The 61,351-nt window shown below is 39.3% G+C and overlaps 1 protein-coding gene across 8 annotated transcripts; it reads left to right on the top strand.

The window, feature by feature from the left end:
* Nucleotides 1–16,920: 16,920 nt before the first annotated feature.
* On the top strand, nt 16,921–49,434 carry FAM204A (family with sequence similarity 204 member A). 8 transcript variants are annotated; one of them, XM_023729991.1, is made up of 9 exons: nt 16,921–16,974; nt 18,990–19,051; nt 21,646–21,887; nt 22,457–22,544; nt 22,685–22,715; nt 22,897–22,996; nt 35,346–35,435; nt 48,374–48,480; nt 48,787–49,434. In XM_023729991.1, exons 3-9 carry the CDS (start codon nt 21,654–21,656, stop codon nt 48,836–48,838), a joined length of 702 nt encoding a protein of 233 aa, XP_023585759.1. In that variant the 5' UTR covers nt 16,921–16,974; nt 18,990–19,051; nt 21,646–21,653; the 3' UTR covers nt 48,839–49,434. The 8 variants fall into 8 exon arrangements, with proteins under 8 accessions (XP_023585759.1, XP_004374942.1, XP_023585762.1 ...); XM_023729994.1 differs by having other exon boundaries at nt 16,955–16,974; nt 18,987–19,051; XM_023729996.1 differs by lacking the exon at nt 16,921–16,974 and adding an exon at nt 16,976–16,995.
* Nucleotides 49,435–61,351: the final 11,917 nt, after the last annotated feature.

The raw sequence follows: 61,351 nt of genomic DNA, 5'->3' as shown, positions 1-61,351 counted from the left end.
CAGTGTATTATTACTTGGTATCACCTTGCCTTTCTCTCCGTTAGAAAGTTCTATACCTACACCATTTATTTCCTCTTTTATTGTTCTGATGTTGTTGTCATTTACAGATTAACCTCTCTGGTTCCCTGTTTTAGTTTTGAATAGTCCTTGAAAGTTCATTTCCTAGGTTGGTATCTGGCTGGTGTGATCCTGCGTCCTAGATTCAGGCTGTCATCTGATGTTGTTTGTTCTCAAACTGAAGGACTCCCTTTAATAATTCTTGTAAGTTTATTTTGGTTTTTACATATTCCCTTAATTTCTGTTTATCTGGACATGTCCTAATTTCACCATCATATTTGAATGAGAATTTTGCAAGATATATTATTCTTGATTGGCAGTTTTTTTCCTTCAAGTTTTATATGTTATTCCATTGCCTTCTTGCCTGCAAGGTTTCTGCCCGGTAACCAGGGATTAGTCTTATTGTTTCCCCTCTGTTTATGATTTTTTGTTTTTCTGGAGCTGCTCTCAGGAATCTGTCTTTGTCTTGGTTTTAGCCAGTGTGATTATGATATGCCTTGGTGATTTTCTTTTGGGGTCTATCCTATATGGGGCTCGTTGAGCTTCTTGGATGGTCAGCTTTTCGTCTTTCATGATATTAGGGAAGTTTTCTGTCAGTAATTCTTCACTGATCCTATCTGTGTTTTCCATTTTCTCCCCCTGTTCTGGAACTCCCATCACTCGAAAATTTTTGCTTTTGATTGTATCCCACATCATTCTCAGGGTTTCTTAATTTTTCTTCATTCTTTTCTCTGATTTTTCCTCAAAGTGATATCTAAGTATTTGTCTTCAATTTTACTGATCCTGTCTTCCATTGTTTCAAACCTGCTCCTCAGACCTTCTGTGACGCTGTCCATTTCTGAAATTTTGTTGTTTATCTTTTGGATTTCTAATTGTATGATTTCTAGTTGTGAATTTATTTTGACATTTTGTTCCTGTATTATTTTCCTGAATTATTCCATTGTTTTGTCTGTATTTTCCGTGATTTTGTCTTCCTTTTCCATGAAACTGTCTATTTTTTCCATTTTTGTCTGCTTTTTGCTTCCACTCTTGGATAGCTCTGAATATATGAGATTTGAATTCCCTATCAGGTAGTTCCAGTACCTCTCTTCTACTCGAAAGTCATCTGGTGTTTTACATTGGATGCCTACTGGAACCATCCTAGTCGGTTTTTTTTTTTAATATGTTTTGATATTGTCTGTTGTCTTTGGGACATTCAGTAATTATTTTCTTCGTTTATTGATTGTAGATATGTTTGTTTTGTCCTGCTTTTTTGTTTTATTTGGTTATGTCTAAACAGGCAGGCTGCGTGTTCTTTGTTGTTTGCTTGTCTGTGGGCATGATACTTTTCACCTCCTTGTTCAATGGGCAGGGCCAGTCGCTCAGCTATGGTGCAGTAGGGCAGGTCCCGCTGAAGGGGAAGGACAGGGATGGGTTGTTTGTGACACATACTGGGGCCACCAGGGTGGGCCAGGGATCAGTGCAGGGCAGGCTCTGGTAGGCCGTGCCTGTGCTGTTTGGGGGTGCGATGCTCAGCACACAGTGCAAATAGGTGGGGGGGGGGGAGAGTTTGATGTGTGGAACTAAGTTGGGTATGGAAAAGAAGAGAGAGAGAAGATAGAAACAGGAGCCAAAAAAAAAAAAAAGAAAAAGAAAAGTGCAGAGGGAGCTTGCGATTGGAGTGGAGAGATGAGAAACCCAGAAATGAAGAAAAAGAAAAAGAAAAAAAATGCGCTCAGGGATCCCACTGGCAACCAGGGAAATGGCTCCCAGGCATCAGGGTATGGCCTGTCTAGAAGGCGCAGAGATGGCACACAGTGCCAGGTATTCAGGAGACAGGAAAAGAAGGAAAGTAGAGAGAGATGTGAAACTGGGAAATAAAGGAAAAAAGAAAAAAATAGTAAAAAATAAAATTTAAAAAAAAAAGAAAGAAAAAAGAAATGTCCCCTAGGGATCCCAGCAGTGCTACTGCACAGACTGGTGAAGTGACTCCCAAGCTGCGTAGTACAGCCTGGCTAGAAGGGGTGGAGATGGCACACAGTGTCAGGTACTCAGGAGACAGGAAAAGAAGGTACGTAGAGAGAGATGAGAAACCCAGAAAAGATGAAAAACAAAAAGGAAAAAAGAAAAAGAAAACAAACAAACAAACAAAAGGCCCCAGGGATCCCACCAGTGTGGCAGCGAGGACCAGGGAAGCAGTTCCCCAGCCGAGTGGTGCTTCATAGCCTGTCAAGGAGAAGGAAAGATGGCACACAGAGCCAGGTGTTCGAGAGAAAGGATGGGGAAGAGATGAGAGACAGGGAAGAAACCAAAAGAAGCCAAAAAAAGTAACAACAGCAACAAAGAAGTGGCACTGAAGGAACCAGCCAGTGTGAAGGAACCAGCCAAGTGGCGTGGAGCTGACGCCTCCTGGCCTAGAGACCGAGGCTCACTGGGAAGTAGCGAAGGCCAAGCAGGGGGAAGAAGGGTGGGGAGTGGGAACGCATGTATCGTTGGTTACCAGGTGCTCTGTCTCTTGCTGGGAGCTCCATGAAGCTGCTTTGCTGTACTCCCTGTCCACTGATCACTGACAGGAGTCCAAGATGGTGAGTGTGTGCTGCTTTAGCTGATAAGGGACCTCCACTCCGTATCTCTCCTTGCTCTCTCTTCTCTATTAGTTTCTTATTCCATTCAGTGCTCGGTTGAGTTCTTTATCCTTTCATTTGATGCTTAGGGTTCCAGGATTGATGTTTATCTCTGTTTTATTTAGTTTTTTTGGTCTTTGCTGTGGAGGGACGGTGTGGTGCTTCTGTCTACAGCACCATGTTGGCTACACCCTCCTCTATATTACTTTCCAGCTTTAGTTCCCACGATCTCTTCCACCTGAATGGCCTTCTCCAACTGAGTCTGTCACATTGCTGGCCACCCTTCCAGGCTCAGTTCAGATGCCAACTCTTCTTTGAAAAATTTCCTTGGCAGGGATCCTTCTTCCGAATATCTATAAAACTTTGTACCTCACTCAATGACCCTTAAGTGCTTTAAAAAAAAATTAGTTTTAATGCTCTTAGTTCTGACTACAATGTTGAAACTTTGCTCATTGTAAATAACTCAAACAATAATGACAAAGTTTTTGTATACACACCACACTCCTCCCATGATTTTAAGTTCCTTAAGGACAAGAACTATGTTTTATTCATCATTATATTCCCTAAGAACCTGCCCAATTTAGAACCAAAATGTCTATCCCATGCTTTGTTCATAGTGAACCAGTTGCTGCCAAGTTGACCTCGACTCATGGTGACCTCATGCGTGTCAGTGTAGAACTGTTCTCCATAGGGTTTTCAATCATTGACTTTTCAGATGTTGATTGCCAGACCTTTCTTCTGAAGTGCCTATGGGTAAAGTTGAACTGCCAATTGTTTGATTAGTAGCTGAGCACGTTAACTGTTTGCATCACCAAGGGACTCCTTTGTCCATAGTGAAAACTAAATAAATATTTATTTGAATGAATAAATTAAGGTTAGGACTTTTATAGCTAAACCTAGAGCTGATTTCCAAAACTTATATGAGATTTATGGTAAATATCGTTTTTGTTGTTGTTAGTTGCCACCAAATTGATTCCGACTCATAATGACCCCTATGCGCAGAGTAGAACTGCTCTGTAGGGTTTTCAAGGCTGTGACCTTTTGGAAGCAGATCACCATGCCTGTCTTCCTAGGTGCCTCTGGGTGAGTTCGAACTTCCAACCTTTTGGCTAGTAGTTGAGCGCTTAACTGTTTGCACCACCAAGGGGTTCCTGTTATGTTATTAACATGCCTTTATTTCTTATTTTATAAAATGTCTTTTCTAGTAAATACTAATAAAATTATTTTGTTGCTAGACTAATGAAATGCCTGTGCTTTCTTGGAGTGTCAGGCCAACTCCATCTCAGATCATCTGTTATTGCTAGAAATTCGATTGGCTCTATCTTCAGGCTGCTTTAGAGATGAATCATTTAATTCATGCTCTGAACACTTTTGTACTTCGGGTCATTCACCTTTCAAAGTTCCTTAGGTATCTGCAAGAATTTGCGAGTTAAAATATTCCTGGGTTATAGGTCTCAACTTCATTGAAAATTGACTGCACATTTTTTATCATTAAATCACGAGCATCACAGATGCCTTTCACGTTTCTGCCGAAGGCATGTTTCCTATTAGGCACCAGCTTTTTAGTCTGTCCAATTAATGGTTCATAGCACATGAGGGAGCATTTATTAATTTTCATTTTACTTGTTCTTTGGAGGTTATGGGGGTAAAGGGTTCTAAGTTGAAGTTACTGAAATTGTAAAAGGTGTAAATAGGTAAATATTATGGTTCGTGGAAAAGTGAGACATTTTTCCCTTTAAGCATGTGATTAATATTGCTAATAAAAATGTCATCAGCCTTCCCTGCCAGGGTTATGCAGTTAGAATGACATGTTGTATGTATGTGTGTGGTTTGCTTTCATATATAATAAAATCTTGTGAGACACTGCTTAATGTAAGAAAATTACTTTAAAAATAGGTTCTTGATGCTTTGCTGGACTTCTATAAGAATTACAAATGAAAAGTAGTATCTTCCTACACTTTTACTAAAGATTTTGCTTGACTGTATTTGGTAGCTTAAAGCAGTGTTTGAGATGCAGGGACTTTTTACTCCTGCAAGATAAATACCACTCTGGATGAAGGCTGAATTTTTAGGAGGAGGCCTCTTTCCCATACTTTTGCAGAGAGATTACTTATTTTATATGTTAATCTTTTTCCCATAAGCTGGATTAAGTAGTTATTTTCTTATACTACTACTCATTGTTCATGGTATTGGTTACATACATTAAAATATTTAATTTTGGCATATATCAAGCGGTGTTTTTTAAGCATCTTTATTGAGACATAATTCACATACCATATAGTTTGCCCATTTAAAGTGCATTTTTCGGTGGTTTTAGTATATTCACAGAGGTGTGCAACCATCACCACTATCTAATTTTAAAACATTTTTGTTCCCCCCAAAAAGAAATCCTGCACCCATTAACAGTCACTCCCTATTCTCTTCATCCCACCAGCCCCCAGCAACCACTGATCTACACATCCTGTCTCTGTAGACTAAGCAGTGTTTTTTAAAACAAATTTTAGTTATCTAAAAATGTTGGTGATTTTATGACATTATTAAAACCAACATGTTCAATACAATACTCAGGTAATGGCATTTTATTTTTTCAGCTCCTTACAATTTTTATCTTTACAATGGAGCATTGGGTTTGCAATGATATCAAATCCATAGTTGATAAATACAGTAATATTATGGTTGCTCATGCTGCCTTTCGGTGGGTACTATAAGAGTTCTATATCCATGACTGCACAAATACAAAATGTTAAATTAGAAAATGGTGGATATTTAAATAGGTAGCACGTAACACACTCACAAAGCAGAGTATCTCAGGCAACTGTGTCATTCTGCCTTTTCATTCTTCAGCTCCTTCTCCCTCACCAACACACACACACACACACACAGTCACAGTCATTAATAGTGGAGGATGCAAGTAAGCAGACTTCATGCAGTGACAACCAGAAGTAGCAATACATGTCCAGTGTTGATATATTCCTTTGCAGGCTATAAAAATAGCAGGTTTTGTGTATTTTGATGGCATATACATGTGGCTTATGTCTAACTCATAGTGGGAGTCACAAGACATTCCCTAGAGATCAGAAGTGCTAAAACAAGAAGCGGAAATATGTAGAATAATATTTGGGGTAGGTACATGGGTCTACTGGTTTTATTCATAGCATTATCAGAAAACCCTGAGGTCATTCATCTACTCACTCATTCATTCAACACGTATGTACTGATTAACTACAGCGATGTAAAGGGCACGGTGCAAGGCCCAATGTACAATGAATACCTAAACTTCAGCTTCCTTGGGTAGGGTTGCTCAACCTCAGCACAGAAAAAGGGTGAGCTGCTGTTCCACGAGGGAAGAGCTCAATGAATCATGCATCTTTTCCTTTTTCTTGAAAAACTACAGCCTATATTTTGCGGGAAAATTCAACATAATTGCTATATACCCATCATTTTTAGGTGAATTAGGCCTTAACTGACAGATAACCCATCTCGTTCTAAAATTCAACAAACTCTCAGAAAAATCTTATTCCATACAATCTTTTGAATATGTCATTTGCCATTTATATTTGAAGGCCTTAAGCAAAAAAAAAAAAAAAAAAAAGTTATAAAAAGGTATTAATGCAAGTAGATAATAAAGCTGCATTCTATAAATCTATAGCAGCTTACAGTAATCATTAAAGCATGTAAAAGCCTTTCATCTATTCAAAAATATGCAGTGCACAGAATGTCTGCTAAGGTGCATGACAAGTCAGAGTTAAATATATATTAATAAATGAATTAGCTTCATAAATAATAGTCATAATGACATTTTAGGAGACAATAAGTCTGAGGATTGTCAGAAAAAGGTTGATGTATGAGCTTCACGTCTCAGTGATTCTTCAAAATGAATAGGCTTTGCGAGATAGTTCAGACCCGAGACCAGCCTATTTCCTTGAATAATTTACTTGTTGTCAATTTGTACAGCCACATTACACATGCAAATTGTGCTGCCTGGGCAAACACCACTTGGAGATGATAAAAACAAATTTACGAAGGCTATAGAAAAAGGATTTATTTCACTTTCTCACCCAGGTCAAGCAATACATGTATCTGACGATTGTGTGTACCCAATTTTGTTGTAATTATATCAGCAAATTATTCCTTATAATCTTATTATTTTTAGCAGTCTCCTTGTGCTTGGGATAATTAGCTTTCTTCACTCAGTGTAAAAACAATTCAACTTGCCAGCCAGGCAGGGCACAGCTCCATTATCTGTTTTGGGTTTAAATTTATTCCCTATATTCTTGGACACTTTGTGTAAATTAAAAATTTCATAGTCCCTAATACTGTACACGCTGTTCATTCAGTGATGAATTAAGGCCCCTAAACCTCTCCGTTTGCTATTAGATATCTCACCCACTTTATATGTTAATCTGTGCTAATGAATTCCACAACCCCTAGCCACAGCGAGATGACTAAAATTATTACCACTTACAGAGATATGCCTTTTTCATTTAAAGTTCAATTCAAATTGCTCCCATAAACAGCCTGCCACACAAAGATACCTCCTATAAAGGAGAGTTACTTACCTATAAGTAGAGTTCTCTGAAGGTAGTATTATCTTTGGATGCACATTCCCAGGTCATGTGCCCTCAGGTCTGTGGTGTGGGGGGAGAGAATTCATAGCTGATAGGTAAGACTTTCTTTCCTTGGGGCACTTCATTAGCTCAGTGGCCTGTATTCCTTAAGGGTTACTTGTGCCACACCCCTTTCCGCAACCAATCCCATCCCTAGCAGAGCAGGCCCAAGTCCAGTAGTGGGGCAGTCTAACTACCAAGTGAGAGTGGAAGGACTTGTTACCATAAACACTTGCTGATGATCAAGAGCACACTGTCTGTGCTAAATGAAGTCACCTGTAAGATAATGTGCCCCGTAACTGAAGAAAATAGCCTAGTGTTTCACGTAGATTAGGAAATGTAAAAGCTGTATTTACTTTTTACACTATAGGAAAGATAGTAAATAATATTTTTATTGCAGAAATAAAACATTCTCATTATGGAAGAGTTAGAAAATGTAGAGAAACAAACAAAAATAAATCAATAAAAGTCACATGTGTTCCCATCAATAGGCCCGCCACCCAGTGATGTCACTTCTAGCATCTGTTAGCTATTTTTACAGACTAGTTTTCTACTTACATTCTGTCTTAATATGGCAACAAAATCACCAGTCTTATCATGTCCCTCTTGAATACATTCCAATCAGAGGTTCTGGGACATGGAGTCTGCCCTATTTGTCCCCTAAGTCTCTGACTTAACCCATTTTAAGGATGTTGTTTCTATCTTCCCTTAAATTTGAGTGGTTCCTCGAGTTTCAGGTACTGAGCCCGTTGCTCCTTTCTCTCCTCTTTCCTCAACAGAATATTTGAATCCGTTCTTGTCATACTTTTCACACTAATACATTCTCTATAATTACCACCTTCTACATCTCATAAATGTTACAGCAAGGCACAATGACGGGAGGTACTGTCAGAAGGCTGGGTCCTTGTGCTGGCCTGCATCATACCTTGTACACTTGGAAGGTCTTAGTGGTATGGGTGATGCTTCACTTTCATCATCGCCTCTGCATTTGATTATCACACCACCAGGGATGCAGGCAGAGCAGGTGCTGTTATTCTTGTTTCATAGATGAGAACATCTAAGGTCCAGAAGGTTAAGTAATTTGCCTGAGAGAAAAGAACTAGTATCCAGGTCTTTCTGACTCCTAGAACAAAGTGCTCTCCATTTTAATTCTTGCCTTTAATTGTCACTTAGACTTTGGAACTTAGGGCACTTGGTAAGTTTTTAGCATTTCTCTTTAAAGACAGCTCATTTCCAAAAGTAATTCTTTGGAAACCTTTTTAGTAAGGAATTTTGAGCTTCATATATTATTTTATTTTGAGGTTCTTTAATTATTTATTACCTCGAGCAGGCTGTTTACATAAGGCAAACAATTTGCTTCAGGAGAGTCTATAATAGTCTACCTTTTATAGTATCCTCTGCTTAAAAAGTCAAAACAGCTTCTCAGGAATGAGATTTTTCAGTCCACAGTCAAAAAATACCCACAGATGAACTTCGCTGACTATCATACCCGGATACAGTATGATTATGACACAACCTCAGCCCTTTCCCACTCTCTTTGCACTTCCCTCTTTGCCAGAGGGTTACTCATAGCATTACAAACCCATGCAGTTTGGGTGGCAAATCACATGTGATATATAGTATGGGAAGAACATCAACTTAGAGGAAAAATTTAGTAAGTCTTTTTAAAATTTGAAATGATTACATGAATGATAGATTGGGAAGGCTACAATTAGCTGAGTTAATATTTGGCAGAATAAAACAACAGCTCTTAACCTCTAATCTCACGTAAAGTGCTATGTGTTCTTCGGTGAATAAAAACCAGAAGTACTTTAATTCATGATCTTCTCTGGAACACCGTGTGTTTACCTGATTGCCTCATCTCCATTTATGAAACTCAGATATGAGTTTGGTTCCTAGTAAGACCAAACCTAGAAAAAATAAGAAGTAGGCAATGTTTGTTTTCTGTGCCTCAATCATTCTCAGAAGGTTCTCCTCCCTTCCCCCTCTCACTCAGCTTTGTCCCTTCTCTTCAGGTACCTTGTGGCCTGCTAGCCCTCCTTCCTCTCCATAAGCCACTCCCTTCTCCCCCCACCCCCCCAGGAAATCAGCTTATCACTAGTCACAATGCAGGGCATGCAGTTAATAGAGCTTAATGTGTTTTCACTTCCAGGATTATTTTCATTTTGACCCAGACAAATCCTGACAAAAATACTTAGGGGAGAGGAAGGAACAAAGAAAAGAAGGAACAAATAGACAAAAACTAGCAAGACTGTAGATTTGTATGACCATGTCTATAATTATATTAAATGTAAATGCTCCAGATACAGAAATTAAAAGACAAAGATTGTTAGAGCAAAAAAAAAAAAAAAAGCAGGACACAAGTATGTATTATCTACAAGAAACTCACTTTAAATGTAAATGTATAGATATGTTAAGAGTCAATGGAAAAAGACATGCCATGCAAATACTAATCAAAAGAAAATTGGAGTAGCTATATTAACAACAGACAATGTAGACTTCAGAACAAGGAATATTACCAAGGATAAAGATGACTATTACATAGTGACAAAGAGATCAATTCACAAATAAGTCATAAAAATCCTAAATGTATACCTACCAAGAAACATAGCTTCAAAATACTGGAAGCAAAAACTGATATAAATGAAAGGAGAAGTAGACAAATTCAGAATAACAGTTGGAGACTTCAACATATCTCTTTCAGTAATAAACAGAACAAGTAGACATAAAATCTGTACGAAAATCCAAACACCATTATCAACCAACTTGATCTAACTGACATTTATAGAATAATCCACACAACAACAACAAAATCCACACTGTTCTCAAGTGTACCTGGAACATTCACTAAGGTAGATTATATTCTGGGTCATTGAGTAAACCTGAAAAAATGTATAAGAATTGAATCATACAAAGTATATTTTCTGACCACAATGGAATTAAAATAGAAATAAGTAACAGAAAAATATCTGGGAAAAATCCTGAATACCTAGAAATTATATGATATACTTCTAGAAGATCCATGGACAAAAGAGGAAGTTACAACGAAAATTGGAAAATATTTTGAACCATATCAAACAACTAAAGAAGAAAAATTATATGATAGTCTCAGTGAATTCAGAAAAAGCATTTGACAAAATTCAATATTTATTACTGATAAAACTCTCAGCAATCTAGGAATTAAAGTGGACTTTCTGTACTTGATAAAGGACATCAACCAAAAAAAAAAAAAAAAAAAAACAAAAAAAAAGCCATAAAATAAAAGAACAGAGAAAAGGTTTGGAATTCTAGACCGTAATAACAGAGGGTGCTTTTCTTAACTGAAATTAAATGGTAAGTAAACTTATCCAAAGTTTCAGATACAAAACAATTTGAAAAAAAAATTTCAAAGACAGAACGTAAGGGTAAAATTGTGTGAGGTAGATTATTCAGAATGGTTGCTCAACTTAGCAAACGCATGGTTTCAAGCAGTCATTTCTAAATAGTTATAGGAAATTCAGAATAGGTATTGCATTAGACAGACTTGTAAATATTCAAATTAGGTTCCCAGGTCATAGAAGATATTGCCACAATGAATTAAAACCAAACAAAATAAATACTAAAATTTGAATAAGAAATTATGTTCCTTTATTTAGAATGTTGATGAGTGAGAAAAGAACAAACTTAGATTAGAAGGAGGGAATGGCTGGAAACTTTGGGAGAGGTTTTGAAGGGCCCTTCTGGACTCATTCAAGGTGAGATGCAAATTCCTTAATTTGTTATTTCACTCTAAAACTTACACCTTTCTTTTTCTTCGTGAGCCCATCACCACCTTGTGCTTGGCAGTCGCGATTAGTGTGGTGGGTAGTGGCGTTTGGGTCACAAAAAAAGATGATGGCGAACAAGTCACTGAGCCAAAACTGGAAAAGAGGTTTCCGGATGATGTACCAAAAAACCCATTGCCATTAAGTCGATTCCGACTCACAGTGACCCTATAGGACAGAGTAGAACAGCCCCACAGAGTTTCCAAGGAGCGCCTGCTGGGTTCCAACTGCCGACCGTTTGGTTAGCAGCCGGAGCTCTTAACCACTATGCCACCAGGGTTTCTAGATGATGTACAGTTAATTCTAATTATTCCGGGTAATTAGATTCTTTAAGTCCCTGCAAATACTGAATTAGGGACTATTGAACCAGCCTTGTTTGACCTCAGCTGGAAATTTCCTGATCCACTTGTGAAAGCTGGACAATGAAAACAGATTGAAGAAAAAATCACAGATTTGAATTGTGGTGTCAGCAAAGAATATTGAACGTACAGTGAACTGCCAGAAGAACAAACAAATCAGTTTGTGGAACAGATCACCCCACATTTACTAAATACCTACTACGCATCAAGCCCTGTGCCTTCAAAGGAACTTACAGTTGACTGGGGGAGACCAACCCATGGTCGAAGTCAATTCATTGGTAATTAACAGCAAATTCCATGTAGGAGTCCCTGGGCGGTGCAAACAGTTAATGTACTCAGATGCTAACAGAAAGGTTGGAGGTTTGAATTCACCTAGAGGGGCCTTGGAAGAAAGGCCTGGCAATCTACTTCGAAAAATCAGCCAGTGAAAACCCTACGGAGCACACAGTTCTACTCTGACACACCATGAGTCGGAACTGACTGGAAGGCAACTGGAAAAAGAAAATTCCATCTAGCTTACTTTTCCATTCCTAGGAATTCTACACTTCTTACTTACATCACGGACTTCACAATCTTAGTGCTTATGGTGTCAAATACATCTTTTACAACCATTTTCCCTGTCTCAATTAGACTACATACTTTTTGACAGAACAGGCCAGCTCATGTATTTGCTTTGTATCCTCCATAACCCTGCACAGTGCTGAGCACTGGGCTCTTAGTAAGGCCATGTAGATGTTGACAGATTGATATCTGTTAATATTTGTGTAGTCCTTAGTTTTTATGTGTGAGGAAAGGAAACTAATATTATTGAGAACTGACTACATGCCAGGCTCTGTGTGAAAAGCTTTACACATGTGTCTTCATTTAGATTAATCAGGCCGTGGGGTGTTTTGGAAGATGAAGATATTAAGAAAAGGAGAATTAACATAGACATCAATGTAGCAAACCAGAAATGATCGAAGAGGATGCCGCTGATGGAATTTGATCACTCACTAGGTACTAACAAGGAAAGAGAGAGAAGAGATATTTTACTCTGAAGCCTCTTTTCTTCTTTAAAAATTAATTATAACATTTTACTGTGTTTTTGGTGAAAATTTACACAGTATATTAAAAAAACAACCAACCAACCAAACCTGTTGCCGTCAAGTTGATTCCGACTCATAGTGACCCTACAGGACAGAGTAGAACTGCCTCGTAGAGTTTCCAGCGGGCGCCTGGTGGACTCAAGCTGTCGACTTTTTGGTCAGCAGCGGTAGCTCTTAACCACTACACCACCAGGGTTTCCTCTACACAGTAAATTAGGTTCCTATTTAACAACTTCTATACAGCTAGCAACATCATCATAAATGGAGAAAATATTGAAGTTGTAAAGGATTTCATTTTACTTGGACCCACAATCAACACCCTTGGAAGCAGCAGTCAAGAAATCAAATGACATATTGCATTGGACAAATCTGCTACAAAAGACCTCTTGAAAGTATTAAAAAGCAAAGATGTCACTTTGAGGACTAAAGTGCACCTGACCCAAGCTGTGGTATTTTCAACCTCCTCATATGTGTGCAAAAACAACAATGAATAAGGAAGACTGGAGAAGAATTGATGCCTTTGAATTACGGTGTTGGCAAAGAATATTGAATATACTATGGATTGCCAGAAGAATGAACAAATGTGTCTTGGAAGAAAGTACAGCCAGAATGTTCCTTAGAAGCGAGGATGGCAAGACTTCACCTTAAGTACTTTGGGCATGTTATCAGGAGGGGTCAGTCCTTGGAGAAGGACATCATGCTTGGTAAAGGGTCAGTGAAAAAGACGAAGACTCTCAATGAGATGGATTGACATAGTGGCTGCAACAATGGGCTCAAACACAGCAACAATTGTGAGGATGGCAGAGGACTGGATAGTATTTCGTTCTGTTGTACATAGGGTTGCCATGAGTTGAAACCGACTAGATGGCACCTAACAACCACAACAACAACATACATATTATTCAGTGATATTGGTTACGTTTTTCACAATATGTCAACATACTCATTATTTCCATTCTGGTTGTCCCGTTTCCATTAATCTGGCTTCCCTGCCCCCCTTACATTCTCATCTTTGCTTTTGGGTAAACGTTGACCATTTGATCTCATAGAGATGATTTTTTAAAGGAGCACTGTACTCTCGGGTGACTATTTTATGTGACAATCTGTTATTTAGCTGAAAGGTGACCTTCAGGTGTGGTTTCAGTACATAGTTTAAAGGGTGATAGTCTTGGAGGTTTGAAGCCTCTCTTCTCATGTGCTCCCACCAGTAATGTGCACCCCCGGATAGTAATGATGTTTGTGTTTCTTGACTGACCTGAGCCGCGTTTTCTCAGGAACCTCCCCTTAAAAGAGGCAGTCTGTGACAAAGAGAAGTACACGCACTTTCGAGTCCAGCGAAACTACTCCACCCTGGTTCTGCATTGTACCAGCTGCATTACATCAGGCAAGTTTCTTACATTTTTGAAGCCTCAGTTTCCTTATCTGTAAAAAATAACTACCGCATAGGATTAAGGAGCTCCGTGGATGCAGCAGTTGGCTGCTAACCAAAAAGTTGGCGGTTCGAACCCACGCATGGCTCCTCGTGAGAAAGACCTGGCAATCTGTTCCATAAAGATTACAGCCAAGAAAAACCCTATGGGGCAGTTCTACTCTGACACATGGGGTTGCTATGTGTTGGAATCGACTCGAAGGCAGCCAGCAACAACAACTGCATAGGATTATACCTCCCCCCGAAAAAAAAGAAAAAGAAAACCATTGCCATCAAGTCGATTCCAACTCATAGTGACCCTACAGAACAGAGTAGAACTGCCCCATACGGTTTCCCAGGCTGCAATTTTTATGGAAGCAGACTGCCGCATCTTTCTCCCGAAGAGTAGCTGGTCGGTTCAAAAGCTGACCTTTCAGTTAACGACTGACGGCTTAACCACTGCCCCATGAGAGCTCCTTCACAGGACTGAGTAAGATACATAGATGCAAAGTACAAAACACACAGGAGTAGTCAATAAACCATCCTCTTTTGTCTCCCTTTGTGCAACCTATTCGACTTGAAAGGGCTAGACGTGACCAATAAAGAAAAAGTACTTTCTTTGACAACATCCTATACGACAGAAATTTTGTCTCCTCAAATATCAAGTCTTGCTGATGTCCTAGTGTTAGCTGTTCAACGTATTTCTAGGTTAACATTTTATATAGATGCTTCAGTTTTCAAGTTAAAAAAAAAATCCAGATAGAGAAATTATCATTCCTTAGTCATGAAGATTTAACTTCTGAAATTCAGAACTGTTTTCTGTTCTTTTGTGTCACTAAACCACTATTTCTTCAATGCAGAAAAAGAAGCATTTTACTACAGAAGGAAATTAATCATTCTTTCTCAGTTTCAGCAAGAAGTATATTTATCATATTTTCAACAGAGTTGTATTCACTTTCTCCAACTGAGAATTATTTAAGGGATTTCATTTTATTTGGAAAATTTTTTCATTAATCAGAGATTTAGCAGCCACCAAAAAGAAGTCCACAATTAATCTTTTATACCACAGATATGGCTTGTAATCTCTACACTAAGAAAAAATATTAAATACAAGGGAAAACTATTCATAAAGTATAATATTTCTTGGCAAAGAAAAACTGCTTTGTTTTTTTTTAAATATGAGAGTTTAAATGTAACTTACATGTTTGAAATTCGTGCCAGATGCAACACAATTCAAGATTCAAGCACCCAATTCACTAGCTGCATCAGGCATTTCACTATGATTTAATAAAAGGCATTCAACAATGCTGTTTCATAGAAATCTCACAGATACAAGTATTTCATTCACAAAATGCATGGTCTGGCAGATTTCCAGGGTAGGAATTTGCTGAAGGGAAGGCAAATTTATTAAAATAAATCAAATGCCTGATGTTTCCCCCAAAACTGGCAAAACAATAATAGAGACAGAAAAAGTCCAATAACCACAGACAGAAGAAAAGTCTGATCTATATACTTTTATTATAGGAATCCAATAATGTCATAGAGTAAACAATCAGATATTTGAGAATTCTCAAATTAACATTGAGGAAACTTATTTTAAAATACATGTTTTAAAGGCAGCCCTTTCCCAAAACCCTTTATATAAAATCTGGAGTTTGTGTTTGGAGTACTCATATTCCCCTTTCTACCCCTTGCATATTTATATACACTCAATAATGAGCATCCTTTGATGGAACATACGTAGAAACAATCAAGATAGTTCTTAAATAATGGTGATGGAATAATTTGGAAAAGGATAGTGAAAATAGCAGCCCAACTGGAAGAATGTAATCCATGTCACTGAATTGTACATGTAGAAATTTTTCAAATGGTGTAACTTTGGCTATGTATATTTTCACCAAAAAAAAAAAAGGTCCTCCAAGGTCGAGAAGGGAGACTGTGGACATGTCATGGGGTTGTTAACCAATATCATAAAACAATATGTGTACCGGCTGTTTAATGAGAAATTATTTGTTCTGTAAACCTTCATCTAAAGTACAATAAAAAAAATTTAAAAAAAAAAAAGATAGTTCTTAAACATGCTTACATTATTTCCTCCCTAAGCCGCAATCCACTTCCCCTCTGCGCGTTTTCTTACGTAATTGTCATAACACTAGAAGATAGTGCCCACTGCCATCAAGTCAATTCCGACTCATATAGGACAGAGTAGAACTGCCCCATAGGGTTTCCAAGGCTGTAATTTTTATGGAGGCAGACTGCCACATCTTCCTCCCGAGAAGATAGGTAGGTATTCTTATTATTACAAAAACGACTATTCAAGAAAACAGAAGCATTTCTAAAATAGCCCCACCTCCGATCACTATCACATCACTCTATTTTGTATTTTCTTCACAGCGCTTTTTCCTGGTTTGCTTTTTCCCTGCTTGTTTCCTGTGCTCTCCCTCCTCCTCCCCAGGGCCTAAAACAGTGCCTGGCACGGAAAAGGAGCTCAATAAACCTTTGGGCAAGGCCGCACAGTTGGTCAGGGAAGCAGCTTGCACTCATGAACAGACATTAAACTCCACGCGAGCAGGAGTCAGGAATGTTTTTTGCTAGACCGAGGTTGGCACGGGCCTGGTACAGAGCGGGCGCTCACTAAATAAGTGAGAAAAGGAAGAAAACAAAAGAAGAGAGAAAGGGAACATGAATGAATGAAAACGTTTCCAGAAGTGCCTAGAGCGCGTCTCCAGCGATTCTTCCTCCTTGTGGAATGAACTCAATTCAATGTCTAAATCAGCACTTTCTTCACTCAGACGCACAGGCGTAGGGCAGAGAAGGGAGAAGAATTAAAGTCTTCAAAAACGTTCAGAAGAAAGGGAAAAAAATAAGAGAGAGAAAAAAGAAAGAAACAAACCATTTCTTTACTCCCCTTTAGAAGCTGAGCTAGGCCGGTTGCCATGGCGACCCTACGGCCAAAACGGCCCCCACCCATTGGCTGAGAGGTCAGAGCCAATGAGAAGGCGGTATGTTGATGGTGCCTTAACATGGCGGCCGGGCCGATGCTTCCTGACCGGTGAGTACGGCTTATTGAGAGGTTAGTTCCGGGATGGCTTCGGCTCCGGTGTGATCGGTGCGGGAGGGTCCTCTGCGGGCAAGCGAGGGAGCTTCTCGGCTGAACTGCCCCGGAGCGGGCGAGAAGAGTCGCTAGCCGGGGCGCACGGGAGCCCACGGGGGCGTCGGTGGCGCTGGTCTCGGAAGGGGCGCCGCCGCGCCTTCCCAGTCTATTAGTGGGAGAGGGTTTCTGTCCCACCCCAGCCACAGTGCGAGAGGGTGAGGAGGCTCTCGTTGCGGAGAACACGCTCATGGTTACAATTGCTGTATCCCAGAAACAGCTACAGTTATTGGAAATGTCAACAGGCTAGACATCCTACACCCGAATCTGCGGCGCTTAGTCCTGTCCCCGGGGATTAGGGGATTCCTCCCGTTTGGGGGTTGAAGTGTGACATTGCTGCCAGAGAATCTGCAGAATTCCGGGTTGTGCAGCCAAGCAGGAAAAGGTATACCTTACTAGAGCCACCCCTTTGCAGTCTTGAATCTTGTAAGTATTCTCACAGCGGCATGCTACTGGTTAATTGTAAATCTTTCAGTGCGGGGTCTTGGGTCTAGGGAAATGTTTGTCCCCACTTGTCCAGGCCTTGACTAAACAAAAAGTGAGCGCTCTCCGTAATTAAAACGTAATCATACATGCAAAATCCTGCTAAATAGTTTATCTGAATAATCAGACTGGTAAGTTAAATCTGAAGTGAGGCCGTGTTATTCAGTTGTACTTTGTGTACCTCTTTGAGAAAAGCAAGCACATCTGTTTCATAAGAGTAAATAGAACGATTGCGTTAGGGTTGGTGATACATGCTTAAAAACGTTTTAATTAAGTAGTTCTAAGTCACAGAAACTGATTATTGTGTAACATTATTTAACATGATCTTCAGGTTGGTGGGTTTATGATTATGGTGCAAGTAAGGTTATAATCAGATCTGACAAGATTCAGATTTCTGTGATTACTTCAAATTAAATACAGCATATGGGAAATAAGACAGCTGTTCACGTTATATCTTCTGGGTTTTGTTTATGAGCAGCTGGTTGGTCTTCCAGAAAATATGACATTATCACTCGAATCTCTGGATGTGACTTTGATGTATGTGATTTAGTGTAGCATCATACATAGCTCTTTGTACTTACATGGTGAGAAAAATGCTCTTTTTAACCAGACTTCAATAGGTGTAGAATTACAGGCAAGGGTCGTTCTTCAGACCCACTCTCAAACCTTTGTCTCAAAGAATATACTGACCTTAAAAAACAAGCAAACAAAAAAGCAGAAACCAACTCTGCCCTCTGAAAGTTTATAATTTAAACCCATAGGGTTCTATTTTTATAAAATAAGCAAATCAGAACACATTAGGCCACTTCATCTGTAAAAAAGGTATAGAAGTAATTCCTGCCTGGAAGGGTCATTGTGAGGATTAATGGTATACACTGCCTGTCATATTGTGTGTATGCCTGTTTTATTTCTTCTGCCTTCTGTCGTAATTGGGAGTTTCCTTCCCTTCCCTTTCTCCAGAGCATCAAACAGGATCTAAAGTGCAAAGTCCCACCAAAAACTAGCCATCTTGACTGTGGCTGCTAAGTAGAGGAGAGAAACCTTATCTAGTGGGGTTCTTAGGTTTAGTCAGTATTGTCTGAGACCAGACAAGGAGGAGTGGCTGCAGCAAGGAGTGAGATAACTGGGCATTTGGGGCACATGTAACATTAAGATCCATAAAGAAACATTTTAGAGCTGCAACATCTCAGAGATCATCTAATCAAACCCTTCATTTTATACCTTAAGAATGGAGACCTGGAGAAGTGCAGTGGCTTGCCACAATCATGTTGCTCAGGACTACAAACCAGTCTTCTGACTTTCATGACCGTATTCCCAATCTTTTCACAACTAAGACCCCTTTTATTATAATTTGATATTTTCATTGATACTATATTTTGAAAGATTGTGTCTACTAAACTACATTCATTCATTTTTTTCTTATCAAAAAGCAGGCCTATAACTACCAATCAGAGCCTCTGATGAACATGAGGTGAAGAATATTGCTTTACCAAAAGTAAGTCTCCTCACCAAAAGGTGGACCATACCATCTCATTGGGAGGAAAAAGAAAATATGTTGGGCTTTTTGAATATTGAAATTAGCTTAGAGATCTCCATTACTGTCTTCATAAAACTTTGTAAAAACCTTAGATTAGGAACTGCTGAACTGTGTCATGTTCTCCTTGATGCGTTGCTGGCTGCCCATGTGTGCTAAATAGTGACTATGGTTGGTTTTCAAGTGCAAAAGAAAACCCAGCCATTCAGACTAGGAAAGTACATAAATGTTTTCAGTTCATAGTAAATTTTGTCAGTCCGGGACTAAACATGTGTTCTGTGTAGTGCACATGGAATGCTTTTTGTAGAATAATTGTGGAATAGAATAAATCTTAACTCTAGAGATAGGAGGGGTATAAAATGAAGGAGAAGGTGATATTTAAAACCATAGAGAGAAAAAGGGATTCTCAATCATTTACATCTCTCTTGGGGTCAAAATGATTAAATGAAAAATTATTTGGATTACAAACTAAAAAATAAAGGCCTGTGAATTAATACCTGGCTATAATCTACATTAAAAGATTAAGTTTCTGTTTCTCTGGTATACGACATCTCTCAAGAATGGCTGAGTGAATTTTTACTACATTTAAAGGGAATTTGGGAATATCTGCTTTAAAATAAAGGAATGCAGTTTGAAAGGCATGGAGCAGGAAGTACTTCAAAAAAATAAAGAATCATCCTCCAGAGCAGCCAAAACAGGGATAATAAGAGGTCTGATACAGACCAATTAGAAAACCTATCAGTGAGATGTATATGCTGTAAATAGATAGTGTTTTCAAATATGAGCCTCAAAGCAAAACTCAGCAAGCAGCCACTCCACATTGGCTGATTTACAGTTGAGCTGCTTCTCACATGGGCAACTCCACGCCGCAGGGTCCGGGTCCAGAGTGAGTGGCAGCATTCTTTCGTGTTCAGCAGTGGCCACCGTGTTGCCAGTGGTTTTTTGTTTTGTTATTTTTTACATCACAGAAGGATGCACATCACTTTAAAGGTTTTCAAGAACTGAGTTCAAAAACATACCTTATTTGAATTTTGCCTTGTTTGTGGATTTGGAGCTGAATTCGTATTTTTTAAAAGTTATTTTAATTTTTCTTTCTGCTGTGTATACATGAGAGATTATTGTAGCAGGTAAATGTCAGCACTAAGACAACTTAATGCCACATTGGTGACAGAGCTAGAAATAGATAATTCTGAGAAAGTTGAAAATTAATCTAAAATGGTTAACTGCCTGAGGGCTAATGAGGAAAGGCATACTCTCTCCAGGGTGCCTGAGACTGCTCCCTTGGGCGAGGCACATTTGGGCACCCAGAGCACACAGAGATGCGGAAGCAGAAGTATAGGGACATCTGTGCCCCTGACCATCTGAGAGGCACATTCCTTTCACGGACAATCAACACAGAAGTCCTGGCTGAGAGAGCTTTGGTTGCTGATAGACAGAACCTGCCATGTGTGTAGAATATCATCACCATGAGGTTTGGGAATTTTGCCTGCTTTGTTCACTACTGTTCCCAGTGTCTTGAAGAGTACCTAGCATACCTGGAGCAACAGAGGAAGAAGGAGAGTCAGGAATAGAAGGAGGATATGGAATGTGTGGCTGAATGCCTCCATGAACAACTTTGCCAGGAGACCAGAAGAACTGGATGGTGCTTGGCTACTGTTACTGAACATTTTGATCAAAGATTCTATAGAAGAACCCTGATCAAAAACGGGAAAATACTGAACAGATTTTCAAATTCTTATGGACTCCAGACTTCCTGGAGCCATGAAGATTGGATGAACCCCGGAAACTATCGTCCTGAAATAATCTTTAAACCTTAAAGCTAAAATATCCCCTCAAGTCTTCTTAAAACCAGACAGTAGTTTAGCTTAACTAGTAAGAAAATGTCTGCCTTGAGCATTGTGCTCTTTTAAGAACTCTGTATATGGGATCAAATTGACAACAGCAACTTGAAAGATTAGATACGAACCTTAGAGGGCAGTAAGTTTATGCTAATGAGGGAGGAACAACCTGGAAAAGGAGTGTGCGAATGGTTGCACAACTTCAGGAATGTCATCAGTGTCACTAAATGGGACATGTAGAAACTTGAATTGGTGTTATGTTTTGCTGTGTATATTCTCAACAACAACTAAATAAAATTTTAAAAAAGCGTGCCTAGCACACAGTGGACAGGCGAATGTTTTGGAATGAAAGAAAGATGCCATGGAGAGGGAAACTGGTTTCAGATATAGAACCCCAATTATGCTAAGAAATCTAAGTCTGAAATTTGTTATTATCGTTAAGTCCTGAAATGGAGAATGAGCCCAAAGGTAGATTATGGTAAAGTCATATTGGAGCCAGTTACTGCCCTCCTGCCCCTAGTTCTCAGAACAGAAGAAGTATTTTTATTAATGGCATAACATTCATTTTTCAATATTGGCATATTTTTAGATTAAAAAAAATTTTAGATGGACTGTTCCCAGGTAGTATAATTATTAGGCTCCTGAGGTGTCATTTAATGTTTTTAAAATTCTTTCTGTGGCTACTTTGTATGTCTAAATTCATGTTTTTCCCTATAGAAGAAAATATGTGGAGTGGGCTGCTGCCTCCTGGACTCAATGAAAGTGATGTTGAGTTGAATTCTGAAGATGAAGCCACATCAGAAAACTCCAGACTTCACTTCCAGGAAGCTAAAGAAGATCAGATGACTAGAAATACAGAAATTTCAGATTTCCCGACAGATGGACAAAAAACTGAAACAGAGGCAAATGTAAATGCATATGAAGAGTGCCCTTCCGGAATTTCCTTACATATGTGGAATGTAGGTCTTCTCTAGCGTGTTCATACCAAAGCCTATGCATCTATGTGAGTGCATGTGTGCGTGCGCGCGTGTGCATGCGTGCACACGCACCATGGTCAGAACGTATGTGTTCTTGGGAGATAATAGGTGGAGAAGATTCACTCAGAGTAATACTTTCACTGTTCTGGGGATCTATGGTCAAACCATTGGCCACTTAGGTAATTGCTTTCATTTTAGCTTTGTTTTCATAACAGAGGGAAGGGGAAAAAAAAAACAGCTCCTTTGCCTAACATGATACATGAGGAGTTTCTGACTTAATTTTATCCCTTGTTTATCAGCATGAATCATTGAATTTCATTCTCAGGTGATCACGACTTACTCCTTTGAAAGAAACGAAAGTAAAAACACAGGTTGCGAGAGCCTCAGAGAATAGAGTATCTCAAGAGGAACCGAACTACTTTTATTAAATTGATAATCTTTGTAAATGTTAGAACATAATTATTTTTAATACCTAGCAAGTTTATTTTTAAAATACATGCCTTGCTTCAAAATGTATTTGCTTTTCCTTCCCCCCCCCCACTTTTATATAGAAATTTCAAGAATTGCATAAAAAACATTCTGAACAGAAAACCTCAACCTCAGGATTCAGGAGGAAAAAAAGAAACCGCTCCAGGAAAGGTGTTTATTTTAATTCTGTTTAATTGTCAGTAGTGCTCACGTTTAAATTTGACTTAATTGAGTTCAGTAATTTTTTAAAAACATAATTTTGAAATAGCAATTGAATACATAGGTGTTAACAGTTTGTGATTTCTTTTCAGGTAAATTGAAGAATGAAGAGACATCTTGTAGGTAGGTAGAATTTAAAATATTTACCGATACCAGGCAGTATTGTAGAATTTGTACAAATGAGCCATATATCTCTGAAACTGTGCAAACATAAGACCTAGTTGTAATATAATTGTAGTAGCCAATTAAAAACAGTAAAAATAAAAATGAGCATATTTTACATAAAAGTATTGTCTACTTGCAGTGAACAATCCTCAAATGAAACCCAGTGGAAGGAGCTTACTGAGTATTTTGGAGTCAATGATAGGTTTGACCCCCCTGTAAAAAAGAAAAAAATTGACAAGGTAAGTTCTTTTTAACTGCATATTGTATTAGCCAGTGGGATATGTTTGTGAGTAGGCTTGCCTTAGGTGCTTGTCCTCATTAGTTAATTTCAGTAAAAAGTTAAAATGCCTACTATGTGCTAAACTGGCTGCTGAATACTAATTTATTTATGAACAAGATGGAGGTAAGTGGTAGATGTCACAAGTAAATATGTGTTACAAATCAATTAAAAACCATTGAGAAGGAAAAGAAAAGGATGTTGTGAAGAAAATTATAATAAGGGCTGCACTGTAGCCTGGCTAGTCAGGGAAGGCCTTCGTTGGAAGGTACTGTTTCTCTGAGACCTGAAGATCTACAGAAAGAGCGCCAGTGCAGAGACAGTCACGTGGGCAAAGATCCCAGTGGGGGAGTCATTCGGGGACATTCAAATAGCTGAGAGAAGGGCAGCATGGCTGGAATGGAGTCAGCGAGTAGGAGGGTGACCCAAAATACGATTAGAGAGGCAGGCAGGCAGGGACCAAACTGTGTAGCTCCTCAAAGAGCATAGCGAGGAATTTGGATTCTATTCACAGTGCAAAGGAACGTCACTAAAGCACTTTTAATTCAAGGGAGTGACATGAACTAATTTATGTTGAAAATGATTGTCCTGGCTCTTACATGGAGGTTGGATTTCAGGGCGTCAGAACTAGATGAGAACAGAGAAGTTAAGAGCTCTTCTAGACAGGAGGTGATGGTGGCTTGAACAAGAGTCACGTTGCTAAAGATGGAGAAAAGTGGACGGGTTTGGAGTATTCTGGAGAAGGAGGATCGACAGTATTTGCCTCTGGGGTTCTTGTGGGGTCGTGGGGAGGGTCTTTGGGGTGAGGAAGGAGAGAGCCATTCAAGGTTTTGCCTTAAGCAGTGGTGTGAATAGTGGTCCTTCGGAGGGGAAAAGATTTTGAGTCGGGGCTCTCCAGAGTTTAGTTTGGAACAAGCAAGAGAAGACTGTAGGTAATAGGAGTCAGGAGCTGGGAGGGGAGGTCCGGGCTTGAGATACACATTTAGGAGTGGTCACTGTGTAGGTGATCTTAATACTTAGTAGTTGCTTGGATGAATGAGTGACATTCACGTTAGGAGAATATTGACCAATTCTAGGAGCGTGAAAATCAAGTGCTGAGTTGTACTGCTAGAGGCGCAGGGGGCTGTTTGTCAGAAATTAGAAGCCCAAGTATGTAGTATCGTAGGTCAGTCCTTTAGACATGTAGACCAACGATGCTGCCTTCATGGATCATGCTGTAGACTACTGTGTGTACTTAGACACCTCTGCCATTTTCTGGTTAGTATTTGCTTGAGAAAAACCTCTGATTTAAAACCCATTGTTGGGTGTAGTGTGTCATTCAGGGAGCACACATTAAGGAGCGGTCACACAATTTTTCCTGTGAATCTTTTGATTCCAACTTTGCAAAGAATCCTTGTCATCCAAAAATAGTTCCTAGGACACTGGGGACTTGGTTCTAGGATTGCTTTCTACCACAGCTAAATACTGCCTCTGAGCAATCTCAGGTTTACAATGTTCAAGTGGCTCAGAAATGCTAAGTTTCTTACAAAGAGAGATCACTGGTAAAACCCAGGCTTTACTACACCATTCTCTGTTCTCTAGCATCACTGCAGAAGGGACTGGTCACCATTTTAAAGTGTAGTTGCCCTGCTCTTGACCCTTGTTATTCTGGTGGGCTGAGGGGAGGGCCCCTGTGACGGGGGCTGCTTTTGACTAAACCGCGTCTGTTCTGAAGCGTCAGGGAAGACGATCGTGGTGATGGCAGCAGTCCGTGTGTCGTCTCTGGCAGACCTGCTGTAGAGTCCCAACCCCTGACTAGATTGTTCTTTGGAGGGAATGAATGGGTAAATCTCGGTTCTGCTAGGAAATATTTTTTAAAGTTTTACTTTAGGTGGTCTTTGATCTTATTATGATCAAATTATTTACATCGTTTGTTATGTTTTCTCGAAACCATGTTGACTTTGGACTGTCTTAAGTTGTTTCTCAGTGAAGCTGAAGACATGAAATTAACTTTTTAACCATTGTAAAAAGCAGAAATTTAGCAAGTGTTTTTTTTTTTTTTTTTTTTTTAACCATCTTTTTTTTTTTTAGAGTGTTATTATTACCCTACGTCTATGAAATTGTACCTTCTTGATACTGGCCGGGTATGGCTAACTCTTATACATTGTCTTGAATTTGTAATTTGTGTGAGGTAACTTTAATAAAGGATACTAAGATTCTTTGTGCAAATGTTTAAACTCCAAAGAAAATCCTTTGAACAACTCAGTTTTAGGAACTGGTGTTGTGTTTCACATTATCCATTAGATGTGTTCTAGGAAAAAAAAAAGTCAAATGCCATTTTGAAAATGAGACCCCTGCTGTAAGTCCTTTTGTAATCACCCACAATTGATCTGTTTCATATGTTTGGATTTTCTTAAATGGTAGACATTCCCCTGTGTAAATGGAATCTGACTAAGAAAGTTATGACCATCTTCTAAACAAGGAAACTGATTATAAATCTGTAATCATAACAATCTTATATCTGCCCAGGATTTTGCCAGCACTTAATATTGTATAAATAAGCTCAGGAAAGGAAGGATTTAGTGAAGTCAAATTATTTCATATTTTCTTGGTAGTTTAGCATAATTGTATGCCAGCAGGCTTACGCTCATTCTCTGGTTTTGGGTGACGGTTTTACATGGCACCCCTTCTGCTGACATGCAGAGTGTTGTGGTGCGGAAGTCTCTACCATCAGTCCAACAGAGTAAATCACTTTAATGAATGTTCACACTGGAGAAACCAAGATAAAGGCTAGGAGTCAGTGTAAGTCCAGCGATGGTAGCTGCTGCTCAGGATGTCTAGAGGGGATCATGAAGATCTGGGCCGCAGTTTGGATTTCCAGCCCATTATTTTATTTCTCTGAGCAGAGGCTGATCTGTTACCATATGTCATAGAGCCTTTTCATTCTGTGTTCACTCAACCCTCAAGAACGGTGAAACAAAACAAACTTCTTAATCTTGTGTCTATCGTGCGGTCTTTTCTTTTTTTCCCCTTGGAGCACTGCCAACTAAACTGTTGGCTTAACCAAGGATGTGTACGTACAGCACTGCTGTCACCTGCTTCCCAGACAATACAGAGAGGCTCGTGTTTTTTAAATGTAATCTTTCCAGTATCCAAAGCTGTATTCAAATGTTCTCTGTATTAAATATAGCTGTCATTGTGTTTCTGGCAGCAGTTCTGGGACTTACTAATAATTCTATAATCACAACATAATTATTTTGAATCTGTGTGGGAATTTCTTTAGATTTCACTATAATTGTCTGAAATATTCTTTAACGAATCAGTTTGATTAGTCAGCAGTCATTATGGGATTTTATGTATACATAATGGATACCTTTTGCCATGAAAAATCTGAAGTGCTTTTAATAATTTTTAGAGTAATTGTGCAATGTCTTTGATTTTTTTTAGTTGTTTTAAAAGGAAACTGTTAGTATATAATTTAGCTTTTTACAAATTTATGTTTTCATCAAAATGCTTTCTCCAAAAAGAATGTTATATGGAACTCCAGTACATAGATATGATGAAAGTCTGGCTACTCTGATTGGCGGTAGAAGGCCAGGGAAGGGAGTTGGGGGCGGGGGAATGGCTTGTACCATGATGTTCCCCTGGTATCCATTACAGAGCATTTTCCTGTAATCCCTGTAGTAGGGTAGGTAGGGCCAGTATTATTCTCATAATATAGATGAAGAAACTGAAAGCATGGCATGATTTGCCTCAGAAAAACAGAGCAGGTAAGGAGTGAAATGAGACTTTAAATCCAGGTCATTTGGTCCCACATCTAAATCTTTCCGCATTAGTAGCCCAATTTACGCTTTACTTAACCCGCCTCAGTAATCTAAGTGGGTGTGGCATATGTGTAAGGCCATCAACATTATATTCTTAGTTTTTTCCCCCTCTTCTTTATGGAGAGATTACCTATTTTTATTTTAGGTATTTAGGTCTAGTGACAGTATGGCCAGTGACATTGGAGGATTCATTTGTACTAAGTTTTAAAAATGTGTTATTGGAATAAATAAATATTTAATGATGAAATTTCTGTAGAAATATATTGTGGTGCAGTTTGATGTAAAAAGCTTTATTCACATTAAAAGATAGTCTACATATGCACATATGGATGATTAGTCTGTAATGTTAAATCTCATACCCTAAGGAGCCCTGGTGGCGCAGTGGTTAAGAGCTCGGCTGTTAACCAAAAGGTCAGCAGTTTGAGTTCACCAGGTGCTCCTTGGACACCCTATGGGGCAGTTCTACTTTGTCCTATAGAGTCGCTATGAGTCTGAATCGACTCGACGGCAACAGGTTTAGTTCCCATAAATAATGTAGATATTTGTAGTGGAGCCTTTGACATCTGGAGCAAAACTTTGTTAGTTAAAGGTTACTTGTTGCCTCATGAGAACCTGTTAAATACTGGCCTTAGATGAATTTTCCCAGCTGTGGCCAAATTGCCATCTCTAACTTCGTTTGTCTGCATTGAGATATTTCCTAAGTTAAATGTTTATTCTGGCCAAAAGGCTGCTTAGAAGCACATGAAGGCCATTTGGAGTAGCTGTTTGTAAAGTGGCAGCACCTGTGTCCCCTGCCGCTTGGCTGTGGTGTGAAACACGTCTTGGATAATTCAAGTGAAGAATACTCTGGTGTCCAATATAAAACTTCTAAAAAAGTCTTAATAGTCAAATCTTATTTCATGAGATTACTTCCTGGCCCGAAGTTGAATTTCTTGGTTTTTGCACTTGGGTCTGAGCCCTTCAAGAACTAAGGGGAGGTCTGTAGCCACAGAGAGATAAGTCTTCTTTTTGTATTAATGGTATCCTTTTATTTAGATAATAGATAACTAGATAATTTAGATAATAATATGAATAGCTATTATTTATTAAATAGCTGTTATATTCTAAACACTGTCCTAGGTACATTACATCTATTAGTTTTGACTGTTACCATAACTATGCAAAGTATGTGGTATTACTGCCATTTTACAGGTGAGATAACTGTAACCCATAGAGGTTTAGGAACTCACCCAGGGTTGCTTGGCTACTAATAAGTGAAGGAACTGGAATTTGAACCCAGCTCAGACCTCACTGGCCTGCTCTTTGTAAACTGCTATTAACTTAAGATCTTAAAGTGATGGAAATGTTTTACATAAGAATGCTCTTACTGATAACAAGCATTTTAAATAAATTTGGCATGTTAATATCTTATAGAAGCAGGAAGTTTGGGTGTACACATAGAACCAGAAGGTTTTCAGAGCCAAAAGGGACTGTTATTTTTTACTTAAATAAATTGCCAAAAGAAGAAAAAATGAAGCTGTTACATTTGGCAGTACACTTTGTTGACATCTTTTAAAACTTGTAAATAGAATTCTAGGATTTTATTTCTAGAAGGGAATTTTGGTCATCCAAGCCAATTCCCTTATTTTCCTGGAAGAAGCTGAGTTTTATGAGTTAAGTACTTCCTTTACCCGGAGCTGTGACCGTATCTCCTGACTTCTAGTCCAGTGCTCTTTCTGCTATGCCACACCATCTCCCTCAGAGGCTGCTCTGAGTGGCTGGGGTAATGAGAGTCGGTTGATGGTAAAGAGAGAGAGAGCGGCAATTTTAGCCGATTTATTTTTAAGTGAAAATTCTATCTGTAAGTGTAGCAGTTTATGTAAGTTTCTAGAAGAGGAGAATGTTCTTGTTTTCCCCTTTCTGATACTAACTTTAAGCTGTGGTTCCAGGGAACCAAGGAGAATTAGCAAGTTGATATAGCAAAATAACTCAACATGCAGGTCAACAGACCAGTGGGCATTGGTGACAAAATAGGAATGGGCCCCTTTTCACTCGCTGTTCATTCTAGGTCTTGGAGTAAGGGAATGCAGCACCCGGGTCTTACATCATCCCAGGAAGCCTAGGTAATTGGAGGGGGTGTGGGGGTGGGGGGAACAGAGCTGCTGTGTGGAATAAGCAGGACAGGCTCAAGAGTGGATGCTATTAGTGACCAGGTCACTGTGATGAGAGATTGGAGGAGGTTAAGGTCTGGGTTGAGGTATCAGGCTACCCTGGCCAGAATTTGTAGTGCTGGGAAAATTGAAGTGTAGTATTAGTGTTTTGTTTTCTTGTATCTCAGGGGCATTTGAGGAGATACCTAATATTCTGCGCAGGAAGGAGAGGCCATTGTGTTAGTGTTGCTTAGATAAAACAGTGTTATTTCCAATACAGTAATAATAATAAAGTTCCAAGTGTAGGAACTGTGCCAGCCTCTGGGAGCCTAAGATGGTGAAGATACTCTCCATGCCCTCCAGTAGTGTTTCTTCTAGGGATTGCTTTATATATCGTTGTGTGTCGTTGAGCTGATTTGGACTCACAGCAACTCTATAGGACAGAGTAGGCTTGCCCCCTAGGGTTTTCTAGGCTGAAATCTTTACAGGAGCGGATCTCCATGTCCTTTCTCCTGTAGAGCAGCTGATGGGTTCAAAGCTTCAACCTTCCTTTAGCAGCTGACCACTTTTACCATTGCGCCACCAGGGCTCCTTAATTTCTGTATAAATAAGTGCAATAAAAATGTGACTTTTAACTACAGGAGTGTTATTGTCGCACTGTTACTGGTGTGACATTCTCTTTGGAAGGCCTCAAAGCAGTGGATGTGTAATAAATGTTCCCAGTTTGGATGGGACCCTTTCATTATTCATGCAAATACGGATTACTGCACTGTAGGTATTAACTTAGTAACACAGGCTGAGTGGGTGCCTCCTGTGTGCAAGGAACTGGGCTAGCTGCTGGTGTACACAAGAGTAGTAATACACAGTTTCTGTCGTTGAGCGTAGAACTCAAGAGGGAGATACACCTTACTGAAGTGAGTCAGATCAGGAAGGACTGGAGAGAGACATAAAGCGCAGTGACAGCAGTGGAAAACAGTTAGGGACTGGGCATGGGAGGGTGCTACAGGGCCTACAGGGATATAGAGATGAGGGAACCTGCATAGAGCAGGTAACATTTGACATGTGTCTTAAAGGATAATTAAGATTTTTTCAAAGGGAAACACATTGTAGGCACAGGGAACATTCAGAGAATGGTAAATGTGGCCAGAGATTAGGAAGTATACATAGTGTTGCCGAAGATGGGGCTGCGAAAACATTTTGGGACCCTGTTGTGAAAAGCTTTGGATGCTATCCTAAAGGAGTAAAGCAGTGATAATGTTTTTTTTTTTTCTTTCTTTTCTTAATTTTTATTGTGTTTGCACCAAAGACAATTTTTTTTTCTCATGAAACAGTAGTACACATATTGTTCTATGACATTGGTTAACAACCCCACAACATGTCAACCCTCTCCCTTCTTGACCTTTTTGTTTCAGTGAAAATATACATAGCCAAAGATACACCATTTCAAAAATTTCTACATGCACAGTTCAGTGACATCGACTATGCTCTTCCAGTTGTGCTGCTATTTTCACTTTAGATGAAGGCTTACAGAACAAAATAGTTTCTCATTTAACAGTACACATGTTGCCCTGTGACAATGGTTAACAACCTTACAACACATCAACACTATCCTTACCCAACCTTGGGTTCCCTATCACCAGCTTCCTTGTCCCCTTCTGCCTTCTGGCCCTTGTCACTGGACTGCTGTACCTCATTAGTCCCATTTGGTTTTATGGGGCTGTCCACTCCCTGGCTGAACGGTGAACCTCGGAGATGACTTTACCACTGAGCTAAAAGTGTGTCTGGGGGCCATACTCTCAGGGTTTCTCCAGTCTCCTTTAGGCCAGTAAATCTGGTCTTTTTTTTGTGGTTAGAATTTTGTTCTACATCCTTCTCCAGCTCTGTCCAGAGCCCTCTGTTGTGATCCTGGTCAGAGCAGTTGGTGCACCAAAGACAATTTATGGATCTTATATCCAGATTTTCGAGCGCTTTCCCACTTGTGAAATTTTGAGGTGGCAAAGCTGACATTCTGCTTTTAACTTATTCTCGCAAGACATGAAAGGATTCCCAAATAGGACTTTTTCTTGAAAGACTTGTGGCCCAGTGCAATTAAATAGCTGAAAGTTAAGTACAGTTCTGAAAGGAGATTTTATTTATTTTTGTGAGTGCTAGTATACCTAGAAACCTCACAAAGACTAAAATTGTATCTTCTCTCTACTATTTTGAGTTGTATTGTTTTTATTTAAATTTTATAAACTTTTTTATTCAACGGATATAATATTCTTGCTAAAGATGTCTAGTTTACATATCCGCTACTAATGTTTATATTAACTAAAACGTATTTCCTTCTTTAACTGTTTGAAAGTCTTTAATGATTGTTTTTGTACATGAAATAGACAAATTTCAGAATTATCATTATTTATTGAAGAATTTTACTCTTGTGAAAACCAGGAAGAAACCTGTTGCCATCGAGTAGATTCTGACTCATAGTGACTCATATTCCAACTATAGGACAGAGTAGAACTGCCCTCACAGGGTTTCCAAGGAGCAGCTGGTAGTTTTGAACTGCCAACCTTTTGGTTAGCAGCTGAGCTCATAAATACCATGCTACCAGGGCTCCTTTACTCTTTTTTTTTTTTTAATTGTACTTCAGGTGAAGGCTTACAGAAAAAATAGTTTCTCATGAAACAGTAGTACACATATTGTTTTATGACATTGTTTAACAACCCCACAACATGTCAACCCTCTAACTTCTCAACCTTTTTTTTTTTTTGGTGAAAATACACATAGCCAAAGATACACCATTTCAAAAATTTCTACATGCACAGTTCAGTGACATTGACTATGCTCTTCCAATTGTGCTGTTATTCTCACTTCAGATGAAGGTTTACAGAACAAAATAGTTTCTCATTTAACAGTTACTACAAATGTTGCCCTGTGACAATGGTTAACAATCTCACAAGACATCAACAATATCCTTACTCTACCTTGGGTTCCCTATCACCAGCTTCCTTGTCCCCTTCTGCCTTCTGGCCCTTGTCACTGGACTTCTGTACCTCATTAGTCTCATTTGGTTTTACGGGGCTGTCCACTCCCAGGCTGAACGGTGAAACCTCAGAGATAAATTCACCACTGAGCTAAAAGTGTGTCTGGGGGCCATACTCTCAGGGTTTCTCCAGTCTCCTTTAGGCCAGGAAATCTGGTCTTTTTTTTGTGGGTTAGAATTATGCTCTACATCCTTCTCCAGCTCTGTCCAGAACCCTCTGTTGTGATCCTGGTCAGAGCAGTCAGTGGTGGTAGCCGGGCACCATCTAGCTGTACTGGACTCAGTCCAGTGGAGGCCTTGGTAGCTGTGGACAATTAGTCCTTTGGACTAATCTTTTCCTTGTATCCTGTTCTCTTCATTCTCCCTTGCTCCCGAAGGGATGAGACCAGTGGAGTATCTTAGATGGCCGCTCACAGGCTTTTAAGACCTCAGACACTACTCACCGAGGCAGAATGTAGAGCATTGTCTTTATAAGCTGTGTCATGCCAGTTGAGCTAGATGTTCCCCGAGACCTTGGTCCCCACAGTGATAGTGTTTTAAGTTGGGTGATGACATGATGCCTGTTTTAGAAAGACAGGTGGCCAATTAAGAGGTAGTTACAATATTTTAAATAAGATGATGAGACCTTGGAGAAGGGCAGAAGGGAGAAATGAAAGGTTAAAATAGGAGCAAGAGATGGAGAGGCAATGAGATAATAGGACTCTGTCACAGGTGCTTAAGAGGTGGTCAGCTCTGGAAGAGAAGCAGGGCAGGAAGTAATGAGCTTGTTTCTACACGTAAATAAAATTAAAGACCCATCTTTGCGAGGCCTTCAATATGAAGGTGAGTAGCAAGTAGCTAGAGATGTAGCTCTTGGTACAGGTGAGAGGTCAGATGTTTTGAATTATTCAGAGATGTAAATCAGCTTACTGAAGCTCAGGACTGAGTGGATTATTGGGCGGGGGGGTGAGGAATAAGATGTAATGAAGGCCAATCACAGAACCTTGAGGGCTACTGTAATTAAGGGGCAAAAAGAGGAGATAAGGAGTGTTAAAGGAGATTTAAGACGGCTATCTGGGGCTATTTTCAACATAAAGAGAACAAAAATCCTCACAACTGGACCAATAAGCAACATCGTCATAAAAACCAAAACCAAACCCACTGCTGTTGAGTTGATTCCGACTTATAGCGACCCTATAGGACAGAGTAGAACTGTTCATAGGATTTCCAAGACTGTAAATCTTTATGGAAGTAGACTGCCACATCTTTTCTCCTGTGGAGCAGCTGGTGGGTTTGAACTGCCAACCTTTTGGTTAACAGCTGACCACTTTAACCACTGCGCCACCAGGGCTCCTGACATCATCATAAATGAAGAAAATATTGAAGTTGTCAAGGATTTCATTTTACTTGCATCCATAATCAACACCCATGGAAGCAGTAGTCAATAAATCAAATGACATACTGCACTGGAAAAATCTGTTGCAAAAGACTTCTTAGAAGTGTTAAAAAACAAAGATGTCACTCTGAGGTCTAAGGTATCCCTGACCCAAGCCAAGGTATTTTCAATTGCCTTATATGTATGGGAAAGCTGGACAATGAATAAGGAAGACCGAAGAAGAATTGAAGCCCTTGAATGATGGTGTTGGCGAAGAATATTGAATACATCATGGGCTGCCAGAAGAACAAACAAATCTGTCTTGGAAGAACTACAGCCAGAGTGTATCTTCACCTACTCTGTTTCTCCATCCTGTTCCCTTCAAGAATCATCTCCTTCCCCAAAACTAAACTCACCATGTGTGCTCATAATCCTATCCATTTTTACATGTCCCAGGGACCCTTCTCTTTAAATTTTTTCCTCTCTCTTTTCTTCATCTTCACCACACGAAATGGAACAACACAGCCCCCTCCCTCACACTGCTTTCTCCTTGTGTTGCTTCTTCATCTGTTTCTTTTAAAACAGTGTCTGTCAGTTGCCTCCATGTCATCTCCTACCCAATCCTTTGTTCCTTTTGGCCTCATTCTTCTGCAGCTTTCTCTACAATCGTAAGCCACACCCTCTGTTCTCCTTCTACTTGATCATCTATTTTGTCAACTACCTATATCCTTGTTTTCGTTCTTCCACAACTCCCACTCCTGGGGCCTCCCCTGAAGTAAGAGGTAGACTTGTAATCGCTGAAAGGGTAAGAGGTAGGCTTGAAGGTATTTGGGAAAATGAAAAAGACATATAACAGCTTCTTAGGGGAATGAGGTTCCAAATGAAGACAGAAGGCAGCTTCACTGGGTAGAGGGCTGAGATAGGTGGAAAGATGCAAGAAGCTTGTGTTCAGGGAGCATTTTAGATTGTGAAGTTTGAAAGGTGGAGCTTTCAGGTGATGTGTATAACATGGCCTAGGACAATGCTACTCAAAGCACTGGTCTGCAAAGATACGGAGCTGGGCAGTCCTTCCTTCACTGAGGCAAAGTCTTGTTGCCCACCTCCCCCCACCAAAAAAAAAAAAATCAGCTGGACAAACCTGTACTTAGTCATGTGGTTGCTTTGCATTCTGGCACAAGTGCCTTGTCTCTGTGTGGACCAAAATAAACAGCTCATGGACCAGCCCTATTTGCAGACCACACTTGGAGACCACGCTTGCACTGTGACCTGGGGTAGCAACAGAACAGTCCCTCCCCACAGGGTCCCCTGCACCCACATCTCTCTGGCTGGGGAATCCTCCTTCAGGTCTAGGCTCAGCAATGAGATGTTAGTATGATCTCATTAATTTAACAGATAACATCTGCAAGAAAACTCTTACTTCCCCAGACAAGGTCACATACATGGGTTAGAGGAGTTAGGATTTTAACATATTTCGGTGGGAGGGGGACACAGGTCAATCCATAACACACGATGATGGCCTTGCCACTTACCCATTCTGGGACTTTGGCCAAGTTAGTGAGGCCAAGGCTCTGTTTCCTCATCTTTAAAGCAGGATGACAATATTGTGTCATGGAGTTGTCACAAAGAGTCAGTGAGCTTTCTGGAAGTACTAAACTCATGGTTACACATAATAGGCACTCCATAGTTTTTAATTCTTATTAATGTTCCTGTAATTATTAAGGTAAAGCATAGGGTTTGGAGTCACAAAGACCTGGATCTGCAACTCCTTTGTATTCGTTCAAGAAGTTATCTGCCCTCAGGCCAGCTGGTGATGGCTCTGAGCCATCCTCTCCTCGTCACGTACCTGGGGACGTACCAGCTCTCTTAGGGGGTTAGCGTGAGAGTTCAGTGGTCTAGTATGTAATGCATTTGGCATAGTCCTGTGGCATACATAGTCTTTGCCCAAATGTTTGTTTGCCTTTCTTTCACGCCTTACATTTTTAGGTTTCTTTTCTTTCTAGTCAGGTCTTGAAAAGAGCATAGACCAGGCTGTGGAAGAGTGGAATATCGAGAAGGCGGAGGAACTCAGCAACCACCTGGCTACTCGCGAGGTGAGCTAAACTGATTACATGTTTTCTGTATTTCCAAATTTTCGAAAATAAATACACATTTTTTTTATGACCATGAGTAAATGTTGTATTAAACTGTTTCATCCAAGATTTTCATTTCTGTCCATTTTCCTCCCTTTTATCCTGCTATTTATTTTGAAATACTAGCTTTAATTTTCGTCTTTAACGTTTCTTTATTATTCTGTTCTGAAACTTACGCTGGAAATAATCCCTGAGAGATATTCCACCCCAGATATCACCCAGGTCAGAAGAGTGTTTTCTTAAGGCTAGCTTTCTTCTTTCGTTGGCATCTTTAACTCAGATTAACTCTCCCTGAGGGCAGCTCGATGTTCTGAAGTCAGGTCTCTCAACGTTTTCTTAGCCCTTGCTCCCCAGCATGCTTTCGTACTGCATAGTCTGCACATCTCCATTAGCTGTAAAGCATTTTCAGCCTTTTTTCCTGTAGTTTATAGTATAAAATTAATAGATACATTGAATGTTCTTTTTCTAACTACACAAGGCCACCAGACCTTCCTGCATACACCCCTGGGGGAATAGTCCTCCCCAGTTGAGAATCGCTGCTGACTGGTACTAGGCAATAAATTATTGTTGTTAGTTACCACTGAAAACCGGAAGAAAATAATTTTGCTATCTTCCTTCCTGCCTTCCTTTCCTCCTCCCCCCAGCCCCAAGTAATCACCGATCTTATTTTGGCTCAGTGGATTTGCTATTCTAGATATTTGATGAAAGTAGAATCATTTGATCTTTTGTGTATGGCTTATTTCACTTAGCATAATATTTTCAGGGTTCATCTATGTGGTGCCATGTATCAGAACTTCATTTCTCTTTAGGCTGAATAGTACTCTATTGTGTGTGTGTGTGTGTGTGTGTGTGTATACCGCATTTTATTTATCCACTCAGCTGTTGATGGGCACTTGGGTTGTTTCCATCTTCTGCCTGTTGTGAACAATGCTGTATAAGAAAAGTATTCTTTATGTTTTCTTTTTCGTATAAGATATTGTTTCCCCCTGTAACTTACGATACTTCTTGTGCTCTTAGTTTGCCACTGCTCTGTTTCGTCTTTAAGGTAGCCATATTTCGATTTCATTGAGTATAGTATAGTACAGTATTCATTGGCTGTAATAGCATTTCATTACTCTAGTTAGGAAGATGTTACATCTTAATGAAGTGCATTTGGTGGTGTACTGAGGGACCGCAAACTCAGGAGGATTTCTGTGTTGGGTGGTTGTCACAGTGCCCTCTTCAGTGTGAGTGAAATCGGGGCCCTTTCCCTGTGGATCAGCTTTGTGCCAAAATCATCTTTTTAACACACGTAGCATCTACTGTTTGTTAGTAAGTAGACTATTTTGACACTTGAAACTTACTTCTTAGAAGTGTTGTTAGAAATAGTGATAAAGTTTTGTGGCCAGCCTGCAAGTAGAGTTAACCCACAAGAGAGCAGAATTATGCTAGTCGTTTATTTTATCTCCAAAGTTGGGGGAGTTGACTCTGGAAGTGTCAGAGAATAGCAGGGAGGGACAGGGCTTGTGGAGTTGGGAGAGACTCCAGGGGGTAGATATTGTTTGTGGCTGCAAGGATCGGGGCAGAGTAGGACATCATGATGGGTGAGAAGAGAGCCGGTATAAATTAAATAGAGCGTCCTGTGCTAGCATGGAGCCCTGGGGGCGCAGTGGTTAAGCACTTGGCTACTCACTGAAAGGTTGGCTCTTCAAACCCATGGGAGAAAGATGTGGCAGTCTGCTTCTGTAAAGAGTTATAGCTTTGGAAGCCCTATGGGACAGTTCTACTCTGTCATATAGGGTTACCACGAGTCAGTGGGTTCCTAAATGAAGTCCTGGGATGGGACGGGATCATCACGTGACATTCTGCCCACTAGTGGTTGTGTATTAATTCTGACTTTTACTGCCTCACTAGTTTTCACTGACAAGCTTTCCTTTCTCTTTTCCTTCTTTTTCTCCGTATCCGAACATCCAGAAGTAGTGCCTTATTGGTTTCAGGAATGTATGCTTCCTTTGAGGATATTAGGTTTTAGCTTTTAAGTTTTGTTTTGTCATACTGCTATTTAAAAAATGGAAATTGTATAATACCACTGACTAGGTATTTTCCATTTATACGAAGACAAAAGGTGGTTATTTCTTGTCACACTTTATGACAAATGTGATTGCTTTAGAAATACATGATATTTTCAGCACTTAGAAGGATAGTAAACATTTTTTCTCGAGTGTTCTTTCTGTTTCCATATGAACGTAATTCTTTGTTCTGGGAAAAATAAATTTATTTAGTATGGGATTAAAGAATTCTGATTAAAAGAAAAACAATAATTTGAGCCCTATTCTTTTCCCTGTCTAAGTGGAAAAACATCTGGAGGATGTTTGCTGTTCAGACACAGACGTTGGAAAGATACTGATACTATGTTAAGTAAGCACCCGCGAAGAATAATCAAGATTGAATTCTTGAATAAATAGTTTGGGATTTAATTTTTCATATTTATCCCCTTGGTGACGATCACTGTGAACATGGGAGAGGGGATTTTGAGAAGTAAGTAATTGTGAGTTTGGGGCAGAAACCCTTAATGAATTAAATGTACACGTGCTTGGTAGGTGTCCTTTGGAAATCAGGTGTATTGGTTTTTAATCAGTACCGTTTTCTTTTTTCAAGAAGCGGTGTCTGGGACCTGCTGATAAAGCCTTTGCTCAGAGGCACAGATCCCAGAGTTCTTAAGGCTTTTTCCAACCATAATAAGTGAAACTAATTTTTGATGTTTAACATTTATAAGCCTTGAAACCAATAGGACAGCATCAGTATTAAGAAAAGTGAAGCCAGGAGTAGAACCATGTCTGCGAATAGGCTTTGAAAGCAGTTCCTCAAAAACACAGTGTGCCAGAATTAAGGCTGTCAGTGTGCTATCATTGGTCCTCAAAAACACAGTGTGCCAAAATTAAGGCTGTCAGTGCGCTATCATTGTGACACAGCAAGTGTGAATTTTTCCAGAGTCACACCCCTTAAATTAATGATGACATTAAGGATGTATGTAATCTGGTTTGGGGGAATGGCTTCACTTCCCATGTTTGAAGCCTAGAATGTACTGTCAGGTTTGGTTTTGCCGTACACTATTATTGTGGTTGCCTTGGGACTACCCCTCCTGTTGGTGAAATAGTTCTTCGTTGTTTATAATCTTGGAGGAGAAATGAAGTGGAAAACTGTACTTGGGTTGTGTCATACTGAGGAAACGGTTCTAATTTTGAAAAAATAGGAAAAGGTGAGCTCTTTAAAAACATATTATATATAATGTACAAGTATTTGAGCATATGTGTGGCTTGTTAGCCTCAGGCTTGAGTTGGAAGTACCTTTCATTCATGATGGTGATCGTTGAAACTGCCAACCATTGGTCTTGTGTCTTTTCCAACACATTATAGTCATTACAGTGCAGATCATACCAATTTATAGGAGCCAGTAGAAACAAGTATTTTAAAATAAAGTACTAAAGCCTAGATTTAATTAAGGAGGCAGCAGTTAGGTTGAATCTTGAATTTTGGAAAGAGAACTTATCTCTAGGCATTGTCGCGTTAACCTGCTGTAGATAAAAAGACCAGCTTGGTTTGGCAGCAGAACAGTGAGTTTCTGTCATCGAGTGAGTCACACCTACATTAACTAGGCATGTTGCTCCGTTGGATTTTAGTTATACCTGTACAGTGTTAAGGTCAGAAATGAATAGGGAATAGAGGTTGCCTGTGGATTTTGTTTGAGCTTTGCATAGCTTTTGCCCTTAAGATTGCGTTTTCAGTAAGTGACTGAAGTAGGATGGTCTTTGACAGCACCAACAAACTTGATTCCTTGAAAACAACTGTACTTCACGTTGCAACATTATAACCATTTTGTACAACTGAGAAAGAGCAGCCATATTGTTGTTTTATAATTTGCAAGGTATTAATGTTCGCATCCCAGATATTTTTGTTGTAATCCACTGTCATCTTTGCTGAGGCCAAAAAACTTTGATTTAGAGGGATGATATCCTAAAATGTTTTGTATTTTAAATTTTCTTAAACTTATAAATGAGACCTTAAGGCAGGGGCTTCAGGGATTAGTGCTGTTGAGCATAAAATTTATTTAGTATCTAACCAAAGTATCACAAGTATCAAGGATGAAATAAAAATTACCTTATTTTAATAGTATCATAAAAAAAAACACAAAACCTGTTGCTGTCGAGTCGATTCCGACTCATACACCCACGTATACATATATACGTACGCGTATATATTCATAAGATGCATTAAACTGAGAATTTTAATTTTGTTACAGAGTACTTAAATTTTTGGATTGCAAAGCATAGTAAAGTTAATAATGTTGAAATATTAATAGTTGTTAATATTTAAATAAAGAAGGTAGATATGGCTCTTTTTTTAAAAACTAAAATTTGAGTTGTTTCAGTTGTATTCTTTGACAGCTAAGTGAATTAAATGCTGTCTAAATTTGGGCCAATTATTAATTTGTAGCCTAAACTCTTAGAGCAATTTCCTAGAAAATCTGAAAGTGTTCTCATTAAAGAGGTATATGTTCATTTGAGGAAATAGTTTCTGCATTTCGTAACATCTAAAAAGTAGTTATTTATCAGAAATCCTTTGGGTGGTCTAACATTTGCTTTAGCATTCAGAATTTTTCCACTACAGTTTATTGTTAGGCTTTGGTTTCCCCGAGAGGTTTCTGGCGATGATTCACCCTTTTCATTTCGGTTAGTTTGAAGTAGATGTAAGTGTCGAGCTATCTTGATAGAATAGGAGCTTGAAGGCGCACATCCCCTCCAAAAAAAAGAACCTCCCCAAATAATAACAGTTTTGACAGATTTACCTATCAAAATACCATGAGCATTATCCTATCTAGAACTCAAAATTGAAACATGTTTAAATGTTTGAACTAGAGATGTGGTCAAACTTGATAACTTTCAAGTCATTTCTAGGCCATGCTATTTTCAAAGGTGTAATTTTTAGGAAAGTTTTGTGCATCAAACAAAAAAAGCTGAATTAAAGACATATTACAATGAAGCAAATCTTGTGATTCTACACCGTTTCTTCTATAATCCAGAGAGCAAAATTGTTTTCTTCCTATTTTTCGTGAATACTTTCTTTGGGTAGAAATATCTTGACAACCATGTTTCCAAGGTAAAACAATTTGTTTGGCTATGAAGCTGAACAGTATGTTCCAATTAGCTGTTATAAGAATTTATCATTGGAACCTGTGACCCCGCTGAAGATAGCAGACACTTTCTATTTTCTTAATTATTGTGGTTTCTAGCTGCTGAAAATTGCATAAACAGTAAAAATGCATGAACTATTATTTATATTTATTAAGAATTTAAAATTTAATATCGCCACATTTTTGTGGTTCCAGGGGATGTGTATGAAAAACATAATCTAACTACAGGTTTTGCTCTAAAAGCAAAAGATAGTTTTTTACTTAAATGATTATTTCATACAGAGTCATATTTCATGCAAAGTCATCTGTCTGTGAACTGTCTGGCGAGGTAGATTTTATTTCTCTGTCAGAGTGAAATACAGTAAAATTTTACTGCTTTGCCTTCTGTGCCTTCCTTATTTATTCATTCTCTCCCTCTCTCCCTTCATTCCTCCCTCTCTCCCTTCCTTTCTTCTTTCCTCTTCCCAGATAGGCGGTAGAGTTCAGGACCATTTTCTTTGTGGTATATTTTGCTGATAAGCAATGGTAAAGAATACAGGACACCAGAGAGGAAAAAGTCCCACTGGAATAGGCTATTTTTTGCTGGTCAGAAGCTTGATCAGCTTCCTAGTGAGGATGGTGCTCTCTGCTTGGGGAGGGGCACGTGTGTCTGCTAGGGGTCATCAGGACTGACTCACTCTCGTTAACCTTGGTCATCTCTCAGTGCTTTTTTAGTTCTGCTCTTCCTCTGTGTATCACTTTATAGTCTGTGCATAGTCAGGGGCCTTTGAAATGGTTATTTTAATTCTTTGAATCCTTGTTCTCCTTCGTTCTTAGAAGTAATTCAGTTATTACGTGTAGATCAACAATTAGCACAATGTATGGAAAATAAGCTATGTCTCTAGAGGTAAGGGAGGTTGAATTCCTTTACATCTGGGAATCTAAAGATGTATTCATTTCCATTAAAAAAATAGGTACAGCCTTAAAGATGGAGTATTTTAACATCACAAACATCAGACGAGAGCTCAGTGACGGGTTTTGCTCTGGGTTTTTAGGTGTGCCTCCACTGACTTACTGCAGAAGGATGTTTGCTTGTAACCTTTGGGTGTGATTGGGTGATCACCTAGAATGGCATTCTTCATGCTCTCTTTTAGTTATCTTTATCTGTGCTTTTAACAAACCTTAAAAAAAAAGATTTCAGATGTTACAAGTCTAATTAAAGAGACAGACAAAGCACAGTTTATACTGTAGATTTTTTCTGCAGTTCAATTAATCAGCATGTTTTCTCTTTTAATTAAAACCATTTTAGTAAATTAAAGCCCACAGCAAAACACATATATAATTTGTTTGTAATTAGCTCTTAATTGGTGGTAGTTGAAGCTTAGCACCCTTGGTTTCTTTCTTCATGATTGCCATTTTATTAGCAGCCAGTCATTAATTAATCTTTTTCTAATTAGCTTATAAAACTGTTGATGGCACATTATTGTAAATGTGATTTTAAGTTCAAAGCTTGTTAATAAGCTTTCTTACTCAGAAGAACAGAGATAAAGAAATTGCTGAAAACAGTACTACAGTTCTTAAAAAAAAACCTGTCTTTCTTATGGGGACTGTGTAAAGCATCTAACAGCTTATGGTTAATTTTTTAATGCTTTTTTCCCCTATGAATGGAGTAAGTTGCTTGAATATAAATGTCTATATCCAGGAGTAATTTCAACAGCATCTTTTCTCCCTCGTTTGGAATACTGTAATCTACATATAATTTGAAGCCTTAGTAGTCATCATTAAAACAGGTGTTATGTAAACTATTTCACTATGAAATCAAAATTGAGTATATGAATCAAAGTGTATCTTCTCACACTTCATGGACCAAGTGTATATATTGTATACATTGCAAGGTGGTTCACATATATAATATATGATAAAAAATATATGCACACATATACATGTATATATATGTATATATATCTTTGTGATGTGCTTTTAGAACAGGATTTGTTGGGTTATGCTTTGAAATAAAAACCATGTAGCTTTAAGTGATATGAAATTGCAGGTATAAAAATAAATTATAGGTTTGTACACACACATATTTATTACACAAGCATATGCAAACCCGTGCATGTACATTTTAAGATGACAGTAAAATTAGGTTATTTCTTATAATAGAGAGGAAATGACCCAATTTAAAGTCGGAGTTTAAATGACTGGATATGGCATGGTTTATTTGCTGACACCAGAGAGAGCTTCGGCATCTCAGGTGTGACCGTGGAGAGAAGGGCCCCCACCCCAAAGTAGACAACCTGAATTTACTGTAGCACACCCTGTAATGAGTTGTGGTTTGAGCGAAACATACTAGCCACCTCATATTCTTTACTGGAACCTACTGCCGGTTCCACGAGCCTCCGTGACTGCGTGGCGTCCTGAGCTGTTTGCCAATATTAGCACAAAGTTTTGAAAGTTCCAAAAAATGCAGCATTATCAGTCAGTGGAAGTGCTTTTCCTTACTTGCCTTTTGAACTTTGCATGTTATTTCAACTTTGATTATTTCTTTGCTTGTTTTTTAGAAGGCATTTTATGATGCCATGCAAGAGACACTAGAAAGGGATAGCTGACAAGGAAAAAATTAAAAATTGGATAAAAAGTAAATGAATAATGTCATATTACTAAAAAGATGAGAGGCTAATTTGTGCCGACTTTTTGCTAATTTTGTTCAAGCCTCAAAATGAGGAGCTGTCACCTGTTCTGTGTAGCACTGATGACAGTGCCAATGATCCATGAAATAAGCTGCCGCTGGCTTTGTTCTGATAAGAATGAACAAATCTGCACAATGTTCGGCTCCCAGAATCTCATTTTCATACTTGCATGCGGGCTAAAAGAAATAAGCTGTTTGCAGGCTTGATTAATCAGACATTGGAGGGGTTTTTGTCTCTTTGATCTCTTTCGTCTCCTAGGTAACTTGCTTGACATTAATGTTGAGCTTGAGTAAAGACAATCAGGAATTGTCGACCAAACTGATATAAAAATTAAAGACCTTAACACTTTAAGTGCTCCAGGAATGGTTCCGCTTTACTTCAGAAAACATCTGTTTTCATTTAATTAAAGAACAAAAGAGAATGGCATAAATATTTTTCATAGAGACCTAGTATTCCATAAAAAGTTAAAGTATGATAATTGGTATTTTTAAATAAGTGCCTTGGAAAGTGTTCAAAAGGGAGGAAAACTCCATAAATCTGTTACAAGCTAGTAATTTTGAGATGAGTGAAATATTTTTATGAAATGGATAAGAAGTTTACAGTTATGCTAGATTAAGCTGCTTTGAATCAGATTCTTCCAATGATTATCAGCTAACTATACTGGCAAGATTTTGCGAGAAAAACTTAACTTTATTTGGAAAGTTTGTCTTTTAAAAATCTGTACTACATTACAAGGATGTGCCATTATATCTATTTTACAGCTCAATATGATTTACACACACTAAACCTGTAAAATTGAAAGGAATTAAAAAAATGTCGCCGTGCATTTGCTTGAGGTTATGCAGCCGCTTTTACAAATCTTCCAAGTGGCTGTAAAGATGAATGCCTCAAGGGTCCAGTCAGGGCCCTGCTTTTCCAACCAGCTAAAGCCCTTATCTTAAATCCAAGCAAAGTACCATTAATCTTTTTGAAAGACCTTTTATGGCTTTTAATATATCCCAAATTAGAACATTTTACACCCTTGGTTCCTGAAATATGGTGATAAAAAGCCTTTAGAGCTTAATTTTCCTTACTGCATGCTCTGACCAATTTGCAGTTCTTTGTGATAATGTTTAGACACCTTAATTAAAATGCAGCAAAATATTGGATGTTCTATATGGAAAATGCTGATACTTTGGCTGCACATACAAAAAATTCTGTATGTATTTTTTTAATTTCAAGAAATTTCTTTCCACATTGTGTTGCTATAGTTATCTGATGCCCAGAAACAGTTTTTTAATGTAAAAGCCATTGACCAAGCTTTTGTGATGTTTACATAGGGCATGAAGATGCATTTTTCTTTTTGATAGAAGCAAAAGGGGTATTCTTGTTGGCCTATATTATTTGTTTGTAATACTGAAACACAGCACGATATTCTTTTATATTCTGGAACTTGGATTAGCCATCTTGCCTGGGAAAATGCATTTCTTCTCAGCCCTCTCTTCCATAGGTTATCCCATAGAATGAAAAAAAAGTTTCCATTCTTTTTTCTTTCTTCACAGAAATAAGTGAGATGCATTCATTTTAGGCATATGAAGGATACTAAAAAGGATATGACTTTTCATCAGTACAAGCTAACAGATTTTTCCCATAAAATGTGTAGACCAGGCTTGTTTAATGTTTATCAGTTGAAGCACATTCCATTTAGCCTAACCCAAGGGAGAATACAGTTAGAAAATCTATCTATTACAGCAACAGGTCTGTCTGAAAGTGCTGCCTGTGTACCTAAGTTGCTTATTATATTTGCTTAGTTCACAAAGTTGATGGAGACTTCTTATGTGAATACTTGCTTACTGCGTTGTAATGAATTATTTTTAACAAGCTTATGCTGTGTCTTAAGGAGCATATGCTCTGACTCTACTTTGATGCTGGATTGGGCTTAATGCTACTGCAGAACCAAAAGCTGTTACATTCTCAGAGTACCTGACCACACTGAGACAAAGAGGCCCATTTAAATCAAATGAGTGCGTGTCCAGTCACCGAGGTGCTTGTCTTTTGCCTGTCCCCAATCCAGAAAACCCGTGTTGGGAAGTTTCAATAAGTTCAAAAAGCAAACTACAGTAAAACCTGCCAAAGCCAGAATCTGTAAGGTGGACACCTGTCAGACAAGGAAAACTCAAATGTTTTCCACTAAAATGAGCAATAGAAAAGTGGTGAGACTGCACCCGTCAAAGGCGGAAAACTTGGGAGACAAGGCAGTCCCGTCAAATTCTGGCTCTCAGAGGTTTCACTGTGTATCTTAATTTACGAAAATTTTGGAAAGTAACTTTATCGAAAGGCTGGTTAATGGTTACATGGCAAGGATGGTTCAGGTCATTTTTGTTTCTTGCACGAAGTGTAGGCTCAATTTAAATACAAGATCAACTACCTGAATGGTTCTTTTTTGTGAGGGGTTACATAGTTTATAGGGACTTGGGAAAACTGTATCATATAACAAATTTACATTGGATGTATAATGCATAAGAATAGAATTAATGGAAAATTATGGATTTCTGTATTGTATTGTTTGGGGGCTGGGGATGGGGAAGAGACTAAACATTCCATGTGAAAGTGGAGAGAGCTATTGCGCATCTTAAACTAACGTATCAAGTGATGCTTTGCGGCAGGAGTAAATGCTCATAGGTGCACTTCCTGCTCGCCTAACAGCCCACGGCACCCCCGTATTTCCCAGCCCCTCGCGTTCAGGTGGAGCCGTGTGACTAGTTTCAACCAGTGGGCTGTGAGCAGAGAGGGTATGTGTTACTTCTGGTCTAAAGCATTTAAGAGCCAGTGTGAGATCTTCCAGCGCGCTCTTCCTCTGCCACTGTGACCCTGAAGGCCATGTGTCGAGATGCTGGCACCACTTGATGGAGGAGAGCCCTGCCAATCCAGAACAGACTTCAGGTGAAACAAGAAATAAAAGTTGAGCCAGTGAGTTTTGGGGATTTGTGTGATATGCAGCACTGACTAGCCTAATCTGACAGGTGCTAACTTGATTTTTTACATTTTTGACAAATGGATAGTTTCTCAGCAAATAGGAAGTCCATCTTAATGAGAAATTGTGCCACAACATCCAGCCAGAGCTTCATTTTCTCCTTAGACGATGATGCTACAGTCCTTTGGGTCTTAGCTTTTTGTGGTTATTAGTGACTTAGATTAACTTTTCTCTGATTAAGAACCAGTAATGAAAAGAGAACCAAAAGAACAAGGCCAGTATTGAAGCAGTCACATGTAACTGAAAACCTTTCTCCCTGGCCCCACAATTTGAAAGTAGGCCCTGTTTTGTTCAACCCTGTCACTCCAGCACCTAGAACAGTGCCTGGTAAACCAATGCATTTGTGCCCTCGATAATATTTGTTGAATCAATGGTATCCTTATGAAAAAAGATGTCAACGACAGCAGGGCTGCTAATACTGGTTTAGAGTTTGGAAAGGACACTGAGGTTTGTTTTCTTTCTCAAGCAGGCTCTCGCAAATCAGAATTAATCATTCTTTCTTCAGTGGCTTTTCTGTTGGCATCGAACGGTTCAGCATCTTGGTTTAATTGTCAGGTTGCTTCCATTCTTTATATATATTCTTCCTTGGGCTGAAAACTCAGATCTATTTTTGCTCTGATTAATGAACCTCTAGTCAGTGCTTGATTACTACTTGTCTGTTCACCCTAAAGGAAGCTGTTCTTCAAGGTAAGCTGAAAGAAACGTCAAGCCTGCCCAATGCTCGCTGTCCTAAATTGGCTTCTCTCTTTACCTGTGTGCTCTTCACCTCCTGCCTCCTGTCTTACTATTGATGAGCAGATCCTACAACCTGGGCTTTAATAAGTTGACTTTAGAGTGGCTGCCAGGTCATTTCTTCTCTTCCACAAGTCTACTTGTCCTTTAGTACAGAGATAGAAATGGCAAGGAACATCAGAAAGAGATTTTTAGCCTTTGTTGTTTAAACTGGATCTTAACAGCTACTGTTGAGCCATCCACGTAGGTGAGCATTTTTTAAATAAGCCCACAAAAACTAGAAGGTAGCACCATGACTGTGCTGGAGAAACTTGCTGAGAAGCAGCTCTGCAGCCAGGGAGCGTGTAGACCAAAGAATGAGAACTGTAAGGTGACAGCAGAGAAGCTAAAGGCCATTGAAATACAGAGAGCAAAGGTGGTTTTGGGTTGAGTTAGTGAAGTCTTCAGGAGGGGGATTCATTTTGAGTGGACCTGCAGGACTGGCAGATGGGCGTAAGGAGGAGACTGGCAAAGGCCACACGTAGGTACTGTGGCCCTGGTACCCAGCCTTTTTACTGCTTGAAAGAACAAACCAAAACCCAAACGTTGCGATCAAGTCAATTCCATCTCATAGTGACCCTATAGGACAGAGTAGAACTGCCCCATACAGTTTCCAAGGAGCGCCTGGTGGATTCGAACTGCTGATCTTTTGGTTAGCAGCCATAGCTCTTAACCACTGCACCACCAGGGTTTCCTTTTACCACTTAGCACCCCTTTTATTCTTTTCTCCATCAGTGAATTGAAAGCGGTTGCCCATCCTACAAAATGCATTTATGAAGGAGTAATTAAGTTTCCCATGTTTTATTAATCACATCTCTAACTGCCAATCAGAGGTCCTGATGAGCATGAGATAACTGGTGTGACCATACTGAGTTGCTGTAATTCTAGCCCAGAGCAAAGGCACTTGATGTCTCTGTCAGTCTGTGCAGTCTTATCGGGGGTGAATTCCTGTGCGGCCTGCTGCAATGCTGCAGTGCTGCAAGGTCCTCATTATTACCTTTGCGGACCCTCAGGCGCCTCGGTTTGGGATGGGTTGCCATCCAGGAGACTGATACAGCGAGGGTGAAGGGTCTTTTGTGGGGTAAGGGAAATACGGGCTTCTCTATGTGTTCATTATACTTCGGTCATTCGAGGGACCTGAGCATAAGGATTTCTATTTCTAGACATGGCTTTCTTACCCACAGGTTCTTAAGTATTTGTATTGTAATTTTTGTATTAGCTGGAAGATTTATTTTTACTTTTTTTTTTCCTTTCTTTTTCTCCTTTGCAATTCTTAGCTTGGTGTTAAAATTGCAAAAGCTATCGCCTGCCACAACTTTGTAAAAGCCAAAAAGGAGGCTGAAAATTCACAGGTTGTTCGAAAAAAGAAGAAACTTGCATGGGGGTAAGTTTAAGATTTTTAGTAGTAATTCTAACTTCATAGGAGTTACAGAAATCCTGCTAATACATTTTGTAAATCCAGTTTGTGTGTAATTTTGATTCATTTTGTTCGTTGTCTCTTTGAATGTTTATCAGATTATAAATATGGAGGCATTTCTTCATCCTGTTTGATGTTTAGTTTGTAATCAATGGAATATATGAAAAATTTTTCAGTTGGTTTTACTTTGGGCACTTACTAAACATGCTACTTCAGCAAAAGTAATTACTTTATTTAAGAAATGAATCAAGATTTTTATGCTCTTTGTTTTAGATTTGAAGCAAAGAAGAGATGGGAAACCAAAAGCAACATGGGATATATGTAACTTGCCAGAGTTCTGCGAGATCTTTCTGACTCCCAAGTGCTTGACTGACTGAAAAGATTTTCTTGCTTACACTAAATATGTCAAGAAACAGATAGAAGTAGAAAAACAAAGCCTAAAATTTGGGAGTTGATTATCAAACCTTTTCAATCTTTTTCTAAGGAGCTTATCCTGTTGATGCGGAGCATTCTGTGATTGATACAAGAAATCTAAGTATACTACAGAAAGAAATGATAGGGTTCATTTATTTATTTATGTAGACCTGTAGTATAAAGTCAGTTTTACTTTTCATCTGTTTGGTATAGCATAGCCAGTGAGCTTCTTGAACTTTCTTGTCTGTACTTGGTTTAACTGCACTTACTCTGGAATGTGGTTTTTAAGATTGGTATTTGTTTATGATGGATTGGTGATAAGTGCTGAGAAAGTCTTACTTGATACTGTCTTTTCCTGATGACTTTAATTACCGTAATGTTATATAAGTAATTATTGACTGTTGGGAGGAAGTAGAGTTGATATGTCACAGTCACATGGTAAAAGCAATTGATTAATTTTTGTGTACCTTCAGATAAAATATTTCAATAAAAAAATCATAGATTGTAGTATTTGGAGGATGATTTAAATTCAGCTCTGCCTGGATATGTCTTCCTAAATATTCTGTCTCAGCCATGTCTTTCTTTAAATTATGAAATAGTTCTTAGAAGAGAGAATGGTATAGTTGTGTTAAACATACAGTTATAACTCAGGACAATATTACTTTGAACCTTCTAAGAACATGGTTTGATTGGTTTTAGTTCCCTTCCCTGTTATTCCTTCAAAGAGTAAATAATCAGGTTAAAGAAAGGATTGGTACCATGGGAAGTAGTTTTCGTTAGATGTGTATTTCATAGTCCTAACTGAGAGGGGCTTTGAGAAATCATATAATAAGCCAGAAAACAAGACCACAGATGGACATCGTGAGTACTTTGTCAGGCCCTTGGCCTTTTGGCACTGCCTAGTTTCCATGCTCAGTAGATCTGAAGAACTGCTCATTGTGGTTTTCAACAGTTCACCTCCCTTCCTCAGCCTTCATCAGAGGTTCTGTTTGCTAGCTGTCTAATATAAACTTTCTCTGGGTGGATAATATAAATTCAGGAACATATAAAATGAGTCATGATTATAATTATTATTATTTTATTGTTTTTAGTCTTATAGTAACAACGTACTAATTTATGGTGGCATATTTAATGTTTCTGTGTTCTAGAATAAGTGAATAAATGACTGGTTACTATTTAAGAGAACAAAACTCATCTTATTTCCACTTGGTTGAGAAAAGCCAATATAGAGAAAGCAAGATTTTAGAAGATTGTGTTTCTATTTATAGAATTCATCATCGAAAGGTATCCAGGCTGAATATTGTAAAATCCTACTTCTTATGATTTAACATTTCCTGTTGTGTTAATATAACTGTGTACTGTTTACCTAGAACATCCCATTTCAAAATCAAAATTCTGTAGATGAAGACAAACTTATAGGAGCCTTTCCTCTAAAAATCCACTATATGGGAAAAATCTACTACACAGTCCAGTGGTTTTGTCTGAAACATTAAACGTGTCTTTGAGCAGGCGGATGCATAGGGTCCCAAGATGAGCATTTCCTCTCAGCCTCAGCTTCATTTTTCTTTTCCCCGTTTCCACATCCTTCGAGCACCGAGTGACCCTCACAGGCATGCTTCACCACGCTCATCGTGCTGAGGCCTTCAGAGTGGCCTCCTGTAGGATCTGATGTTGAGAGCCCCTGACGAGAAGGCCTTCTTCAGCCTGCAGCAGTGCCAGCGGTTACCCCAGTGCCCTCCGCAGGGTGCTCCTGTAGAGGGGAGCAGTGTAACTCATTTGATAAGGGGAGCCATCTCGTAAGTCCACACTTTTGAGGGGCATGGTTTGTGCAAAGCTCCAAAGCATTCTGGTACAGCCGAAGAGGTAAGGATATTAAGTATTGGGGGCAGGAGGAAGGAATGAGGGAGTGGAAGACACTGGCTGTCTCGGCTTGGCCCTGCTGGCACTTCATTTAGGACCAGTTTTGTTTCACCGGCTTTAATATGAATTAGACGTTTTATTCATTAAAGGAGTCACATGGGGCCATTATTTCTAGACTGCCAGTGTTGCTCAGAGAGTGTCCTCCCCATTCTGGTCACAGTGAAATAAGGATTCTTTTTGGATCAGTAATAACTCGAGTCCCTGAAGCTTCAACATGTACATGTACTACCACCAGAATGCCTGAATGAGATTAGTAATGTAAATGTCAGTTCTTGTTAACTGAGATTAATATGTTTCAGGCCGTTGGTATGGCGTTAATGTAACTATGATTTACTGTTTAAGTACTGTAGGCTAAAACAACTTACTAAAGAACAGTAATCTTGAGCTTTACAGCACTGATTTTGAGAAGTAAAGTTGGTAGTGCATTCTTGTTTGGGAGCCCTCAGGATGTTTCTGATTTTTAGCAGAACATTCTATTTCTTTCCCAAAAGGAGAGTTTGAATATATAATCTCAGGTTTGTTATAATTAATTCTGATGACAGAGTTAAATACTTCTCTGAGACTGTAAATCAGTAGTTAAACAGGTTTCTGCAACTGATCGTAAATCTCCAACTCCGTATTTTAAACACACTTCGTTTTTTAGACAGACAGATAGGGAGAGGCAGGCCAGGGACAGGAGAAAAATATTACCTGAACTTTGAATAACAGCTTAGAACTTGACATTTAAAATCTGTTGATTTCTTTGATACCTTTTGTCTGAAATGTTATCTTTTAAATATTTTAATGAATTTCTTTACTCATAAGAATATTTTTATTTTAATTCTTAAAATATGGAGATACAGTTTTCAGAATGCTCAAATTTTCATTTGTTAGGTAAAGATACCACTTTTTTAGAAATGCGTGTTCTGCTAGCCATAAGAAATTTTTTTGGAGGTTGATGTTTAAATAAGCTGCGAATTGTGGGTTATTTTTTTAAGAGATAGTAAAGGTTGGGGACTTAGGTGATGTTACGTCAGGCCCCGTTTTGGAAAATTAACTTAGTGAAACCTCGTCAGATTCAGAGCCCACCTGAAACCAAGTTTCTCCATGTTGGCAGAAGTTGCTTTTATTTGTAGTATCTGGCAGAGCAACAAATGCTTTGCATGTCAGTTTAATATTTTTTCAAGCCAACTGTTTATTCATTGGCTTAAAATTTACCCTCTACAAAGTCTTACTTCTGACTTTCGTGAAACAAATAGTAATATTTGGACAAAATATCTACATGAAAATCTCTTCCAAAACCAAATTTAGATTGGTGTTTCTGGCATCAGTGCCTTCTCACATGGAATAGATCTAAAAGTACTTTGAAAAGTCTAAGGCATTTTAAACCCAGGGAAATGTATTTCTAGTAATTTACTTTTATTATGAAGTAATCAGAGTGTCTTTCAAGATTTTCACGTTTAAGTTAGTGGGAGATCTGATGCTAGAAGGTGGAATATGTGTTAGAGTAAGTTTTAATGAACTATCAAGAGATGATTTTATCAGTGTATATCAAGAATAGATCTATTCTTGACCTTTGTGGCATACTGAGACGATAAGACCCATTTTCCATTTTTTAAGTAGGGGGCATGAGGGTGTTCTGTAGATTTTAGTAAAATGAGCAGAACTGAATTTAGCAGAACTGAATTTACTTTAGTCTTTATTATTTTATCCTCCCACCACCTTGCTCACCTTAAAAGATACCAAAACAAAATAAAATACATTCTTAATGTGTAATCAACTCAGAGACTTACTGGGAAAGAGCTTCTTGGCTTCGCCCAAGAACCTGGCAGCATGTGGCAGGTCAAGATTGCCCTGAAGAATCTTTAAGAGGTATCAAACCATTTTGCTCTAGGGTGAAACTGAATTTTGTTGCTCCTTCAAAAGTATCTTTCCTCTTCACTTTGGACTGTTCTGGAGGTATGTGTTCACTTTGCTAGAACGTCTTCTAATACAGCAGTGCCATTGGAGTAGCTTCCAGCCACACTGGCTTTTGTGTTCTTGACCCCAGGAGTACAAGTGTACAGCTGAGGGATAATTAATCTTTTTATTAGTATCAGCAACCCCTTTTTAGATTCAGGTATAAAAGCTTGAAAAGTTGCCAAGTGAACTGGCATTTTAAAAGAATTAGAATTTAAGTACTTGCGTTTTCTATCCAGACCAGGTTTCTTATGAAAGGAAGCACAGAATAAAAGGGAATAGAAGCAGAAGGGAGGTAGTGCCCGAGAGGAGCGTCGCTGCCTGGTGCTCCTACGACAGGCCTCCTGTACCTGTTCACTGGCTTCATCCTAAAAGCCCCTGCCCACATCTCCTCCTGGGCCCGGGGCTGCCTCCTGCTGAATTGCTGCAGGGGGCCTGCCATGTGACAGGTATGGAATGAGGTAATCTTTACCCACCTCTAATTTCTGAAGGGTGTGTTTGTCCAGTTATTACTTGTTCATTGAACTTAAAGATTTAGAGACCAGCAGTTACCGTACAAGCTGTAATTATTGATGTCTTTCATATTCATCTGTAAGTGCTGACGTTTGATCAAGAAGTTAATATATCACTTCATCTTTAGGCTGAATGTGCCGCAGCTATAAATGTTTTATTGTTTGATGGATAGCACACAATTCTGACTGCCCGGAATAAAAGTGTTTTCATTTGTAATGTGGGTGATACTAGAAGAAGTAATTATGAGTGTCATAAGGAATCATGAAATAATGAAGCTTTGAATTCCTCCCTACGTAATATCTAAGAAACGTTTACTAAACACCTACTAGTAGTAATAAGATATTAAGCTCTTGTGGACAAAGATGACTAAGGCATGTTCTCTGAAGTACGCAGTCTAATGGAACATATAGATAAACTGTGTTTTGGACAAGTTGATCTTTAGATGGGCTGTTAGAAAATTAATGACTTTTTGTTTGCTACATATTAAGAAATAATAATCAACATGTAATAAGTAACCTAGACCTACGTGTTCTCTCTACACCTAGAAGGAATTCGTATTCTTTTTTCACTAATTCAAAAAGGACAAGCAGAATCTGGGTGACTGAGAAGTCTAAGAGCTTCTTAAAACCCAAAGCCTTTAACAAAAACAGTAGAATTGTGACATGAAAATAGACCATGTTGCCTACCCCTAACGGCAGTACTCTAGAAACAGTGACCATACGGTGACTTGAATCTGCAAGGAACCTAAGCTTGTATCACTTCAGACGGGTTACTGAATATAAGACAGTGAGAAGAAGACCCATGGTGCCAAGCTGCCTATCTAGACAGTGAGCTACAGTCACAGCTCAGTGATAGATCCACACACTCGCGCCCGCCTCGGAGGGAGTGAGGCTGACGCCTGACTTTCCCCTTATTCCTGTGCCCACTGTAGAGGTGCAGGTCATTGATGGGCTGAGACTCAGAAATGAATGCAGATGTCTGTTTTGCACATTACTCAGTGATTTTAAGCTTAAAAGTTTGTTTCTTAGGCCACATCAACATGTCCTTTTACATCAGAATGGCTGTGTCATAGTGCCTGTCCATGGTAGATAATACTTGCTGCTGCAACAAGCCCCCCCCCCCATAATAATGATTTGAACACAGTAGAAGCTTATTTCTTGCTCACGAGACAGAGGAGGATATTCTTGTCAACAGGGGGCTGTGCTCCATGCAGTCATTCTGAGATGCAGGCTGACAGCAGCTTTGCCATCTTTCCTTGGTACCCTGGTTGTCACCGTCTCAGTCACCTGGAAAGGGGAAGAGCATAGGCGATCACTCATGGGAAGTTATGCGCTGGGCCTGGCAGGGGAACATGTTATTCCTGTTCACTTTGCACCAGCGGGAACTACGGTAGCTCACCACACCTTCCCAGGGAGGCAGGGAAAGGTAAACGAGCTGTTTCCTAGACAGAAGAGGAAACACATTTTGGTAACTAGCTAGCAGTGTCTGCCACCTTGCCTCAGTCACGTGTGACCCTGACTTATGGTGGTAGCTGAGCTTTGCTCCGGCATGGTTTGAGTAGCACAGACTGCTGTTTGGGATCCACGTAGTCATTTTTGCTTGGATTTGTTGATAGAGTTGATTCAAAACAGCCAGTCGTGACCAGGTAGTGTGCATGGTAGAGGTCCCCAGGAATTAGTGCCTGTCCTTCCAGTTAAAGATTATGCTATTGAAGTGTTGTCTTGATGTCCTTGATGAATATTCATGACTGATTGAGAGTATAAGCTTTGAAATTAGTGCTATTCTACTGAAAATCTTTCAAATATTTTGAGAATTCAGTGTCATATGCTCCTGCATTAGAATGTGTGAGACGCCTTAGTTCTACTCTAGCAGGTTGAAAAGTTCAAATGTTTTTATTACTGTTTCCATGCAATATTCATGTCCATCACTCTCTGGGAGCCGAATACGCACATTGTTTCATAGTTGTGGAAACCAGGGCTTCAAACCCGTTCTTTCCAGTTTGAACCCCTGCTGAGAATTTGCATTTCTACCCCAGATATACTGAATCAGAATCTACAGTTTAACAAGATCCTCAGGTGATTCTTATGTATAATAAAGTTTGAGAACCACTGCTCTACTAGTGGTTCTCAGAATTGGTCCCTAACCTGCAGCATTAGCATCACCTGGGAACTTGTTAGAAACGCAAATTCTGAGCAAGGGTTTGAATCGGAATGAACCCTTGGAAGCCCTGGAGGAATCCAAGGTGCTGGGGTTTTACGAGAGAAGTCAACGCCTATACATGTAGCAAAAAAGGGTCAAGATTGGCACCCAGGCCAACCTTTGTTATTTCCTTTATTCTAGTGACTCTCAGTGTGGTCCGTGTACCACCTGCAAGAAAAATCCCTTATTGGAAATGTAAACTCCAGGGTCCCACGGAGACCTCATGAATCAGAAAAGCTGGAGGTGAGGCCCCGGAATCTGCATGTCAACAAGCTCCTCTATGAGTAATGCATACTAAAGTTTAAGAATCCTTGTCTTGGAGTAGCACCGCTTCCGAAATGGGGAAGCTGGAATGAGAGGGAAAAACAAACCAATGAAACTTACACAAGCTTTATCCCAAACCGTAGGGAGGGAGGTGTACCATGTCGTATAAATACTGGTCTGATGCCATTAATACAAATGCACATATCCCCATACAGTAAACCACATTCATTTAAAAAAAAAGAAGAACAGAAAAGAAAGGTGCCATGTCAAAGAACTCAGTTGGAATCCTGGCCTGGCACCGACTTCCTTGCCAGCAGTGCTCAAAAATAAAGAAAGTGAAAATCCAAAGTCTGTGCACATAACAGTTCCATTTCCCATGGCGGAGGGTGTAATTAAAGTCCTCAGATGTTTCTGTGCTCCTTGGAAGGCATTTTTATGAAATTTGTGTATTACCAGAAATGGCTCCAGCAATCCTCGAGGTCAAAAACCTTTTAAGTTGCTCAGCCCCATCAGGAGCAGGCTGCCTTCTAAGATTCTGTGTGCTGTTGCTTTTACCACTGTAGCCTTGTGGCAGTAAAGACTACTCAGGGATCTTCACCTGCCAGGATGGCGCTAGAGAGTTTCCAAAGTTAAGGCCAAATAACAGAATCTGGAAGAAATGGATATTTTCACCCATTCTCTTCCCTCATCCCTTTAATAAACCGGTATTGAGGGCTGGTTCTGTGCCAGGCACTATTGTGAGCACTGAGAACACTGCACTGACTAAACAGAAATCCTGAATTTCATGGAGCTTATATTCTAGCAGGGGAGACAGATAGCAAATAAGTTAACTATACAGCATCACAAAAAAACAAACCAAACCCATTGCCATGGAGTCAATTCCAGCTCATAGCGACCCTATAGGACAGAGTAGGATTGCCCCACAGGGTTTCCAAGGAGTGGCTGGTGGATTCGAAGTGCTGACCGTTTGCTTAGCAGCGAAGCTCTTAGCTGGCATCACAGTGGATCCCAAACTGTGGCCCCTGGAGCAGCAGCATCAGCCTCACCTGGGAAACTTAGAAATGCAACTTCTCAGGACCTACACCAGACCTGAAGCAGAAGCTCGGGGGTGGGGCCCGGCAGCAATCTAGGTTATAACAGAACATAGAAGCCCTTCAGGTGTCTGATGTGCACTAAAGTTTGCAGACCACTGCACTCATACGGTGATGAGCTATGGAGAAAAAGAGAGGCTCCAGAAGGATGCAAATATTAAAATAGCAAAGTGGTTACACCCTGGACTCTGGAGCAACCAGGTTCGAATCCCCAGTCTGCCACTTACAGGCTATGTAACAGAATATGGAAACTATTGAACAATATCATTAATATCACATGCTAGCAAAATTTTGCTGAAGACAATTAAAAAATGGCTGCAGCCATACATCAACAGGGAACTGCCAGAAATTAAAGCCGGATTCAGAAGAGGAAGCGGAATGAGGAATATCATTGCTGATGTCAGATGGATCTTGGCTAGAAGCAGAGAATACCAGAAAGGTGTTTACCTGTGTTTTATTGACTATGAAAAGGCATTTGACTCTGTGGTTCATAAGAAATTATGGGTAACACTGGGAAGAATGGAAATGCCAGAACACTTAATTGTGCTCATGCAGAACCTGTACATGGATCAAAAGGCAGTTGTTCAAACAGAACAAGAGGATACCGCATGGTTTAAAATTGGAAAAGGTGTGCATCAGGGTTGTATCCTTTCACCATAATTATTCAGTGTGTATGCTGAGCAAGTAATCCGAGAAGCTGGACTATATGAAGAAGAACGCAGCATCAGGATTGGAGGAAGACTCTTTAACAGTCTGCGATATGCAGATGACGTGACCTTGAAAGTGAAGAGGACTTGAAGTGCTTACCGATGAAGGTAGAAGACTACATACAGTCTTCCATATGGATTACACCTGAACATAAAGTGAAGTTCCTTACATCTGGACCAATAAGCAACATCATGATAAATGGTGAAGAAATTGAAGTTGTCAAGGATATCATTCTTCTTGGAACCATCAATGCCCATGGGAGCAGTAGTCCAGAAATCAAACAACGTATTGTATTGGGAAAATCTGCTGCAGAAGACCTCTTTAAAGTGTTAAAAAGAGAAGAAGTCACTTTGAAGACTTAAGCCATGGTATTTTCAATTACCCCATTACATGCAAAAGCTGGACAACTAATAAGGAAGATAGAATAATTGACACATTCGAATTGTGGTGTTGAAGAAGAATATTGACTATCCCACAAAACAAATCTGTCTTGGAGGAAGTACTGCCAGAATGCTCCATAGAAGCGAGGATGGGAAGACTCTGACTTGCTTACTTTGGACATGTCATCAGGAGGGACCAATTGCTGGAGAAAGACATCATACTTAATAAAGCAGAGAGTCAGTGAAGAAAAAGAAGACCCTCAATGAGATGGGTTGATACAGTGGCTGCACCAGTGGGTTCAAACATAGCAACGATTGTGAGGATGACACAGGACCTGGCAACGTTTCATTCTATTACACGTAAGGTCTCTGTGAGCCTCTCTGAGTCGATGGCAGCTAACCGCCTTAGACAGATTACTTAATCTCTCTGTATCTTGGGCTTCCTTTCTGACAAATGGAGATAATAATAGTATCTACCTGCTAGGGTTGTGAGGATTAAAGGAATTAATGATTATGAAAGTGCTTAGAATAGATCCTGATACATAGTAAGCAATATTCTTGTTCTCCATGGTCTCTTGCATTTCTGCGCATCTTGCAAGCGAGGCACTAACTGCCCTTTTGTTTCAGACTGTCTTTGCAAAGACGTTTGTATATAGAACAGCCTTGGAAGATTGAGATAGTATCTCACTCAGAAGTGAAGGGCAGCCATGCTTAAACCAGTTGCCATCAAGTTGATTCTGACTCACGGCGAACCCACGTGTGTCAGAGTAGAACTCAGCTCCATAGGATTTTCAATGGCTGTGATCCTTAAGGAGTACATCATCAGGCTTTTCTTCTGAGGCACATCTGGTTGGACTTGAACTTCCTGCCTTTTGGTTAGCAGCTAAGTGTGTTAACCGTTTGCACCACCCAAAGACTCCCAAGTAACACTGGTTGGTGGTGTTATTTCTATGCCAGAGCATTTTCTATCCTTTCCCTTGATCTTTAGGGAAGGCCCCAATACTGTATTATATTCCAGGCTAAAGCTGTTTGCCAGAACAACCCAAACACACTATATCCCTTGATTTTCCCGAACAGTTCCCCAAAGCCAAGCTCCTATAGGTGGGGTGGGTAAAGGACTGACTTTAGAGTCAGACAGATCTCAGTTCATTTATTGTAATTTGAGTTTTAATACAATCACTTTATATGGTTGTTTGTGAAGATGCTATTAACGTGTATAAAACTCCGAGCACGTAATGATGTATTCAACCAATGTTATCCAGTCCCCTAGGCTGTAGCACTGTGAGTTAATAATAGGCCATTCCTTTTTCATATCTGTATCCCTATGGCCTTTCCCAATGACCAGTACATAGTAGGTGTTTAATAAATATTTGTCAACTGAATAGGTAAAAGTACTACTTAAGTAACAAGCTCTTCTTTCATCTTTTCTTTGAAGACATTTTTGATCTAAAGTGTCCTCAATAAATTTTTCTGAAACTGAAGCTCCTCTAAAAAGCTCATTTCCTTACCTTTCTCTCTGCTGCTGGTTTTTTACCCTTCTGGGGGCTACAGACCGTCTCTAGAAAGATACACATGCAATCACATGGACACACATATATGTAATTTTGCACACAATTCCAGTGGTTCACAGATCTCCTAAAACCTTCCCATCCAGATGACCCTGCTTAAACACTCCCTTCTAGGGTGTACAGCTCACTTAGATGGCCAAGAAACCATATGCCATGTATCCCAAGTCAGCAAGCTATCATAAACAATCTATAGCACAGTTGCTATTTCATCCCCTCTAGTCAAGGCCACACAAGACTTACTTCCAACCTACTTGTGATTAGGGGTAGCAAAGGGTTAAAGCAATTCAGGTATTCTGGGTTCCTTGCAGTCCTGGTGGTTTACAAGACAAGCTAATGAAAATGTTATTTGTTTAAAAAAAGAAAGAAGTTCATTCATTCTTAATGATCAGACTTATAACCCTGACAATTCTAAATATATTTTCTATAACCATACTTCTCCCATCCATTCACTAGTTGTGAGGAACCCAATGGTCAAATAATTACCAAGCTTCCCTTGGCAATAGGGAACTGAGCAGTCAAGATCCTTTGGAAAGTAAGCAATGAGAATAAGAGGAGACTTTCTAAAAGTAAATCATGTCAAGTACTTTGCTTGACTTCAAAAAATACTCAGATTTGGTATTCGACAGGAAGGAAACCTCAAGGAACAAAATGGGGAATGTATGAAAACACAAGTAGCACTGCCGAGAGGAAGAACCTGAAAAGTTCAGCCATAGGTTTTCAGAGAAGATGAAAGTGTAGGCATTAGCTTATTTAAGAATTAGGCAGTGAGTTTTTCTCCACTTGGAAGCTGAAAAGGGAATGATTTGTTGCCCAAGACAAAGAAGAAAGTGATTTTGGCCCAGAGGGAACTGTCACTCACGTATACACTGTCCAGGGGGCTAGAAAAGGATTATAGCCGCCATTTTGGTTCTCTAGAGTGAAGCAGCAAAATGATGTCTAGTGGTTGCTAGGCAACCATTAGCCCATCGCTGCCCTTTTCCATTAAACATTATCTGCCTTCTTAGATTGTTTTAATTTATTTTTTTAAACAGGAAAGGTAATGCAACAAAGAATTACCAGTGCAACCTAACAGTGAAAATGCTTTTGAGGTTTCCAAATCAGCAAAGGCTTTGCAAAGGTTAGACCACTCTTGGGTGGGATGTTGAAGACTGTGACAGTTGACTGAAACCTCTTCCCCAAACATTTCATCACTTGATCTCATGTGTCCTGATGCCAAAAATAATAACACTGGCAACACAACAATGATTGTTATAAAATTTAAGGCCAGGGATCTTTACGTTGGTCCAGTTTTAATAATCTCAACAGTCTGCCCCTGCCTCAAGCTAGATCTTGTCCTTCATCAAGAACAATACCTAAAGCAAGATTCTCTGTTAGCAAAGAATGGGTGTCAGAGGTAGTGAAATGGAGTTCTGGCTCTCATCACCTTTGTGGATAGTTAGAAGCATATTATTCATAGTACCTGAGCATAGACATGGAAGACACATAGGAATACCATATTTTTTTTAATCCATTCACCTATTGATAGAATTTGATTGCTTCCATTTTTTGACTATTGTGAGTAAAGCTGCTGTGAACATTTGTGTACAAATCTTTGAATGGACCATTTCCTTAGTTTTTCTTTTTTTTTATATTTTATTGTACTTCAGGTGAAGGCTTACAGAACAAATAGTTTCTCACGAAACAGTAGTACACATGTTATTTTATGACATTGGTTAACAACCCCACAACATATTAACCCTCTAACTTCTCAACCTTTTTCTTTTGGTGAAAATACACATAGCCAAAGATACACCGTTTCAAAAATTTCTACATGCACAGTTCAGTGACATTGACTACGCTCTTC

This window comes from Trichechus manatus, unplaced genomic scaffold, assembly GCF_000243295.1.
Source record: "Trichechus manatus latirostris isolate Lorelei unplaced genomic scaffold, TriManLat1.0 scaffold00031, whole genome shotgun sequence".
Lineage (NCBI taxonomy): Eukaryota > Metazoa > Chordata > Mammalia > Sirenia > Trichechidae > Trichechus > Trichechus manatus.
Note: the sequence above shows the minus strand (reverse complement) of the source record. Positions and strands in the feature narration are given on the sequence as shown.

Bases quoted from the DNA above. Each gene is read 5' to 3' on its own strand.
- FAM204A (XM_023729991.1), top strand. From the start codon at position 21,654: ATGTGGAGTGGGCTGCTGCCTCCTGGACTCAATGAAAGTGATGTTGAG. The intron at 21,888-22,456 runs GTAGGTCTTCTC...ACTTTTATATAG, and splicing joins TTTCCTTACATATGTGGAAT to AAATTTCAAGAATTGCATAA. The intron at 22,545-22,684 runs GTGTTTATTTTA...ATTTCTTTTCAG, and splicing joins AAGAAACCGCTCCAGGAAAG to GTAAATTGAAGAATGAAGAG.